The sequence below is a fragment of the Callorhinus ursinus genome, unplaced genomic scaffold (assembly GCF_003265705.2).
Source record: "Callorhinus ursinus isolate GAN/ISIS: 27379988/994484 unplaced genomic scaffold, GSC_fseal_2.0 scaffold7, whole genome shotgun sequence".
NCBI lineage: Eukaryota > Metazoa > Chordata > Mammalia > Carnivora > Otariidae > Callorhinus > Callorhinus ursinus.
Window position 1 is genome coordinate 53,338,823 of NW_027397069.1, and position 72,089 is coordinate 53,410,911.

Below are 72,089 nucleotides of genomic sequence, written 5' to 3' on the forward strand. Positions count from 1 at the left end.
ATTTGGGGTTGTTAGTGAAAGAAAGAACTGAGAAGCCGGATTTCATTAAAATAAAAAATTTCTGCTCTGCAAAAGATGCTACCAAGAGAATGAGAAGACAAGCCACAGACTGGGAGAAAATATTTATAAAAGACACATCTGACACAGGACTGTTATCTCAAGTATACAAAGAACTCTCAAAACTCAAGAATAAGAAAACAACTCGATTAAAAAAGGGGCAAGAGACACCTCCCCAAGGAAGATATACAGATGGCCCAGAAGCATATGAAAAGATGTTCAACACACTATGTCATGAGAAAATTGCAAATTAAAACAAGATACCACTACACCCTTATTAGAATGGCCCAAATCCATCGAAACCATTTTTAAGTGTATAGTTCAGTGGTGGTAAGAATATTCTCATTGCTGTGCAACTCATCTCCAGAACTCTTTTCATCCTGCAAAACTGAAACTATGCACCCATTAAAGCAATAAAACCCATCTCTCCCTCCCTGCTATACCCCAGCCCCTGGTAACCACCTTTCTACTTTCGGTTTCTATGGATTTGACTACTTTAGTGACCCCCGGAAGTAGAATCATACTGTATTTGTCTTTCTGTAACTGGTTTATTTCACTTAACATAATGGTCTCAAAGCTCATCCATTTTGTCACATGTGACAGGATTTCTGGTGTTTTTTAATTAAAAAAAAAGCATCAACGCTTTCAATGAAGAAGTATAAGCTGTGCTGGGCGTTTGCCCCCCTCCTCCAACAACCATTCCCCATCCTTCTCTTGGCTCCACTGGGAGTCCCAAAAGGCTGACCTCCGTGGATTGCATCACCCTTGCCCTCTAATTTTTGGTTGGGTTTGGCTAATGGAGCCAGAGAGCACGAGGTATTATTTATCCCCCACACAGCACTCCCTTCCTGCCTCACCCTTCGTTCAGGCTGCGGAGGCTCCCGATTCTTCTCGCCCAGTACTAGCTCGCTCCAGGTTCCCTCCACACTGTTCCTTTCCCTCCCAGACCCCACCCACCCCCTGGCCCCCTCAGGCCTCGGGCTAGGAACAACTTCCTGTTGTGGCCAGTCCCTGCAGGCTTCACCCAGCCCTTTTTTGTTCCTTTCACCTCACCTATGCCTTGGTAAAGAAAATCTCTTTATTAAAGTTGCTTCATTAAACCCTTCTGAGTATGCCATCTGTTCCAAAGCCCCCTGCTGTGATCCTGACTCAGACTCAGGCGGCAAAGAAAAGGAAAAAATTAATGGTGTACGAGGCCAGGAAGTGAACAATAAAAATCTGTATCTACCCTCATAGCCTTTCACTCCCTTCTAGTCCATATACAGTTGTTGCCGTTTTGTTTGCTGTTTGGTGGGGGTTGGGGGTTGGGGCCGGCGTGCGGGTGGTGGGGGTTGGGGGTTGGGGGTTGGGGCCGGGGTGCGGGTGGTAAGGGTTGGGGGTTGGGGCCGGGGTGGTAGTATTGACCTTCAGTTCACCTAGTGGGAGAACTTTAATTGGTCTCAATCATGTTAAATCCTTCTCCTTTGCTGGTAACTGGTTCAAAAATCCAGGCCTAAGGCAGAAGCACAGGGTATTTCCCTTTCCCTGGAACTGGGTTCCTGAGTTACCGCCCTGACCCAGCTCAGGCCAGTGAGATCCAAAGGGAAATTTGCTGCGGGGTTTCCTCTCAAGAGTACCCTGCTTGTAAAAGAAGCCCAGGACTCCTAGAACCAGTTTGAGGAGTCAGCAGAGGAGCCTGAGCCAGGAGAATCTAGGAAACAGAATTGGGCCAGCAGGTTAAGCTAACCCCTAAACCCAACTGGCCTCCACACATGCAATTACGGTATCTGATAAATTTCACAGTGTTCTGTTTACTTGGAACTAAAGCATCCTAACCAAGACTTGTATATACTGTATAACATACATACCCAAATGGAATCATATCACAGGTATTGTACTACAAATTGCTTTTTTCAGTAAATCATACAATCCTGAACATCTTTCCAGGTAAGCACATTTAGAGCAGCACCTGCATTTCAAATATTGGATAGTATTTTGTCAAAAGGAAACATCTCCCTTTATTTATCCTTTCCCCCTCTGAAGAATGTTCAGGTTGTTTGCGGTTGTTCCCTATTACAAACATTGGCAAAATGACACATGCTTTGGTGTGCCTGTTTTAATACGTACATAAGATACATTCCTACTAGAATTGCTTGGTCAATAAATCTGAGAATTTAAAATGTTCATAAATAGTGCTATAGTGCCTTCCAAAAGGTTTCACCAATTTACATTCCTACTAAGAATATGTGAGTATACTTCTTTCTTCACATACTTGCCAACATTGGGTATGATAAAGAGCTTAAAACTTTGGTAATCAGATGAAAATTACATATCATCAATGTATTAATATTATTATTTATGAGTGTTTTTTTCCTCATAAGCTATTCATGTCCTTTTTTGCTCACTTTTCTGATTAATTTTATTTTTCTTATTGATCTGAAGTAGCTCTTTGTACATACTTTTAAAAAAGCTATTTATTATAGATGTTATAAATTCTGTCCCCCTGCGTTTGTTAATCATTTTAGTTCGTTTATGGTACATTTTTATGAGAAAGTCTTATGCGATATAATGTTTTGATTGATGTTTACCTTCATCATTTAAGAAGATTGTTTCATGCCTAGAGTTCTTCTTTCATGCCAAGAATATTTAAATTCACCAATGTTTTCTTCCAGTAATTTTATGGGTTTAAATTACATTTAAATCTCTGATCCAAGTGAAAAGTTTTTGCTCTACACAAATCTGCACTCTTTATTTTGTTACAATGAGTATATACTAGTATTATAATTTTTAAAAAATATAGCCACTAGCTAGTATAGTAGAGATATATCTTCCTATGAAAATCTTAACAAAAACAAGCTCAATAACAGATGTAATTTGAAAAACATCGATATAGTAAAAGGATGAAACTAGGCTTCCCGTATTTTGCTTTGAAATGTGAAAGATCACCATATGTGAGCCTCCCTCTGCTCTGTCTAAGCTCCTTTTCCATGTGTGCACACTGTTCAGAACGTGAGGACTGTGAGCTTGTTATTGATGACCACCCGTCCTCAGGCTAGATATCAATCCACAGACAAAAAGGAAGCAGAGAAGTCAAGAGAAAAGGTAACAGAGATACAGTAAGATAGAGCAATCTGTTAAAAGCAGAATCAACATTTTCCACTGGTCAGCAACCACTCTTCCTGTCACGTCCGGACTGCTAGATAGTACAATTCATCTCTTAACTCCCACTTCATAAAAACTTGTCCAAGCCCCCAGTCCCTCCAGTCCACAGCCCCAAAGGGTCTCCGCTTCTCACAAAGTTAAGAGCACAGGCTCTGGAGCCAGATCACTGGATTTACACTGGATTCAGCCAGTGACCAGCTATAAGACCTTGCCACATTGCTTGAACATCTCTGGGCTTCAGCTGTCTCACATGTAAAATGGGGATAATAGAAGTAATACCTGGTGAGATGTCCTGTGGATGCATTACCTGAGTTAATACTTATAAAGCATTTAGCACAATGTCTGGAAACTGTGTTCAATATATATTAGCTCCTATCTTTATCAGAGAGCAATTAAGTCTATCTGAGCTACAAGTCCATTGTAGAAGTCCAAAGGAATGTTGGCAAGTTGGAAATTACAGGACATTCCAATTTTCCTGTTGTTTGACAAGTTTACAAAAATCATGCAAGCTCTCCCTTTCTACTTTGTGAAGCTATAATATGTGGATAATTAGTTTCTTATTGCAGTTAACTGCTAATTGTAGAATGCAGTAAATATGCAATCTGGGGGCTACTGTTATTAAAGGGGTTCTTATTCACCTGACTTAAGACATGTTATTTCTTCTCCAAATGACTCAGCGCTCTACTCACTACTATTATGCAATGAAGTTAGAGAGTTACTGAATCATTTCAAACCTATTTATTGATGCTAAGATCCCACTGTGTAAGGGCAAAAGAAGTCTTAGTCATAGTCATATAGTAAGACAATGGCACCATGATGGAAAAGAAAAATGTTTTACTTGGTAAACTGTGCAACTGAGGTGCATTTTGTGATAATGATTGTACCCAACAACTCTATGAAGTAAGCATTTTCTAAAGTTGTCCTATGAGACATTTCCCTCTTACAGAAAAGGGAACTAAAACTTTTTGATCTTACATTGCTAGCAGGGACCATTAGGGATTATTTTAGAAAACTACTCTAGCATGTCCATATGTAGGTATATATTTTTTCTTTTTTTTCCAAAAAATTTATTAATGCAATTAAAATGCATTTTATTTATTTGCTGTTTGGTTTATCTACTAGGGCTTTTATTTCAATTATTACATTTTTTTTGTTCTCAAGATCAACAACTGATTCTTTAATTAAAAACTGTCTGCTGGTATGGTTGTAGTATCTTCTCATACCTCTGAGGTTATTGATATAGTTAATTTATTTTTTATTTTTAAAGATTTTATTTATTTGACAGAATGAGAGAGCACAAGCAGGGGGAACAGTAGAGAAGCAGGCTCTCCACTGAGCAGGGTGCCCGATGTGGGGCTCGATCCGAGGACCCTGGGATCATGACCTGAGCCAAAGGCAGATGCTTAACCACCTGAGCCACCCAGGTGCCCCTATAGTTAATTTAAAATCCTATTTGCTCTAGTAACTATATCCTTGGATTCATGCTTATATTTATTGGGTTTGGTGCCTGTCTTTCATGGTGTTGCTTTTCCTTAAAAGCCTGATGATTCCTGGTTTACTACTTATCGTTGTAATTGAGCACCCGTGTCTGTGGGAGACGTTCTGTTCCAGTGAGCTTGTCTCTGGTCATTGTGGTTGGGCCAGGGTAGAGGTGCTAAGAGAATTTCCCCATTTCGCTCCCATTCCTTCTGCATTTCACTTCTCTCTGGAACAGTGTTTCTCAACCTTTTTTTTCATTATTGTCCTCCAGAGGAATCTTTTTAGATTCTCCCTCTGATCACCCTTATGCCCAACGGAATACCACAGATACGGCCCCAAATTCTAACTTTTTTTTGCTTCCTCTTTCCCACCCCCACTGAGAGCGATATCACATACCCCCAGCTGAAAATGCATGCCCTGAGGAAGGTCCCTGCCTTTTCATACCAAGTATGCTGGAGGTAAATGCTCTTACTGCTTTCTGCTTAGAAAGGAGTTACCCAAAGAACTTATTGCCTCCTTTATTCAATGCTTCTGAACTTAAAACATTCTTACCTTACAAAATCTCTGATGTACTAGGGATTTTTGTTGTTGTTAGTTTTTTATTGATAGACTTTATTTTTTAGGGCAGTTTTAAGTCCACAGTAAACAGAGCAGGAAATACAGAGTTTCCACATACCTTCCTCCCCACCCCACACAGCACCTCTCCCCGCCCTTGACATCAGCATGCACACTGGGGACAATGTGCTAGCTTTAGAACTGAGGTTTGCTCTGTTAATCTGATGATATAAGCTTTCAATATTTCTGAAATTTTTTAAAACCTCAGGTTTCCTGACAGTGTATTTTGTTATTTTCAAGCAATAGAATGAATTCCTCTTCATCTTTATAATTTTTGTAATTTTGAGGAACTGGGGCAGGTGGGTAGGGAGGCCTTTCTGCACATCCTCCATCTTGGAGGTGGGTGGGGGGAATAACTTCCATAGACTGTTATTTTAAGTCATACCAACAGTCTTCCAATCTTCTCAATAATTCTTCTAAATTCTAAAAGGCAAGTAAATTATTTTTAACTAAATATTCAGCATTTTTTTTTAAAGTAATCTCTGTGCCCTACATAGCTCAACCTAGAGATCAAAAGTCACATGCTCTACTGACTGAGCCAGGCAGGCACCCCTAAATAGTCAATATTTTTAATAAGTAGTATATATTAACCTATGTATGATAAAGTAGAATGGCTCTATTTTTTTTTTAAGATTTTATTTATTTATTTGAGAGAGAGAGAATGAGAGATAGAGAGCACGAGAGGGAAGAGGGTCAGAGGGAGAAGCAGACTCCCTGCTGAGCAGGGAGCCCGATGTGGGACTCGATCCAGGGACTCCAGGATCATGACCTGAGCCGAAGGCAGTCGCTTAACCAACTGAGCCACCCAGGCGCCCAGAATGGCTCTATTTTTATGAGTTTTTTTCTTTAATGTACTGTATTAGTGATTGTTGAATTTGTGGCATATTTAATTTATACAGTGTATTAAAATTATTTATCAATACTATACATTTAAGCAATTTTATAGAAGAAAAAGACCACAAAGGCCATTAAATTCTACTTCTATTGCTCCATATTCAGTTTTAACCTGTCAGTATATATGAATGCATATTGCATAGTTCTACTATTTTATGCATACTATTTTTGTACTGTTTTGTTATCTAATGTGTATGTGTGTTTACTTATATTCACAAGTCTACAAAATTGCCATTTTTACTACCCATATAATTATTAAACAGAATGGAATCATCATGTTTAAGAATATTTTTTATTGTGCTGAAGAGTATGAATACCATGAAGCAACATTCTAAAAAACTCAAACCAATTTACAGTGTATTATCAACCCTGCCAAACACTGGGTTTAAAATTTTAATTCTTTGGGAGGTTTTTAAATTGATACTTTTTTTTTCTTACATTTGTGAACACATTTTCCCACTCAATGATTTCCTATCTGTATTCTTTTATTTTTTTTAAAGATTTTATTTATTTATTTGACAGAGAGAGACAGTGAGAGCAGGAACACAAGCAGGGGGAGTGGGAGAGGGAGAAGCAGGCTTCCCGCTGAGCAGGGAGCCCGATGCGGGACTCGATCCCAGGACCCCGGGACCATGACCTGAGCCGAAGGCAAACGCCCAACGACTGAGCCACCCAGGCGCCCTCCTATCTGTATTCTCACACGTATGAAAGTGTTCGTGGTAGATTGTGTTTTCCTAATCTGTCTGTAACAACCAAACTGCCCCAAACCTTCTTCTTGGACCCTCCTCCCATTCAGAGGTAAAAGCATATTAAACAGAATGGAATCATCATGTTTACTGACATCTTGTGAGTGTTGAGAATATTTTTTATTGTGCTGAAGAGTATGAATACCATGAAGCAGCTTTCTAAAAAACTCAAACCAATTTACAGTGTGTTATCGACCCTGCCAAACACTGGGTTTAAAATTTTAATTCTTAATTCTATGCTTTTCTTCTACATTTTGAGTGTGACCCTGTGTGACTCCAAAGCTAGGTTATAGAATGTCTGGGTTCAAAAGAAGTTTATCAAAAGAAACACCTGCTCTTAGAAGTAAGCCACCTAGCTGGGAGGAAGCCCTAGCAAACTGTAAAGAGGCCGGGGTGGAACAGAATGGAGGGCCTCAACCCACAGTCCTGGCTGAGTTCAGCACACAGCCAGCCCCAGCTTGCTACCCATGTGAGTGAGTCACCTTTATGCACTAGCACCCCAACTAGTCACTCTTGCTAATGCTGTTGGCCGACAGAAGTATGGCATCCCTGCTCAGCTCTGCCCAAATTAAAGATTTATAAGCAAAATAAATAATTGTTTTGTTTCAAACCACAAAATCTGGGGCTGGCTTGTTACCCAGCAATAGATAATTGATACAGTGTGCTTATCTCTTTTAACCATGCATCCAGTGCAATTTGGCACATTGACATGTAGAGGCACACCTTGGAGGTATTGTGGGTTTGGTTCCGGACCACTGCAATAAAGTGAATATCACAATAAAGTGAGTCAAATGAATTTTTTTGTTTCCTAGTGCATATAAAAGTTATGTTTACAATATACTATAATCTATTATGTGTGCAATTGCATTATATCAAAAAAGGTACATGCTTTAATTTAAAAATATTTTATTGCTAAACAATGCTAACCGTCATTTGAGGTTTCAGTGAGTCAGAATGATCAGAGATCACGATAAAAAATATAATAATAATGAAAAAAATGGAAATATTGTGAGAATTACCAAAATGTGACAGAGAGATTAAGTGAGCAAATGGTATTGGAAAATGGTGCTGATAGACTTGCTGACACTGGGTCACAAACCTTTAATTTGTAAAAAATTCAGTATCTGTGAAATACAAGAAAGCAAAGCACAGTAAAATGAGGTATGCTTGTATTTGTCTAATCCTTTGGAATAACCACTTTTTTTTTTTAATCAGAGAGAAATACAGAGAGGTAAGAGGCAGTATAATATCAAGTGTAAGAACACTCAGGCATATTAGACTGCCTGGGGTCAAATCCTGGCTCTGCCAATCACCAGCAAATTAGCAACAGATACCTTTGTCATCTGTTAAATGGGGCTGATAATGACAGCCATCTCATTATAAGTATTCTGAGGATTAAATGAATTAATGTAGGGCACATGGGTGGTTCAGTCGGTTAAGCGTCTTCCTTCGGCTCAGGTCATGATCCCAGGGTCCTGGGATTGAGCCCTGTGTCCGGCTCCCTGCTCCGCGGGGAACCTGCTTCTCCCTCTCCCACTCCCCCTGCTCATGCTCTCTCTCTCTCTCACTCACTCTCTCTCTTTCAAATAAATAAATACAATGTTTAAAAAAAATAAATGAGTTAATGTATATAAAATACTTAGCTCAGTGCTCAGCCCAAAGTAAATCCTCTTTGTTAGCCATTCCTAAGTTACATATTTTCACACATGACTCTATTTTGTTGCTTTTTTAAAAATTGCATTATGACATACACATTTTCTTTCCTTTTTTTTTTTACATTTTCTTTTATACTTGTTAAATCAGTCAAGATTCTTTATAGTGCGATAACAGAAAACTCAATAAAAACTGATTTAAGAAGGACATAGTTTAACTAACTTAATAAGAGGTCTTGCTAGGACCAGATCTGCAGTTGATCAGTCTATCATTTCAGTAACCCCATCAAAGACCCAGGCCCTATCCGGCTCTTAGATTTGCTAATATTGGCAACAAAATGTCTAGGTAATTCCAAGCACCATATCCAGATATGACAAGTCTAGAGGAAGTAGATGGGCCATCTCCTCTTTTGATTCTCTCTCATAGGAGCAAGAAAGTTTTTCTTCACATATTTACATTCATTGGCAAAAATTGTGGATGTACCCAATTCAGAAACAAATCCCTTGCAATATCATTGGAGTGGAAAGAATGTTGGACCATCAACCACAATGTTTACTGAACTTTCTAGCATATTCAATTTGCTTTTGGTAATATATAACCTGTTCCATCCGTAGTTCTGATTTCTCCTCAGACTCAGGTATTTAAGAGAGTGTTCTATGCTTTCCAGATGGTTGGTTACTTTTAAATTCTATTTTTGTTATTCTATCATAGACAAAGTGACATGTAGAATTATGGTCTTTCATGTATTATGCATCTTTGAATCTCATTCTACTTCTCAAGGAGAAAATCTATTTTTTTCTCTCCATGTCTGTTAATTCTACTTTATTTCATTGTTCAGCTATGTAATTAATCATTGTTTAATTGATCTGCCATTTTGATACTGGGATTTTGAAGTCTTCCATTATGAATATATTTCTATTTATTTCTTCCTGTATTTCTCCATTAACTTTTGTTTTAGGTATTTGTTTGCTTTATTTCTTGGAGACAATTAGATTTAATGTTAATATTTTACCTGTTAATATAGTTTTTACCCTCACATAGCAATCTTGTTTCTCATTTGTATTGTTTTAGTTTCTGATCTATTTTACCTAATGCCATAATAGTAACTCTGCTTCTGCTTCTCTCTTTCTTAACATTTTCTTTCCCTAATTTATTTTTGTTTTGTTTTCAAACAGGTTGAAACTCAGACCATCTCTTAAAAGCCCTCTTATCTCTCGTTTTGATAATGATGCCAATAACAACTTTTAGCTTAGAAAAATCACAAAAATACCTATTGATGATATTTTTTATGCCTATTCTAATTTCCTGGAACTTTGAGAGCCAAGAGCCCATGAAATTTGCATTTTTAAGGATTTTATTTATTTATTTATTTATTTATTTATTTATTTATTCAATGAGAGAGAGAGAGAGAGAGAGCACATGAGAGGGGGGAGGGTCAGAGGGAGAAGCAGACTCCCCGCCGAGCAGGGAGCCCGATGCGGACACGATCCCGGGACTCCAGGATCATGACCTGAACCAAAGGCAGTCGCCCCACCAACTGAGCCACCCAGGCACCCCTGAAATTTGCATTTTTAAATAAACTCATCTTTTACAAGCCAATTTGTACTTCGTTATGGAGTATCATCAACATCATTATGGTTAATACCATATTTTCTGATAATGAAGGTGACTAGTTAGATATAAAGATACTACCTCAAGCTTTTGCCAGAGTCAGAAACGCCACAAAGGTTATTTTGTCATCCAGTTTTCTATTCAATAATATTTTGAAGGCATTACAAGTAATTTTGTACAGAATTCCCCAAATAGTGAAAAACATATGGATTCCCTCTGAACATTTGCAGGGTTTTAAATTGTTCTCAAAGTAGTCCACAGTGATGATTCTTAGAATAGTTAGGGTATTGTATATTGCTATGTATGTGAGAGAGAATGGAACATATGTCTGTAGTCAGCTGAAAAAAGACCCCAAAGATATCAGGTCTTAGAACCTATAAATATTACCTTATTCTGAAAAATAGTCTTTGCAGATGTGATTAGGTTAAGGATCTCGAGACAGGGAGATTATCCTGGATTATCTGGTGGGCCCTAAATGTCTTCACAAGGGTCCTTTTATGAGACAGGCAGAGGGTGATCACACACACACACACACACACACACACACACACACACAGTGGGGGAGCTGAGAGAAAAAGGAAGAAGAAGATGAAGAAGGAGGAGGGAAAAGAAGGAACAGAGGAAGAGCTGAAGATGTTGGCTTTGAAGATTTGAATGAGGAGGCCACAAACCAAGGAACGTCAGCAGCTACCAGAAGCTGGAAGAGGCAATGGATGGATTCTCCCCAAAGCCTCTGGGAGAGAGCAAGGCCCTGTAAACACCTTGATTTCAGTCCAGTGATACCGGTTTAGGAATTCTGGCCTCCAGATTTCTGACAGAATAAATTTGTTGTTTTAAACCATCAAGTTCGTGGTAGTTTGTTAGAGCAGCCATAGGAAATGAATACAATGCCAATGAATAATACATTTTCAGTTATCAGAAGATTTAAGAACCATACCTCTGGGGGCACTTGGAGCTCTTTTCTTCTTCCAGTCCTGACTTCATGGCACCATTACAAGTCAATCACACCGTAGGCTAAAGGAAACCACTCTGCAATATTTTTCAATGCCTATGTTATCAGCCACATTGAATAATTTCTCAAGAAGTCTCAATATTATGTAGGCCAGCAGGCATTTCCACCCACTGCTCCAACAATTCCATATAGGTTGATCTCTAAGGATCTGGCCATTTCTCAAATTCTCTGACCTATCAGGAGACTCTACCTTTAGTGGGGTCCTGTGCAATGAAAGCAGGGTTCCCAGATATAGTAATAGGAGCCAATCCTGTTAGCCACTATAAAACCAGAAGGCTGCATGGAAGTGACCCACAGCGGTAAAGTGAGTTGCCTTTAGACCCAGGAGAAGATTCTGCTAAGATCTTAGGATTCTTCCTAAACAAAATTGGCTTTAATTATCTAGTTAAGAAGAATATGGGAACACTCTAGGTTCAATAAAACCTGAACAAAACACCCTGCCTCTAAAATGCCAAGCAAATGAAACCTACAAATGGAATGCCGCTGTGCAGGTAGGGCGTGTCATTTCTCTGCTCACAGAGATTCCCGTTTGGCAGAGTATCTGTGTGTAGGTTACTTTTGAACCAGCAGGGCCCCCCTCCTTGCCCCCCAAGGCACTGGAGATAGGCGCAAGGCCTTCACGGGTTTCTCCATCACTTTTTTTTTTTTTTTTTAAGGTTCCTTTCTTGGTTTTGGTTTGTTTTTCAAACCAGGAGAGTGGCCTGCATTTCCAAGGTCATTAGCTCTTCTCGGATCTCTTCTTTTCATAACCATATTGTTTTGTTTTGTTTTTCTTTAACCTAGGAAAAAAACGCAACCACAAAAGTAATGTTTATCCCTCAAAATAGTAGCTGAAAAAGGCACAGGATGTGTGAGACTAAAAACGCTCTTTTGGTTTCCTCTCCTTTTTTTGTGTGACTTTCCTTAGGTTCCTCCCAGAGGGAGCCTGCTATAAGTGACATTCTTCTGTTTGGCTTAGGGGGTAAGTTCCCCCAATGACAGCATCATTACCTTAGGAACATAACCTGGTCTGTTCTGTGCCTTTCAGCACGGGCTTAACTGCAGTTGAGCGTTGAGTCTCCGCTGCGTTGTCTTCTTCATTATGACATGGCTTCAAGTGGATTAGTCTTCACTCTCTCTGCAGTTGTTTGACACGGATCATGGATCCCAGTGCTTCTGAAATACTGGCTTTCCTAGGGAACTCTGTAAGAAAAACTTCTTAGAACTCTGTCTTCAACAGAGCTGTTTCCTTTCTTTTTGGGTGCATTCCATAAGACAACAGGACTTACGAGTTCAAATTCTTGCTTCACGGAACTACTCGTTCTTAATGACATGTGTCCTTTCTTCCACTTCTCATTTCCTACACCCCCTTTGCTCATTCTGTCTTCCTTTATTTCTAGGTCTTGGCACAGTCTTCTGCAACCACCTACCTTACTTGCTATTGACTAGGGACCTTTCTCACCCCCCTTATTTTGGATGTGACTTTTATAAAGTATATAGGAACTGTGGCAAGGGGTTTTTCAAAAAACTGAATTGAATTGCTTTGATAAATGCCATTTAGACTCCTTGTCTGCAGAATACATATGTTTGTTTCTGTTACATGTACTCTAATCCTTCATAAAATTAACTCTGGTCTCTCAGAATGATGGTCAGGCTATTTCTTGGTAATGACTATAACGCAATGTTTCATTATGCCTCCAAAGTATCATCTTTCTCTTTGTAGGAGATAATTAATTCACTTACAGAAAGAAATGAGTTTCAAAGTTTAAACACTGACTAATGCAAAGAAAGGAAAAACTGGCTATGGTCTATCTGGAGAAGCATGCTCCGTAGGTAGTTTGACCCACAGCACTGAAAGATGAGGCATTGAAAGAGTCAAGAACAAGTGGTCCCCATCTGAGTAGTACAAAGTCACATTGAGGTATCATTCCCCCTTTTATCCTTAAAAAAAAATTTTTTTTTTTTTAAGTAGTCTCCATGCCCAACATGGCGCTTGAACACAAGACTCTGAGATCAAGAGATCAATGCTCTACTGACTAAGCCAGCCAGGTGCTCCTATTGTCCTTCTTTTTGGTGACTTAAGGAGCTTTAACTGAGACTCTACTACTTTATTTTTTTTTTAAATAAAGATTTTATGTATTCATTTGACAGATAGAGACAGCGAGAAAGGGAACACAAGCAGGGGAAGTAGGAGAGGGATAAGCAGGCTTCCGCTGAGCAGGGGCTCCATCCCAGGACCCTGGGATCATGACCTGAGCCAAAGGCAGACGAGACGCTTAAGGACTGACCCACCCAGGTGCCCTGAGACTCTACTACTTCAGGAAAGTTCATAAGTGTATGGGTATTTCTAGAATGACTAGTAGTTTTTGTTTCTTTTCTATTGACTGGAGGTTTATTTGCAGTTTTACACAGTTCTGTTCTTTCAGGGACTGTCTTCCTCCATTTGTTCCTTTAGTTCTTCTATTCCATAAAAAACTGGCCCTGAGTGAGTACTTAGAAAGGGGAAGAAATGCTCTTTTTTCTTTGCTGTTTTTACTGAGGAAACCAAAGGCAGACCACTTCCTTGGTATATCTCTTAGCGTCTTATCAGATTTTCTTTTATAATATTTTTTTCTCTGTGTGTGGTCTTTTAATGCAATGGCAGTTAAGCGTGCTATTTCTGGCTTAGGTCAGGTATTTTCTAGAGACAGATTTTAGAGGCCTTTTATGCAGTGTGATCAACCAGCCCCAAGAATATCCTAAGGACAAACTTTCATGTTTAATATACCTAACATGCCTGAATTTCCCTTGGCCTTCAAAATGTATGTCCTGAATCAGCTCTTATCTGTCTGAAACATCCTTTAAGGGAAATTACAAAAATAAAAAAGAGGTTTTTACATAAATATTTGGTTCTCGGTTCTCTGGAGTTTTAATAAGTCAAACTTTCTCTCCCTTTGCTTAAAATAAGCCAGAGGAAAACTAGATGAAAGATTACACAGAAATCGTCTCTTTAGATGCTGTCTGCCTCAAAGTACAAACAATTTTTCTTTTGGGTATAAGTTCTCTCTGTTATGCAATGATTCAAAGCATAACAGAAGAAAGTGGATTGTACCAAATTCAAAGTAAAAATCCAAGTAGATTTCTCCAGCTGTGGTGGGCTTATTTGCATTTCCCATTTATTTTTTTCAGGTCCCTTAAAGTGGTCTGGGACCCAGGCTAATTTGCCCAGTATGGACTAGGGAATAAATAACTCCTTTTGTATCTGAGTGCTATGTAGGGAGCAGTCTGCAACAGGGAGGCTCTTAAACACATTTCTTTTTTTTTTTTTTAAAGATTTTATTTATTTATTTGAGAGAGAGAGAGAATGAGAGATAGAGAGCACGAGAGGGAAGAGGGTCAGAGGGAGAGGCAGACTCCCCGCTGAGCAGGGAGCCCGACATGGGACTCGATCCCGGGACTCCAGGATCATGACCCGAGCCGAAGGCAGTCGCTTAATCAACTGAGCCACCCAGGCGCCCCAAACACATTTCTTTAAGACCTCTTTTTGTCTGGGCGCCTGGGTGGCTCAGTTGTTAAGCGTCTGCCTTCGGCTCAGGTCACGATCTCAGGGCCCTGGGATTGAGCCCCACATTGAGCCCCACATTGAGCCCCACATCGAGCCCCACATCGAGCCCCACATCGAGCCCCGCATCGGGCTCCCTGCTCAGTGGGGAGCCTGCCTCTCCCTCTCCACTCCCCCTGCTTGTGTTCCCTCTCTCGCGCTCTCTCTGTCAAAGAAATAAATAAAATCTTAAAAAAAAAAAAAAAAGACCTCTTTTTGTCCCTGGCATGGGTGAGCGGGCACAATGTACTTCTTACACTTTAATCTCACCTGGAGCTCCTTTGGTTATAAGTTCTCAAATTCCTTTACCATTATCACCTCACTAAAGAGATAAATATTTTTAACAGTCTTCAGCATCAAAACCATCTTAAAAAATGTATTATTATTATTTTTTTTTAATAGAGAGTATTGGGACAAAAGAAGAAACCAGCTCACTCATTTCACCAGCTCAAGGATCTGGCAATATTACCCAGTTGAAGAAACAGTTCTCAAGGACGTGCCCTACCGCTGCTGGCCCTGGGAGTGCAGCAGCATGGAGTCTGATCTGAGCAACATAGGTTAACTGTGTGCATCAGTTCTAAGGGTTTCTTTGTCAATAACCCATTGTGAGGCCTTTCCCAGGTCTTTGTGTCTACTAAGGGTGAGGAACACAGGGGACAGTTTTAGGTAGGCACAGACTGCCATGTTGATCTAGGACATATCTCTGAGTAAATAAGAAACAGCCTTCTCATCAGTATCTGTGGCTGAAAACCATCTATACTGGAAGCTACCTAGAAATCACACACACACAAAAAAGGCCCTTACTGTTTCTGTGCTGCTAATTACGCTGCTTTATGAATGATTTTCTTGTTTAGTAACTACTGCCAGATGCAATGTATCTTGGGGTTCAAAGGTGGAAAGGTCACTTTAGTGATCTTTGACCACAGTTCCAATGACCACAGTTTTGCAGGGGACCAAAATCATTCAAGTTTTTCTTTTGATTTTTGTTTAGTGATCATAAGGAAAGTAATTTCATAGTGGCCTTTAAAAATAAGTCTGTCTAAACAAGCATGACCTTACCATTAGGTTGAATTGCAATCTGTTCTTGGACTAGGCAGAAAAAGAACTATGAGAACTTCTTGAAGCCTTTTTCCAGGACTTTGATTCTATTAGTTAGAACATTGTTTGCACACAAGGCAAAGTCCTCTGGCTATTAAGTCTGAAAACATGGGACTTCACATTTATAGTTTTCAGAAATTTAAGTGTCTCAAGCCAGCCACATTTGTTTTTTGATTTCCTGCCTAGCACTTCTATTTTGACTTAGATTTAAATTGCACATCTATTTTTTTTTTAAATTGTACGTCTTAGATGTAATTAATGAGTATGTATGAAATATAAGGTATAATATACAAATATTTTTAGGGATGTGGAATATCAAACCCTGATTAGATTATCTCACTCATTATCATAAAGGTTCTAGACAAAATAATTTTTAAAATTATTTAGCAGTTAAGTTCACAAAATATTTCTGGGAGATAATGTATATTGCCATATGTTCCCCTAATGAATGTAGCTGCATTTTAAACAATATTTTTGGAGTTAGGATTAAGTGATATTATTTTTTTTATTTCATTAAAGTGTCACAGTGTTAAATAATTCACCAGAATCCATATAAAGTTAACACTGTTTTTGTCTCTGCTGTGGGGAAAAGATTAAAAAATAAGAAAAAAAAATAGGGATCTCATGGGGCCTTTTAATTAGATCCTGGAGTAATTAATACATTTTTTAAAAAATTGGTGTTAAGGGCGCCTGGGTGGCTCAGTTGGTTGAGCAACTGCCTTTGGCTCGGGTCAGGATCCTGGAGTCCCCGGATCGAGTCCCGCATCGGGCTCCCTGCTTGGCAGGGAGTCTGCTTCTCCCTCTGACCCTCCCCCCTCTCATGTGCTCTCTCTCTCTCAATCTCTCTGTCTCAAATAAATAAATAAAATCTTTAAAAAAAAAAAATTGGTGTTAAATGGAGTCTGCCTTCACGTGCTTTTTATATGTGCCCTACTATGTGTCAGGTTTATCTCATTTTAGGAAAGTGCACAAAAAGATGGAATTAACAGTGTGAAAATTTAATCAAGCATCTAAGAAACCCACTGAAAGAAATTTCTTAGTACTAACTTCCTATTCCTCTTCCATTATAACAAAATGGAATTAAAAATGGCAAACTGTTGCTTTCTCCGTACTAATTAAAATAATAATTTTGGTAAAGATAGAAGGAGGGCAAATTCCTATACTGAAAGCCGGCCAGAATAGAGTGGACAGAGCACTGGGGACTTAAGTCTGGCTTGATGACGCAGGGCCTTGAAGTTTAGATTATACACATACACACATTGTAGGCATGGTGGGGGTGGGGAGGAGGGTTGTAGATCATACATGCAGTCATGACAGAGAAATATCAGTGCCTCCTCCCACAATCCATGTTGCCAAAATAATGACTATGATAACAGCAACACCTCTATGTCATTTGCCTGGAAGTTCTAGCCTTCCTGGGTGAAGCCCAACATGACACTTGGTAAGATTTCACCGGAGTAAGGCCGACTTGTTATGATATTTAGCCAGCTTCTGTGCATATTTCTTTTACCTTGCTTGACTTATACACACACACAAGATCTCTATTATATGTTATTAGTAATGTTGGTTTATACAGTACCCCTTCTTCTAACATATGAGTATTAGAAATGCATCTAATTTATTCTCATTAAGAAAAAGAAAAGAGGGAAACTTTTCAATGGCCTGGAAATTTCTGTTTGGTGTTTCCTTCTTTCTCATTCACTCAGAGTGCCAATCAATTTTTACAGAGCAATCTTTTTGTTTTGTTTTGTTCTGAACAGGTTATTTGCAGAAACTTTCAGCAATTCCGTCAGAAAAAAAATTCCACACTACGCATTGTAACACGACATAGAGCTTTATGGCTCTATCCTCCCTATCTTGCTGTTATGCCCCACATTACTCAGCATGTATCCACTGGAGGCCCCTGCCCAGTCCTCTCTCAAGGTGGTCTTGGTGTCCTTGTTCATGCTGTTTCCTTCACTCAGGCTGTTGTTCTCTCTTCCTTTCTCTGCATCCAAATCTTTTCCATCCCTCCAACTAAAATCCTGTCTCCTCTATGAAACTTCACCAGGTCCTCCAGGTCATTCTAGACTTCATTCGATGTCATATTATGAACACTTGGCTTATTCTGAGTATTACTGGTAAAATTCTAAGTATTACTGGTAAAATATGAGGCATGGTGAAGTTTAAGCAAGACTAGGGTTCAGGTTGTTTGGATTCTGCCTGTTGGACCATCTCTGTGCCTTTTTGCCATTTCTCTCTCTCTCTCTCTTTGACTTGTTTTTATCATCTTTTCTCTCTTTTCTTCTCCCTCTTTTAAATGTGAAGAGACATGTCCCAGGCATGGATGTACTTGGAAAGCCATGCTTTGGAGGAGGGAGGCTAATAGATAGCAACTAAAAGACTGTGGAGAGTATCCAGTCTTTCCACCATCAGAAAGAAACAAAACAAAAAACCCAAATGCCACAGTCAATCAAATCAAGAGAACTCAATTTATTATTAGGACAATTCCCAAAGGCATATTACAGCCTGAGATTCTGAGAGAAAAAAAACAAAACCCTGAAAAAAAAAAAATAAAGTCAGTTCATCAAGGAAAATAATGACATGGTATAAAATAAAATATTTGAAAAACATATATGATATTGAGGTAGGGAGGCGGTAAGAAATATAAACCGGGGGGATAAGAAATTTAGAATCAATAAAGATTTATCTAAAGTTATGGAGAGAAGAACAGTGCTTGTTTAAATCTGAAGAGAGGCAAGGTGAAGCCTTCACCATTGCCTGGAAGAAATACTTCTTAAACAAAAACAGACAGCTACAGGAGGTCCAGCCACAGCCACACACTGGGTTAAGAGAGAAAGTATCAGGAGCACATTTCAAAGGGCATACTGAGTGATGTTTCACCAAGGGCCCTAAATTTACAAAAATTTCCAATTCTCCTGCTAAGCCTGAAAGAGAATGAATTGAAAGTATGGAGATGCAAACAACCTAAAAAAAAATCCGTCTCCAAGCGCATCATACAAATCCAAATGATCTAAGAACCTTGAATTTAATTCTCTGATTCTGTTTTGTCTTCCCTCCTGGTTAAACAGAAAAACACTGACATCAAGGTGAAACGTAAAGCAAGGATCACTTTTAAAATAGTCTCCTTATTCTTCCAAAATCACTGTGATAAAGGAAAATAAAGGTCTTCTGGAAGCCCCTTTACATTCAGTAGTCAATGGTAATCTAACTTTCTTTTGCTGAGTCATCAACTTTCCTCCTCCCCTACTCCTTCCAGGGTCAACAGACAACCTTTTATTAAATCATGGGACTGTATTTGCTATGTTTGGTTTTGATCCAGCTTCTTTATTATCTCTGCTGTTGTTGTGCACTACACTGTTTTGTAGACACACCAGATAAAATGGGGAAACAAAACCAGGAGACTATTCCCAGACTGTCTGCCAACTGATTTTAAACTGTTGCTGGATACTCGTACACAAAATAATGAATGTTTTTTATTCCTACCTCTTGTACAATAGAAATGGGGGGTGTTAATTTCTGATTCTGTCAAATGCCTTCATTCTTTCTTTGCCTTAGTTTCCTGATTTGTTTAATAGTGTCCCGAATTTTGTTTTCTTTTCTTCCCTAATTCTATGTAGTGCAAATGCCTTGAATATTTTTCCATCATCCCATCATAACAAGAGAAGCAGGAAGGATATATGTATAGTCATTTATAATCCTCCAGATCTTGCTATCAGAATTCCTTAGTTTTCAATTGTAGTGTCTCAGGAAATCTATGAAACTATGCCAGTTCACAAAGTAAACCTCACAGAGTTGATCCCTGGACAAGTGAGGCCCAGGGAATATGCCACTAGACATATGGCTGGCTAGGGTCAGAACTCACCAGACCTGGAATTCAACTTTTGCCATTCTCAAGTGAACACTTAATTTTCAGTGAAATTTCAGAATGCCTAAGCAGACTAAGGTCTGGATTGGGTTTCTCTCTCAGTCCAGTATAATCTTTGGAAACATATGATCAGAAAGACATGAAGATCTTGAACTATTTCACAGGAATTTCGGGTCTGATTCTACAGAGTCGAGACCTAACCTCTTCCTTGAGCAGAGCCACATTTCCAAGGACCTCAGCCACAACCTACTTTCTTCACAGTTGACCCAAGTCAGAGTTGACACAGCTGAAACATTCTAGAGTATATCCACATCTCAGGTTGAACCAGGACAGAGTGGGGTGGGAGAAGGGTGTAAGATCAACCATTTGTCCAAAGGGCCACACAATCATTAACCCAGTAACAGTGCAGGCCAGTATCCTCTCTGACATTAGTTATACGTAAAATATTTTCCAAAAGGTAATTTTGCTTTATCCTTAATATATGTATTTTTAATTTTGCACAAAACAACTAAAGACTCATCATCGAGTACCTTGCCTTTGAATCACAAGTCAGCCCGGTGTGCACGTGGGTTTTGTTAAAATCTGCACAAGAGTGGAACATTTTGTTTTAGGAATGTGAGATTTACAAAATACAAATGTGCCAAGAGCCTTCCTCCAAATTGCTCTGGGAGTAGGCAGGGAAGTTACTGACCTTCCGAGGGAGGGAGAGAAGACAGGGCAAGTCTGAGTGAGATAACGCCCTTGGGTGAGGTTCTAGGAAGATAAAAGAAGTCAGATCACAAGGATAGAGCGTATTAAACATTTCTGCGCTCCACTGGGTCGCTTCCACAATAGAGAGGAAATGGAGGTGTGGACGCCCAAAAGTTCCAGTCTTTAGACTTGCGGTGGGGGCAGCAAGCAGGAAAGGGCCGGCCTAATCCGCTGTGCGCGGCAAACCCAGGAGAGTTCACCTGATTTTGTTACAGACTTGCAACATTGAGCCCCGAGGTTAAACTGGCTGGAAACGAACTCAGAACCGGAAAATCCAGGCCCGCACCCAAGGAACGCCCGTCCTAACCGGGCTGGATCCTGCGTGGGACCTGGGGCGAGAGCAGAGTCTGGCGCGGCGCCCGGCCCCGCCCCTCCAGCCCGCCTCCGGCCCCGCCCCTCTTGTCCTCCCCGCTCCGACCCCGCCCCCGGGGGTGAGAGCCGTCTCCGCCCTCGCCCGGGAGCTGCGAAGCTGCGGGAACGGTGCCGCAGTAGCCGCCTCTGCCGCCGCGGAGCCGCTCGCCCCTGGTCAGGCGTTGCTGAGCCGCGCCCGGAGGCCGGCCAAGGAGGCTGCAGCCGCAGCCAGGAGCCCGCAGCCCCCGCCTCGAGCCCTCCGCCGCCCTCCGAGGGCGCCCCAGGCCGCGCCATGGTGAAGGTGACGTTCAACTCGGCTCTGGCCCAGAAGGAGGCCAAGAAGGACGAGCCCAAGTGCGGCGAGGAGGCACTCATCATCCCCCCCGATGCCGTCGCGCTAGACTGCAAGGTCCGCGGGCCGGGGAGGTCGGGGGAGTGGGCGCTCGGCCCGGCCGGCAGGGCTGCACGGGGCCGGGGGCGGCTTTGCGCGCTGAGGAGGCGCGGGGCACGGGCGAGGGTCCCCCGGGGAGCCGGGCTCTCCTTTTGGGGCTGCTCCTCTTTCTTGTCCGGCCGCAGCTTCTCCTTTGTAAGAAAGTGCGTGTGCAGGAAGCGGTGCCTAACACGGGATCGGGGGCTTGGGAGGCCTGGAGAGAAGGATCGAAGAATTGTGCCGAGTTCACGGTCGTTGTGCAGTCGGGGGAATGTGCGTGGGGTCGGGACTGGGTTCGTTCCACCTGGAGACCGGCGGCGACGTGCAAAACAACAGAAACAACAACAGAGTTTGGCACTTCCCTCCCAGTATAAATAATGTGCCTAAAATGGCTGACATCATTCCAAGCCTAAACCTCCGTTGCTTCCTACTTTCGTTTCTAGGCTGAACAGCACTTGGACTAAGACCAGCTGCTGTAAGCCTTTTAATTTTAAAAGCATTTTCTTTACCTCCTTTTCCACGGCCCTTCGGTATTGGCACGTGAACTTTCACATTGGGGTCTGGAGAGGGGGCTGAGGAGCGGTCGAGGGGAGAAAGTGAGGTGAAGATCTGTTCAGAATAGGCTTTGGCTGTTGATTTTATAATTAAAACAAATATTCCCGGTAAAGATCAGTAATTACTGTGTAGATGTTAGTGTAAAACCCACGACTGGTTTTTAAATTATAAGCATATTTATGAGGACCCCTTAACGCTAAGAAACTAAACGGGAGAGACTCGTTGACGTCCCTTATAAAATTCTCCTTTATTTTTACAAAATCCCTCTTTTTAGTCCTAATTAAAAATCAGGAGTGGAACTATAATTGTGCTAACTTTTAGCGGATTACAATAATAATTTATTTAGAATATGATTGTAATTGTCTCAGGAGTTAAAAAGGAAAGCCTCATAGCCTATTTTCTACGAGATCTTCTTTAGGCTGCAAACATTCAATCCTGTAGAAATTAACTGTAGAAGTTATTTATGTTGCACAACTTCCTTTTTCCTTAGCATTTTTCGAGATCTGTTATCAGTAGGGTAAACTTAAGTTTTCTAACTTCAAAAAACCCAATAATTGCGTGCAGGTGTAAATAATGAGTTTTTTTTTAAATACGGTTTAATGAAAATTACTGTTGAAAAATATGGCACTAATATACTCCTAAAAAATTTGAGGTTGTAATGTTAATTTGGACGTCCCTGTACTTATTTTTTGGAAATGTTCTAGTTAAAAACAAAACCGTCAAGGATTGATTTTTAAATGACTGCCTTGCCTTGAAATAGGAACAGTGAGCTAAAAGGATTCCCTAAAAGGATTAAGAGTTTTGGTACTGGTATTGTTTTTCTGAATCCATTGCAAACAGTCTTGGTCTTAAAAGAAAATGTCTGGAATGCACAGAGGATAATTCCAGTAGCAAATTATTATCTTAGATCTATGTTTATCTAACATTCATTGTACCTAAAATAGATTGCCAAGTGCCCTGTCATAACAATCTCAGTTACATATAGAAATTAATCCTATTATGTATCTTTTAAAAATCCTGTAAATAAATGTAATTCCTTCCCTTTAAAAAAAGAGGGAGAAAGCATCGGATGATGTCACTTCAGAGGGCTTTTCTCTTGATCTGTATTGAAGGAGATTTGGAACTCTGGATAAAAGTCACAGTTAATTTGCTAGGCAGCTGTAAATCTGACTTTCGACATTTTCTGTCATTCCTGAAACATTAACCCCGTTTTCAGATTCTCAGAATTTCTCACAGTTTAACCATACTCAAACTTTGTGGTCACAGCAGCTGTGAAAAAGTAACCATTCGTAGCCCTGTGCATTTTCTGTTTCTGTTTTCTTAGATCCCATACTCAAATAAAAATACTGGAACTAAGCTGTGAGGGCGTAGTATTCCTTTGTAACCACGCTGCAGTCATGGGTAAATAGGCAGATTAAAAAAAAAATGACAAATTCTTTTTCTAGCTATAAGCTCAAAGACTTTTCTTTAGTGAGTGACAAAATATTGCTCTACATCAAAAGTAGAATCCTACTAATCAGTCACTCAACGGTAAATGAAGAATTTGCTTAATAACAGAATTGTGAAAGAACTTCTGATCTCTTCATCTGCACTTGGGCTGTGATTACATAATGTGCTGTAGCTCCTTGGGGTGACTTTATGGTAACCACGGAGTTTGCCTGGATTCTGCACAGAATCAGCCTTCGTGTGTTTGCCTGGGGCTTATCCTTGCCTGCCTGGTTGGTTGAGAGAATCACGTAAAGCTAGTTATGGTACAGAACTCCTGAAGAAGAAATTTTTAGTACCTTTAAGCCCTTCTGGACCACAATATCCAAATGATGTTTATTTCTCAAAATGTACCCTGTTTCAGGGTCACCTGCCCTGGTGTCAGCTTGGATTCTGGTTTAAAAGTGCAGATTCTACTACCTTAGAATCTACCAAAGAATTCTGGTCTCTGTCTACCACCAAGAATGCTGATCACTCCAGTCAGCTGTCTTATGTAACACCCATTCCGGTACTTCAGTGTTGCTCCTGTCGCTTGTTATTTCTTTAGCTCTTTTCTCATTGCAGGTTGAGAACCCTCTGAAAGGGGTTCCATTGCCCTGTTTTTCAGTCTTGCCTTTCAGTAGTAGCTCTCAACTCCCAACAGTCATTTTCATTGATGATCTCAACTAGATTGCTATTTACTCTTCTTTTCCTACATTTCCCCCTTAATTTTTCACCTTCCTCTGCCTGTCCCAACTGGTACAAATCTCAGAGATACAGAAATAGCAAAGAGTACGACCTCTGTTTTTTGTAATAGGTGAACTTGAAATTATATGCATGTTTTATGTTACAGGTAGCAATTCATTTATGTTTGTCTACCATTTTGGCCTTTGGAAAGCTGTTATATATGTGCAGATATCAAAGAGAATACCTAATGGACTGAGTCAGAAGTCCCTGTTCTGTCATTACATAACTGCTTGATCTTAGGCTTAAGTTTTTAGTTTACCTTCTCTGTAAAAATGAGAGGACCACATGGTCTGTATGACTCTTCCAGTTATAAAATTCTCTGAAGATGTTAGGATTACATAATTATATTTGCCAGGAATTGTTTTAATTGTGAAAAATAACAGCTATTTCCTCATCCTAACCGGACTGTTCCCTTTCTTCCCCATGTTTAGCATGTTGCATTCCTTCTTCATGTTAAGTAGCAGTGGGTCAAAGAGAAAAGAAATGGACCAAGGTATTATGTCATAAAACCAAATTTTTATTTTGGGTTACCTCACTTGAGAGCAATAGTTGTTAACACCTCTTTTTTTTTTTGGTAATGCCTAATTGTGAAACACCTTTCCCAGTATCAAGACTCAAAAAGCTTAAATTTGCTTCATAGATATCCCTGGAAACTGTACTGCCAAAAAAACAGTGTTGCCCCTCCTCGACCCTGCATCGTAATTGTAGACATAAAAGGGTGAGAAAAGGAAAGTGCTTGCGTATGAGAGAAGATGGGGCAGGATAGAAGTGGGAGAGAAAAGTGCAGGACTGCTAACCCAGTTAAGTTCCGAGTTACCCATTACAGCATGGCTCTTCGGACCCTAGTTCTCTGCACTTTCTGGTATTTCCTGTATGCATAAATAGGACTGATGGGTTCGGTAATTCAGCGTTTTGGTGGTGGTCTTGGGGAAGGTTGGGGATAAGGAGGAACATAAAATACACAGTGACAACAACACAAATACTGATTTGTGTTGACTTTTAGAGAAGCGATTGGGGAGGTTGGTTCTTTTTAAAGTCTGTATCATTACCTAGTTGTGTAATTTAGTGTTTGTAAACAGTGGCCAGTAAAAACTTCACAGTTACTACATTCTGGTTCTCCATGAGGGTATTGATAGCTGAAGTGTGAGGGTTTAGTACTGGGAGATAAATTAATTGACCCCCACCCCTGCTGCATACCACGTGACTTGGCAGGCCTGACCGCCCCCCCCCCCCTTGCCCCACCAGTATCAGTGCAGCGGGTTGGCTGCCGCAGAGGGTGGACAAAGGTTGGATGAGGCTGCATGTTGCACATTTGGAGGACACATTACCTGCCTGGGGCTTCAAAGTGTCATCTTAAAAACATTGGACTAAACAGAAGCCAGTATATTACTAGCAAAATCACAAGCCCGTGAGATGTTGTGGCATTCAGCTCTGCCATGTAAGAGCTTTAAGTGAATACTAGTATTTTTTTAACCAGAAGTCTCTCTTAGAACACATGGCACAGGCTTAAGTTGATTATTTAGCTTATAAAGTTTTAATTATATATTACTAAAGCTTGACTTGCTTTAAATGTTCATCAGAAAATGTAATAAGTAGTAATTCTGGGACATTTCATTTCTCTCGTTCTGTCATAATTTAAATATCTGGGGTGTGTATTTAAAAGGCATTTTTTTTTCCAAAAGGAAATACTTTTCTTTTTTTAAAGATTTTATTTATTTATTTGAGAGAGAGAATGAGAGAGAGCGAGCGAGCACATGAGAGGGGGGAGGGTCAGGGAGAAGCAGACTCCCTGCTGAGCAGGGATCCCGATGCGGGACTCGATCCTAGGACTCCAGGATCATGACCTGAGCCGAAGGCAGTCGCTTAACCAACTGAGCCACCCAGGCGCCCCCAAGGAAATACTTTCTGAATTCAGATTATAACTAAAGCTACTTGGATTGCTTTCATACCATAGTGTCAGTAGAGGAAGATCCAGAAAATACTTGTCTTTTCAAATACAGTATTGATGAATTCATCCTCAACTTTTAGGTAAACTTGGCAATTTTTATTAGAACTTAGACTGAGGGGGTTTAGGACTTTGCCATCTAAGAATTTTTTCAGGTCATACATAACTACTGCCTGTTGCGAATTTCTCAATGAGGTGGTTTTTGTCCAAAGGATGTAGAAAATATTAACATGAGCTAGTTTTTCAAGAAGCTTGTGTATAAAGTTATTTCCTGGCTCTCTTACTTTCTTTGCAGAAACCTTAACAGTGAATGTTTTTACAAGGTAGATGGGTGAAAGTTGAAGATTAGAAATTTTATTACAGATATGACCTAAGAATATCATTAAAAAATCATTTAATGTGATTATCCCCTTTAATTAGTATTTATGATACATCTTCTTAATAGCTTTAAAGGTAGCTGTAATATAATCCTCTTTATGTGTTACCAACAATTGAATGAACAAAATTTGAAGATTTCCTTAAAGCTCTTTGATTTGAGGGGAAGAAAGAACCTAATGAAGTATTTCTATAATTTTACCATTTGGGGGAAAATCAAGTAAGAATGAACACACGGTTCAGAATATTCAGTGTAGAGTGAACTACACATACTTTATTCTTAAGTACAAGAATTTTAATCTTGAGTTATAGAAATGAGGAAATTATTTTTATGATAAAGGATATTCTAATTTTTCACTTAATGTTTTAACCTTTAGGATTAATGAGCTTCCAGCACTAATTATATGACTTAGAGCTAATGTATATGTGTATATGTATCAGAAGAGAAATTAATGTTGAAATAAAATTTGCCTGATTTATAAAACTGAACATTTTTGAGTTAAATATCTAGGGAATTTATTTTGGGAAATTGACACTAATTACGGTTAGATATGCAGTACTTGGAGATCTTAAAATATTTGCATCAACTTGTTGACAGTTGAATTTCATACTTTAAGAAATTAAGTTTTGATGGGTTTTTGTATATTTGAAAGTTTGTTTTAATGCCAAAATTATTTTTAAAAATTTGCAGAATGTGCTAAGAATAAAGCTTAAATCCTGAATTGTTCTCTCTGCCTTAAACATGATTATCATGTTTAAAATTATTTAAGATAAAAACCAAAAAGGTAAGTTACATTGTTAAGTAATTACTTGGATCACTGCAGCATCCAAAAGAAGACCCAGCTTTAGTGCTGGGAAAAATGATTTCCAAAATCAGTCTGTGTCTGCATTTCTTAAAATTCATTTTCTCAGCCCACGTTTGTAGTTCTGTTCTGTATACACTATATGTTTTTATCTTTCAATTTATAGCTTTCTCCTTCAATTCATTTTTTCCTTGCTTTCATCTTAGTGCTAGGAAAAACATTTCCCAAGCAAGCCATCAGTGTTAGCCAGGGCAATGCTAGACATCTTAAGCAGAGATCGCAAACTCAATCCTTCCTGGGCCCAAGCAGAATTAGTGAAGCTGGGCTTTTTACCTATTAAACAATTTAGAATATTCTTCATTTTCATTAAAAAAAAAAAAAAGGATCCAGTGTTGTTTGGTTTTCCAATCTTTAAAGGCAAGCTAGGATCAGGGTTTTCATTTGAAACTTGAGTTTTAAATATTAACAATTAATTTATACAAGAATTTCAAGCAAGGCAAGAATACTGACAGCCTGACGTGGGACACTGTTTCAGTCTCCTTTACAGTGAAGAGGAGCCCGGTTGGCAAATTATGGCCCATGTGTGCAAATGTGGCCTGCTGCCTGTTTTCGTATGGCCCATGAGCTAAGAATTATTTTTACATTTTTAAATGGTTGGGGAAAATCAACCAGTTTCTCCCTTTTGCCCCACTCTCCTCACTCAGTAGAGGGGGGAACAGTTCAGGAAGCAATACTGTCTACTGGCTGAGAACTCAGGACTATGCACTTGGGTTTAAATCCTATCTCTACCACTTACTGTGGTATGTCGGATAAGTTACTTCAACTCTCTTTCTCGGTTTCTCCTTCAGCGAAATGGGGACTATGAAAATCTGTAAAAAGTTTATCACCATGCCTGGAATAGCGTGAGAATAAGACTCGATAGACATTAGGAGCACCTGGGTGGCTTAGTCCCTTAAACCGCTGACTCTGGATTTGGGCTCAGATCATGACCTCAGGGTAGTGAGATCAAGCCCTTGTCAGGTGCTGCTTCAGATTCTCTCTTCTCCCTCTGCCCCATCCCACCACCCTGCTCTCTTTATCTATAAAAAAAAAAAAAAAAAAAAAGAGACATTAGCTGCTGTTACCACTATTACCGTTACTATTATAATTACAACTGTCACAGGGTTTGGCATTCCTCAGACTGTTAAATAGCCATGTGATGTGACACCAAATGTAGCATCTTTCTAGTTTCCCTGTTGGCTTTGATTCAGCTTTGCAGATGTCACTTGTTTTAAGTCAACTTACCTTAAAAATTTCTAGAAGTGAAGATTTAAAGATAGAAGTAAAGTTAGTGAAGCAGAGCAGTTCTTAATTTCTGTTTTGTTTTTTTTTTAATAGACCAGTGCCACAAACCTAAAGCCACTTTCAGATAGGGTGAGGTCCTGCTGGCAAAGGTTATTGTTGTAACCTGGATTTGGTAACTTGGACAAGTCAGGAAACTTCCCCATGGCTCAGTTTCCTCGTTTACAAAATAGTCTGGTGGCACCAGCCCTGGAGTGTTGTTGGGATGAAATTCCCAGTGCCTGATGCATAGAAACTAGTTAAATGTTAATGGGTTTCCTCTATCCCCAACTATTGTAATAAAGTCTCATCTTTCCCTCTCCTCACTCTCGTTTTGGAATGTTAACTGCTGTTACTATTACTGTTTATCCCTATGTCACATGTCAGTTACATAACAGTACTGTAGTTAAATCACCCTCTACAAGGTATTCTGGTGAGGATTCCTTCCTGTAATGTAAAACCCTTAGCATGCAGTAGTTGTATCCTTTTTCATATAAAAGTGGGTATTTCTCCATTACATAAAAGATGTTGAGAGAATTTTGTAAATTTAATTTTGGGTTTTACCAAATAATACTTAAGTGTTAAAATGCAAATATTCCTGCCCTATCATAGAGGAACCCACTTACTGAAAATTGCACCAAATTATATACAGTACAATGCAGATTTTGAGTGTACAGTGACATAATTTTAAATACATGTACCCAAATCACAACCCAGTCAAGATAGAACATTGCTATCAACTCAGAAAGTTCTCATGTCCCTTTAGTGTTTGTCCTCTTCTCCCCTTAGAGGCAACTACTAATCTAATTTCTATCTTTGAAGATTAATTTGAGGCAGTTGGGTTCACTCTAGCTTCTAGGCTTTCTGCAAAATAATAAAGAGTGCCCTCTGCGGTTTTGGTGAGCACAGTACAGACTGGATTCTTGGCTCTGTTGATCTCCCTGGCCTGGCATCCTTTCCTCAGAACAGTCTGCCTAGCCGTATATGATCCTAGCTCCGCATTTCTATAAATCAGTGATTCGCAGACTTTCTGGTCTCAGGACCCCTTTGTACTCTTAAGAATTGTTGAGGATCCCAAAGAGCTTTTGATTTATGTAGGTTATTAGTATTTACTATACTAGAAATTAAGACTATTCATTTAAAATAGCAATAATAAACCTGTAACAGTGCGTAAATGGCATCTTTATGAATACTAAAATTTTCCAAATAACCAGAAATTTTTAAGAGGAAGGGTAACACTTTTGTAACGCTCTACTGAATAACTTAGTAGAAGACTATTAATAATAGCTGATTCTCACATCAGCTTCTGTGGTTGGCCTGTTGTGTTACCACACATTGAGCTTCTGGGAAAACTTTATACAAGTCAGAGAATGAGAATGAAAAAAACAGTGTCTTAGTTTTATTATGAGAATATTTTTGACCTTGTAGAAGTCCTAAAAGGGTGTCCCTGGACCACATTTGGAAAACTTACACTCTACATACTTACGCTGCTGCTGTTGGTTTTTGTTTTGTTTGTATTTTTTGCAATTTTAGACCCACCTACTGGCTTCCTAATATGGAAAGTGAATATTTAGCCTTTTCTATATATTACCATATTACAAACATATTCTATCTTAAAGATATAGAATACTTATACTTATAACTATAGTTATAGTAGTTTCTGGTTAAATTGCTATTCCGTGCTTTTATTGTAATTGACATAAACATTATTTACACCTGAGTAATGTAGTATAACTTAATAAAGTTATTAAGTCATACAAAATCCCTTTATTTTCCCTGTATTTTAATAATTGTTTCTTGGGCCAAGGCAGGTTGCTTAATTTTCTATGTATTTATTGCTAATTCATCCTCAAGACTCTGACAGCAGTATAATTGCCTTTGCATATTTACAAACTTATTACATAACTTACCAAGTTTTGTATTTTTCTTGGCAGTATTCCATTTGTCATTCTTCAGTCTTACCATCCAGACTGGTTGTAATCTAGGCATATTGCTATCCAAATGCCCGGGAATAATTATCATCCTGGAATTGAATTGGCTTTGTCTTCATCCTGTGTTGGATCTGCAGTTTTATGAATCTGAGAAAAAGTATCAGATCGATTTTTTTTTTTTTTTTAAACCTTGCATGTCTGAGAATCTTTATCCTCACATTTAATTGGTAATTGGGTATAACATTCTAGGTTAGCTGTAATTTTCTTTCAGCATTTTGATGGCATTACTTCATTATCTTCTGGTCTGATGCCATTCTGATTCCTGGTTCTTTGTACTTGACCAATTTTTTTTTCCCCCTGTAGAAGCTTAAGATTTTTTTCTTTATGCTTCTGGTTCTCAAAATTTTATTGATGTAGTTTGTTTGAGGTCATTCATTTCCATTCTCTGGCTTAAAATGTATTTGTTTGTTTATCCCTTTATTATTACTCTATCGAGCTTTCAGGAAGAAGTAAACATGACCATTTAACTGGAAATCAATCCTAGGACTTCTAAATATGCTGTCTTCATAGCTTTATAAAGATTTATTGGAATATTTCCTTTCACATTAAAAATGGACTTGGATAATAGCTATTAATGGAAACCATTATTGCCTGCATTATTATTGCACTAGGTTTTTTTTTTTATGTTTATTTATTTAAGTAATCTCTGTACCCAGTGTGGGGCTCGAACTCATGACCCCAAGATCAAGAGTCGCATGCTTTTCCGTCTGAGCCAGCCAGGCACCCCATATTAGCACTAGCTTCAAGGTCATACAGGATGGCCTAAAAAGATACATGAAGCATCTCCTGGTGTCCCTCTTTAAAGTTCCAAAACTGTGTCCTTCATGAGTTATTTTAGAGACAACTCACTCACTACCAGCTTTGTGATTTTGCTTTGTGGCTTTGTTATTCTACTTAGGTTTCATTTTTGTAATTAATATCTTGACTTTTCTATTTTCAAATGCCTATATGCTTGTAAGCCTGAGTTATTTTCCTTTGTTGTTTTTGCTTCATGTGCATATAATTTTAATATTCCTGTTACTGTCCTTTGTAATTTGATGAACAGAGAAAAATCCTATTTTTTTGAAACTTTTTTTTTAAGATTTTATTGGAGAGAGAGTGAGAGAGAGAATGAGCAGGGAGTGTGGCAGAGGGAGAGGGAGAAGCAGACAACCCGCTGTGCAGGGAGCCTGATCATGACCCCAGCCAAAGGCAGATGCTTAACCACCTGAGGCATCCAGGCGCCCCTAATTTTTTAAACATAATAATAACACTACTGTTGTAATAGTTAACACATAGTGCTTAGCATGAGTGTGGCTCGTTTCAGGTCAACTCATTATAGCAGAACTCAGGCTAAGTCATTTCTGATTGGATATGAGCATTATCCTATCGTGACATGGTCTCACTTCACTTACTATCAGTTAATTTGCATAAGCTATTATTTAGTCAGACGGTTGACATAATAGCCCATGGTTTTCCTTCCCTAAGATGTACATGGAGTGAGGATATTTAGGCCTTACTAGTTCTGAGTTACTACACAAATAATTTTACTTACCTGGGCCTCATTATATTTAATCTATAAAACGATGTTTTGCACTAAATGTCCTTTCATGGTCCTTCCATAGTAGATCTTTTCTTTCTGAAAACTATACTGACCACATATTCAGAGGCACCCATTTCATGGCCAGATGCTATATTAGGAATTTAAAAATTACGAAGCATCCCAGCCTTCAAGTAGCACCTAGTAGAACAGAGAGACCAACCAATTGTGTAGACCAAATTAATCACAACCGACTTAAATGTCACATGTGGAACACAACACCCCTGGATCCAAGAGCCCGGGGAGTGGTGAAAAAAGGGAGCAATATCCAATGACTACTGACTATGGATTGTGCATGTCCTTGGTGCTAGGCATAGGTTCAAAGCACTTTTTACATGTTCAGGATAGACAAATTATCTCTGATCTCAAGAACGAATTTTTTTCTAGTAGTCATTCTGTCTAACTTTAAAAATTCTAAACTTGAACAGAAAACACCACTTTTCACATTTAAATTATTTTATGCTTTTAGAAGAATATACTTGGAATTTTTTTATCAAGAGTTCTGCATTTTAAATGGAATTACTCATATTTGAATATGAATGTAATTATCTTGTTGAATGATGTTAAAATCCAGGGTTTACACAAAAATGATTCCAGAACGAGTTTGCTTTTTTTCTCCTCTCTCATCTTGGCACTTAATTTTAAAATGAATTATAGAGAGAACATTCCTATCACACTTCAAGTTTTAAGAAAACAGTTGATAGATATTCTTATTAGTAACAATAGGAACTCATGGGCGCCTGAGTGGCTCAGTTTTTAAGCGTCTGCCTTCGGCTCAGGTCATGATCCCAGGGTCCTGGGATCGAGTCCCACATCGGGCTCCCTCCTAGGCGGGAAACCTGCTCTCCCTCTCCCTCTCCCACTCCCGCTCCTGCTTGTGTTCCTGCTCTATCTCTGTCTCTGTCAAATAAATAAATAAAATCTTTAAAAAAAAATAGGAACTCATAATTCAGCCAGTGGCAGAAATCTATCTTAACCACTTTATCACTCTCTCGTAAAGGCTATGATTAACAATAAATAGCAGTTGTATATAATGCTCTTGACTACCCAGTACCTTTAGTTCTCACCAATATAAGTTTGAAAATCTGGGGCACCTGGCTGGCTTAGTTGGTAGAGCATGGGACTCTTGATCTCAGGGTCCTGAATTCAAGCCCCACATTGGGCGTGGAGCCTATTTAAAAACAAAAAACAAAACAGGAAGAAAATCTGAAATTTCACTTCCTAAAATAGAAAGTTCTCTTCAGTGTAGATTGAATAAACACCTTAATGGCTATCTTTAAAATATATAGAAAAAAGAATAGAGAATGTTTAAGGTATTCCTATATTAACATTCTGCTTTGTGTTAGATACTCTGCTTGTCCCTGATATAAAGTGATTAAATTGTGATCCAGCACTAAAAGCATTTATAGCCAGATTTCTTTTTTTTTTTTTAGTTCTGACCTATTTTTTTTTTTAACCTAGACCTGTGCCAGTTTTATTTAATGCCAATAATTTGGTTCAGGTTTCATAATTTTTCAGAATAGTTAAATTATTATGCAATGGCTTAAAATTTTCATTTCTTTTTGTTAATTGCAGCTTGTGTATTGTAGGATTTGTTCACAAAAAAGGACATTAATGAAAAATCTGTTTTGTAGACATTGTTTACTATTGATTTCTCACTTTTTATTTAATATTATTTGAAGTAATCTCTACACCCAATGTGGGGCTTGAACCTACAACCCCAGGATCAAGAGTCGCACACTCCACCAACTGAGCCAGCCAGGCACCCCAGTTTCTCACTTTTTAAACCCCTCTTAGTCCAAGTACCAAATAACGCAGTAACTTTATTACCCATATAATGCCAAGCACTTGGAAAACTACGTCCTTTTTGTGTGCTGGACACATTTGTCATGTGGACTTTCTCACCATAGTTGAGATACAGTAGCGATCTTATTTGAAAAGAAAATGAGAAAGCATAACTCAGATATTGGTTTAAATGAACAAGACAAAATGTCAACAAATGTTTGATGTCTTTATAGATTTTAGCTTTTTAGCCATAGATCTTGTGTTTTTTACATATAGCAGAATATATATTTGATAATCAGTGCAATTAATGATGAACAGATCGCTGGATCATGTCTTTTTGATGCCTCCATACTTGGGAAAGAAAGCTAATGTATAAGTCAGGTGGATAGAACATGTACCAACAGTAAATGGATAGCACTGATATTCTACATAATAGTAATCTGTTGTGGCTGTTGCCTACATAACTTTGTGGTTCTAAGAATATAGCTACGAAAGCATTTTGGAAAAATTTTAAAAAGATCTTAAATGATAACCAAGGTTTGTTTGTTATTTTAATATTCTTACTGATACGGGAAGTGATTTAATTTCCCTGTCCAGTACTATAAATCTTTTCTAGTTGGCCTTTTCAGGATTCTGTTGTAGATTGCTTTTTATTGGCTTCAACCCCAATGGATACTTGTTTCAGCTTAACCTTTCTCAGCTAAATCACATGGTGGTGGGATAATAATAACTATCATCTATTGAGCACTTACTGTTTACTGTGTACCAAGTAATGTTTGTCATGTTTTACATGTTTCTACAACAACCCTGTGAGTAGGTGCTATTATTTATCCATGTTTAGGATGACATAATTGAGACAGAGAAGTTGAACTTGTCCAACTGTTTCCCATCCTTCAAAATTCTGACATTTTTCATTTGCTGTCAGTCTTTTCAGTTTGTCTTCTCCTATCTTCCCCAGCTTCTTTAGTATCATTTACTTGGTTCTGAGGGAAAAACTGTCCTGTTGCTGGTAAATGGGGACAGGAGAGGAATTTGATTTTACTGGAGTATTATTTACATACTGAAAATTGAGCCCTTTTAAGGTGTATTATTGTGTTAATTTTGACAAATGTAGTTGTGTAATCATCACAGACAAGATACAGAATATTTTCCTCACCCCAAAATGTTCTTTTTTGATACCACTTTGTAGTTCTGGCTCTCGCTGCATCCCTGTTTTGTCTTTGTGTAGTTTGCCTTTTCCAGAATATAGATGGTATTATAACCAAGTAGCCTTCTCTCATTCTCGCTCTTTTTATCTTTTCTGGGAACTGGGAGTTGTCTGGAAAAGGTGTTGGATTCCTGTAGCTCTTGGCCCATGGTTTTCTCTGGGCTTGTCCATTTCCACCTCTTCTCTGTCACCACTTTTGGCTAGCTGATGCCATCCATATTCGGATTTCATGTTTGTAAGAGAATGCCTTTTGTGTCATTTAAAGCATTAAGGTTTTTTATTCAGAATATTAATCCAGTCTGAAACTCAGATGTTAAAATCCTTTATACGGGGAATGGTTTAGACTGGTTGTTTTTATAAAATTAGGTTCTCAGAAGGAAGTATACCCAGTCATAGCAGGAAATGAAGATGAAAGTTCAAAAGTAAGCAACACAGTAGAAAAGAATTTGGTACGTTTGGTCTTCAACTGGGGAGAAAAATTTATGAGGAGTTGGGAAAACTAGAACATTGATTCTCATTTGTAAAAATTTGAACCATTTGGGCGGGGCACTTGGGTGGCTGAGTTGGTTAAGCGTCTGCCTTCGGCTCAGGTCATGATCCCAGGGTCCTGGGATCGAGTCCCGCATAAGGCTCCCTGCTCAGCGGAAAGCCTGCTTCTCTCTCTGCTGCTGTTCCCCCTGCTTGTGCTCTCTCTCTCTGACAAATAAATAAATGAAAATCTTTAAGAAAAAAAAATTTGAATCATTAGATATTTTTTAATGTTGGCAGCTAATTCTATAGTTTGGAAAATAGTATATAGGCCAAATACCTCCATGGGCAGCTGGCCCGTGCATCTCCATGTTTATCCATATTACCAAATGTGTTTTAAAAATGTACATGTTTTGGAAAAAAAAATAAAAATGTACATGTTTCAGGGTGCCTGGGTGGCCTAGTCGTTAAGCGTCTGCCTTCAGCTCAGATCATGATCCCAGGGTGCTGGGATCGAGCCCCGCATCGGGCTCCCTGCTCCACGGGAAGTCTGCTTCTCCCTCTCCTACTCCCCCTGCTTGTATTCCCTCTCTCGGTGTGTCTCTCTCTGTCAAAGAAATAAAATCTTAAAAAAAAAAATTTAAAAAAAAACCTTGATTTTTAAAAAATGTACATGGTCCTAAATTACTAAATCTGTTTCTGAAGGTTCAGTAATTCTCATGCCACTTTGAGTTGAATAAATTGTATTGATTCTTTTCTATATTTGTCTCGTTTTTATACTTAAAGCATTTTTATACTGTCTTCCCCTCCTTCCCTTCTTCCTCCCTCTCTCTTTTCTTTCTTTGCTAATATAATTTTTAACCCTAAGAGATGCTTTCCTCTTTAATATTCTGGTTCCTAAAGCTTTGTGATTGCATTCGCTATAATAATTGCATAATAGTATATCTGAGAGCTTTGGAAGAAATGTGTCTTCATTCATCCTATAAAAACGGCTCAAATAGAAGTGCCTGAGGATGTGAAGTGATTTGTTAGTATAGGAACAGAATCAAAATTATCTGAAAACCCTTGTGTTTTATCTGAGTTAAGTTGATAATGGAAGCAAATTTACTGAAGCCTCATAGGGAACTGACCGAGGCGACCTAATTCTTAACTAATTGAAGTACCAGAACAGAATTTATCCTTCATTTTGCTTAAAATATAATCGGTTAAGTAATTTTACTTTATCATATGATGATAAGATTGATTTGAACCAGAAATTCGTGCATTGAGAGAGCAAGAATGCTTCCAAAACCTGTCTTTCCATACTACTGTAGAGGGGTGATTATAGGCCAGCATGTGCGTCAGTGTCTTCATTTATAAACTGGGGTAAAAACTTGAAGTTTTAGGAAGATTAATGAGATGATAATTGTACAGCACCTGTGGGAGCTCTTTTACCTTATCAGCATAATTTAAGGTGCACCAGTTTTATTGCGGTGCAAGGGGAGGAAATGTGTCTGGGACTTGTTTTAAATTAGGCCAGGAAAACTCATACACCCTGGCAAAGAAGCCCTTGTTCAAGAGTGATTTTCCTTTTTTGTTGTTCTTGATTTTTGTTGTTGTCCTTTAGTTATGAGGTAATCCAAGCATACACCATTTGATACGTTTTTAAAGTCTTATATACTGGTAATGCCTTTTCATTTTGTAATTTGGCATTACGTTTCTGAGATCTTAAAATCAACTATGCTAGTTGATTTCATTTTAATTATTATTATATTATTATATGAACCTATAATACTTTATTCTCCACTTGATGGACATGTAAGTTATTTCTAATTTTTTTCATTATTGGACCTTTTTCTTTATGTACATGTATAAAACTTTAGGGCTACATTCCTAGAATGGAATTGCTGGGTCATGGGTGTGTGTGTGTGTGTGTGTGTGTGTGTGGAATTAGATACTGCCAAATTGTTGTCCAAGCAGTTGTACAAACTCCTGCCAACTGTATGAAAGTTCTCAATTCCCATTGCTCCACACTTTCCCTAGAACTTGGTATCATTAGACTTTTTTTTTTTAAAGATTTATTTATTTATTTGAGAGAGCGAGAATGAGAGAGAGAGAGTACATGAGAGGGGGGAGGGTCAGAGGGAGAAGCAGGCTCCCTGCTGAGCAGGGAGCCCGATGTGGGACTCGATCCTGGGACTCCGGGATCATGACCTGAGCCGAAGGCAGTCGCTTAACCAACTGAGCCACCCAGGCGCCCTCATTAGACTTTTCTTGTTGCCTGTTATAATAGGAACTCGGTTGATTTTTTTTTTTTTTCCTCCCCTCACTTCCTATATCAAAATATAATTTACATACAATAAAATTCACCCATTCTATGCGTATGACTTGATTGAATTTATGGTAATTGTATAAAGTTGTATATCCCCCACCATCAAAATATGAAACATTTCCATTAGCTTAAAAAACTTCCTTATATGTCTTCAATCTCCCCCTCATCAATTCTTGGCCATGGCAACCACTGAGCTTTTTTGTCAGTATATTTGCCTTTTCTGGAATTTCATAAAAATGGAGTCATGTAATAAGTAATCTTTTATGTTGGATTTGTTTCACTTAGCATATTTTTGATTCAGTATGAATATACCACAATTTATCCATTCATCATTTAGTGGATATTTGTGTTGTTCCTAGTTTGGGGCTATTATGAATAATGATGGCATGACTAATATATAAACCTTTGACTCAGTTGATTTTTAATTACTGATCTTCAGCAATCTTGCTGACCTTTAATTAGTTTGAATAATTTTTCTTTCTCAGATTTTCTAGACAATGATACCATTTACACATAATGATAGTTTTGTATTCTCCTTTGTAATCTTTATATCTGTTCTTGTCCTTGTCAGTTGTGAACTAGGTAGGATCTCTAATAAAATGTTGGATGGAAGCAGTCCGTTTTAGTGGGCAACCCTCGTAATTCCTGACTTGAAAGGTTAATGGTGTAAGTCTGAAGTTCCCCCATTACGTGTGAGTCTGCTATAGGTTTTTGATCATTATTAGCCTTATTCATGTTAAAGAGTCCCACTTCTTTTACCAGTTTGCAAAGAGATTTTATTATGAATGGGAGTTGGGAGTTTGTTAAATGCATTTTTGACATATTTTGAGATGGTCATGGGGCTTTTCTTCTTAAATCTTAAATATGTGGCCTTTTCTTTAAGCTTACTCTTTCCAGTGTTAATCATTTCATTTAAAATACACTTTTAATAAATCACTTAGATTAAAAACTTTGTCTTCCATATATTTTAATGCTTTCTCCATGAGTCAGATTGTAATACGGTATGTCATTTATCTGTCATGAATAACGTTAATTTTGACTGTAAATTACTTAAGGCATGAGCCATGCCTTAATCACATTTGGATTTCCCACCGGATCTTGCACAGTATCCCTAACAAATGTTGAACTGGGCTACTTAGGGCTGCTGTTCTTGGCTGAATAGCCGCTCTCTGTTGTGTGTTGTGAATTCTTACGTTGCCCCCACCCCTCGTTATCGTGCTGGCTTTGATGTAACTTTTATGGGTCATTAAAAAAAATAAGTAACCAAGCTTTAAAAATCTAAATTTCATTCATTCATCAAATATTTGTTGAGTGCCAACCAAGGTCTAAGCTTGGCTTGGAGCTACCAGTAATGCAAAATAAATAGGAATGGATAGTCCCAAGAACCTTATAGCCTAGTAGGGAGAGAGAAGATGTGTATGTGAATTATTCTAATGCAAGGTAGGAAATGATCATTAGAAATTAAGAGAAAAAAAAAGAGATTAGGTAGATTTTGGAGACCCGATAGCTCTTTTAGGAAGTAGGAAGTACATGACTGTGGTGCGTGGACTTGGGTCTATAATGTGGTCATTTGAAGACTTAGTTTCTGATTCTTAAGCCATGGTTCATATTGTTGAAGTGCCAAACAAATGACCTGTAGATAAGTGAAGCATTTTATAAATTAAATTCTTAGAGAAATTTAATTTTTTAAATTGTCATTGTCCAGAAGTGTGATTTTTGAATAAACATGAGAATTCAAACTCCATAGCTTGGTATATAAAGGCCTTTGTGATCTGCCCCAGTTAACTCTCCATTTTTATTGTATCCTTCCCACATATTGGGCACGCCAGCCATAACAGCACATGTGGCCCTTGGAGATGTCATGCATTCTGGTTCCATGATTTTATTCATTCTTTGCCTTCAACATAAAGCCCTTTAACTCTGTCTTCTGTGTGGGTAATGAGCATTTGTCCTTCAACATTCCACGCTAGTATTTTCTCCTCTGGGAGACCTACTTCAAACACTATCCCTTTTTCTGTGCTCTACATTCTTCTGTTAAGAGTCCATATCATGTTTATGTTCTCTTTGTATATTTATTTTCCAGGCTGATCTGAATGATCTCTTTCTTGGTAGGGGCTATATACCAGTGCCTAGCACAGCTCTTGGCACATAGTAGACATTTTATAATTTGTTCTTGAAATTTGCTGACCAGTTAAAAATAATATATTAAAAGGCCTGGAAACTTGTCATCAGTTTGACAGTTGGGGCTGCATATTTTTTTATAAGTGTGTGCCCATGGTCTTTGGATATTCATTTATGTGCTACTAGAGAAGGGAGTCTGCCAAACAGGGTGGGTGTTGTACTCACATTTGACTGTCTCAGCAGCTGATACCAAATGTTTGGAAATGACTGTTTCCATCTGTCATCTCCATCCCCCCCACCCTGCCTCCACCCTAAAATTAATTATGCTAGGAACTGTTTCTTATCTCCTTAGGTGTTTATATCAGACAAGGGCTCAAGCAAAATACTAGACTTTATCATCCAAGTTTCATATTACTTATGACTCCATGGAATTCTTGTAACTTTCTGTTTACAGATGGAATATCTTAAATGACTTGATAAATTACTCTAGGCTTATTCTTTTTACATACTGCTTTGTAGTACACTTGTCTTAAGTACATGTACAGTACATTGGCAAGATCATCCACTACAGCAAAGTGTAAATGCCCTCACAGTGTCTGATCCAATCCTTAAGTTAAAAGGCATTTGTTCTTTTTTTTTTTTTTAAAGATTTTATTTATTTACTTGAGAGAGAGCACATGAGAGGGGGGAGGGTCAGAGGGAGAAACAGACTCCCTGGTGAGCTGGGAGCCTGATGTGGGACTCGATTCCGGGACTCCAGGATCATGACCCGAGCCGAAGGCAGTCGCTTAACCAACTGAGCCACCCAGGCGCCCAAAAGGCATTTGTTCTACAGTGTTAAATTCTATGTTTAAAACCTCAGTTAACCTAGTCGCACACTGTCTAGCTCTAAAGTGTTCTTGGCTGTTTGGGACATCTGGGATTGGGCTTTTTCTCAGTAGTATCAAGTTGAAATTCCTCATCTTAGCATTGAAAACGTAACCTTAGCTTTCATTCTTTCTTAACTGCTCATCTTAGCATTGAAAACGTAACCTTAGCTTTCATTCTTTAACTGTATTCTTGCTTCAACCATATCCAGCATTGTTGATACAAGTTTTCTTCCTTTTTAAGTATATCCTATTTATCTGTAGAGGTGTGGATCAAATCTACTTTCTCCCTTAATACTACACTTGATCTTAGACAAAAGGCCGAGAAGCGATTCTCCCTTAATACATCCTATATTGAATTTTCCAAGCAAAGATCAGAGTCCTATACTCGAGAGGCTGTACATATATACTACTAACGAGAACATCTTTTATTACATTGTTTTCAAGTCAATTGGAGCCTTTCTTTTTCTGTCTGTACAATATATCTTGAGCCATGAGTTAGGTAACAGGAGCAGCTAATCTCATTTGTCAGCTCTTTGACATGAAACTGGGTACAAATCAGAAATGAGCTGTAAATCTGAAGTGACAGAGTAGTGTGAGTTAGAAGGGCAATGGGAGTATTTTTAAAGGACTGAATATTGTGACCCCATTTGACATTCTAAGGCTAAATTACTTCTTGAGAGTGGATCAAAATTCTAACTAACTGTATGTCTCTTGACTTTACAAGGTTTTTTTTCCTGTTTAATCTTTCCTCATTTTTCTGTTGCTTCTGTCTTAAAAATGAAGACCTTTGTCAAACTGGGATGTGTTTTTAGGGTAGGGCAGTAAAATTAAAGGATTATTTCAAGACTCCAATTGTTTAAAGAATTTGTTTCATATTATTTGTTCTGTCCCTTATTTTCCTGTTTCTTTTTCTTGTGTATTGGTAGGAGTGGTTTGATACCTGTTCTGAAATAATGAACTACCTGTAGCACGCTAATAACAATTTTATGATACAATGTAATATACACTGAGGTTGTAGTATATAAGGCCCAGCACCATAGTATTGCCTGACAAAGTTGTGTTGTAGCCTTTTCTGAATTATTTTATTTTATTTTATTTTATTTTTTTAAAGATTTTATTTATTTATTTGAGAGAGAGAGAGAATGAGAGAGAAAGCACATGAGATGGGGGGAGGGTCAGAGGGAGAAGCAGACTCCCTGCCGAGCAGGGAGCCCGATGCGGGACTCGATCCAGGGACTCCAGGATCATGACCTGAGCCGAAGGCAGTCGCTTAACCAACTGAGCCACCCAGGCGCCCGACTTTTCTGAATTTTTAAATGTTAGAAGATATCTTAATCACCAAAGTTGTGCACAGAAAATAGAAATTACGTAGTATGTTATTATTTTGGGGGTATGAGTAGCAAAGGTGTTGAGTTAGAAGAAGGCAAAACTTGCCCAAGAGACTGATGGCTCAGCTCAAGAGACATTGTGGTGAATCCCGGCACCACCACCTAATAATTCCTGGGTTAATTTTGATTAGAGACCTGAGTCCATTGGTCTTTATTATCTTTGTTTATACAGTGATAATCCTTTTTAGGCTTCTTTGAATCCTGACCTTTCTGTGGTTCTGACGGGAGGTACAGTATTGACCGTTGTTGGTCTTTTTTCATATTTTAGGACCCAGATGAAGTGGTACCAGTTGGCCAAAGAAGAGCCTGGTGTTGGTGCATGTGCTTTGGACTAGCATTTATGCTTGCAGGTGTTATTCTAGGAGGAGCATACCTGTACAAATATTTTGCACTTCAAGTAAGTAGAAAAATGCTAAGGACTTTTTTGGCCTTTCCTTTCATGCATATTGGAAAATTGGCCCAAATTTGTTCTAAGCCTGCATTTTTTGCCTATGGCCTTTGGCCAGGGTGGTGGTCCTATTTTAAAGTTGTGTTTAAAAATCTGAACGTAAGTTTGCTCAGCCTATTGGATAGTCACTAAAAGCAGAATAATGTTGTTTTGAAATGTTGCTGACTGAAGAGGTTGGATTATTGGATGATTTTTCAAAATTGACTAACCTTCATTTTCCTACTCTAGTAGCTAAGTTACATTATTATTAATTGCCAATTGAGTAAATAACATCAGACAACATCAAATGTTGTCATATTGATGGACTCTTAACTTGATAGCCAATTTGGACTCGTCTATAATTTGCCTTTACTCCTGGACACCCGAGTTCACTGGCACCATGTCTCTCTGCCTCTTTCCCCAGCCATTGGTTTCTCTTTAAGGATTGTGTAACTTCAGCAGTGATGTTGAAGTAATTTGGGATGAACATCATTACATAACTTAAAAGTGTTTAATAGTAATCCGTAATCCCAGTGGGCTAAGACGGATTTGTCTTCTGGTGAAAATCATGATTTATGATCTCTGTTTTGTGATACACTTCTCTTGACAATAATTTAGTAAGTTTATTTATTTTTTTAACATTTTAGAATTTGTTGACATAGATTTTATTAAAATAATGAAACATTCTCAGAGGAAATATACATTTCATGCTCATTTGCATGTTGATAGACATTACTGAAATACTAGTCATCTTTTTTTTTTTTAAATAAATACTTATTTGAGAGAGAGAGAGAATGAGCAGGGGAAGGGGCAGAGGGAGAGGCTGACTCCCTGCAGAGCAGGGACCCTGAGATAATGACCCGAGCCTAAGGCAGATGCCCAACTGACTGGGCCACCCAGGCGCCCCGTTAGTCATCTTTTTTAATGCAGTTTTTTACAAGAAATGTAGTTGATACAGAAAAAAAAAAACAATTTGTAATTCCACCATCCAGAAATAACATCTTTGCCTTCATGTTTTGTTATATACTCCTAGCCTTTATGTATGCTTTTAAAAAACAATCTTTATAATGATTGCTGTAATCTGGTATTTTCCACTTGATTGTAATATATTTTAAGGAAAAAATCACAACTATACTTGTATTCCTGTAAAAATTACAGAAAAACTATCCCTTTTTTGGCTAACAAGAGAAAAATCATCTAATCAGTGAATCACATCAAAAAGTCTTAAAAGTATCTTCTTTCAGAAAAAAACATTATTCATTTCTGAATATATTCTTTCATAAAAATAATGCCTACAGGTGGAAATAGGCCTATGTATTTCTTCAGATTTACTTGTCACCAGATGAATAATTGCTTTAAATTCTATTTTTGTCGACTGTAAAAAGTAATGGAAAAAATTAGCTGCTTTTCTCCTTCTGAAACCATTTTTTCACAATACTTCAAAACTCCATCTTAAGGGATATGTTAACTCTGTAATTAAACTGTCTGACGTGTCATCTAAAAGTAAGAGTTTGCAAGCAAAATGCTATTTAGATAGCAGTAGCAGCTTAAGTAATGCTTATATTTAAGAACCTGTCTCCCACTGAATTGCTGAAATAGTGTTTAAACTCTCTATAGCCCGATGATGTGTACTACTGTGGAATAAAGTATATCAAAGATGATGTCATCTTAAACGAGCCTTCTGCAGATGCCCCGGCTGCTCGCTACCAGACAATTGAGGAAAATATTAAGATCTTTGAGGAAGAAGAGGTTGAATTCATCAGTGTACCTGTCCCAGAATTTGCAGATAGTGATCCTGCCAACATTGTTCATGACTTTAACAAGGTGAGCCAGGTGCCTGGAACTGTAAAAAGAAAAAAAATTGAAAGTTCTTTAATTAATGCTTTTTACATTTTTAATTTCAGTATTTGCTTATTTCTTCTGCCTCACAAGATAAACTATCCAACATTTGAAGTTGGGCTCACCTTCTGGCTTCTGTTCCTTTGCTAGTAAATCGCTATTTCTTACATGCCCTGTGTTCTTAGATAAGAGGTGATTCATGGTCCCATTTCTGTGTGACCTTTTCAGAAATAAGTAATTTTAGTTCTGCATCATTTCGTTAATCAGTTTTTAAGTTCTCATTCTACATTTCCTTCTAGGATTGGATATTGTTATGCAAGGCAGGAAAGATGAAGTGAGAAAATAGTGACTATCCCAAATCCTCCACCTACTTCCAAAATTTTACCATAATAATTTCTTTTTCTCCTATTTGACACTTGACCCCTGCATATTTGAACTGTTGTCTCTTCTATGTAACTCCTATATCACTATCACATCTAAGAAAATGAACATGATAATATAGTACTATTTAATATCTAGTTGATATTTAAATTGCCCCAATAATTTTTGTCCCAAGAATGTTTTGTTTTCTTAAACCAGGATTCTGAAATTCAGAAGTTTACATATTATCTGTGGATTTTGCACCTGTATGTAAGTTGGCCAGTTGGAACATTTGGGCATATCACTAAAGTTAGCTTTGCAAATATTTCATGCCTGATAAATACATCTGATAAATGTTTATAAAGTAGTTAAAAAATTATGTGCTTCAAGATAATAAGCCTATCCAAAGCAAATAGTAGGTAATAACTAACACTGAGCTCTTAGAAATCTAAGTGTTTACATGGTTTGATTTAACTCATTTTAATCCTCAAAGCCATCCTATGAGACAGTCTTTCTCTAACCATAGTCTCCCATCTGAACCACAAGAATACAGAAAATCATTTAATTGACTTATTTCAGTTTTTCTAAGGATGGTAGTAACTAGTACCATTCTAGGTGCATAGGAGAGAAATTAAATCTTTACATGTAACATGGATACGTTGGAGGGTGTTAGGGCTTAAAAGTAAGAGAACTATTTCAATCAGGTGATAGGCTATTTGCAGTTAATTTTAATAGTTTATTGATAACCATTTATAGAAGCAAACCCCTGATAAGAATTTTGTTTACTAGTAGCAGTAATTTTTCTTCTCATTACTACCTTCTGTTCCTATCCCACCAAATACTTCATTTGTTGAAATGCAGGTGATTTACATATTCTAAAGGCAACCCATTTTAATACAAATTATTCTTAAAACTCCAGGTGCTGCCTGTGTTACAAATACTAATCTAATGAAAATGTATCTTTCTCTTTCCAGAAACTCACAGCCTATTTAGATCTTAATCTGGATAAGTGCTATGTGATTCCACTGAACACTTCCATTGTTATGCCACCAAGAAACCTGCTGGAGTTACTTATTAACATAAAGGTATAAGATGTTCAAATATTTTAAAGATTTTATTTATTTGACAGAGCGCACAAGCAAGGGAAGTGGCAGGCAAAGGGAGGGGGAGAGGAGGAAGCAGGCTTCCCACTAAGCAGAGATCCCAGGACCCTGGGGTCATGACCTGAGCTGAAGGCAGAGGCTTAGCTGACTGAGCCACCCAGGCACCCCTGTTCAAATATTTCTTACTAATAATGCTGTTAAAGCATCTTAGAATTCCCAGTTGAGATATTAGCCCTATAAGTGCCCACCTTACTGGAAATAAAGCCAAGAGTTTTATAAAGAGGAATTAAGACTCGCAGTTTTGGGTTTTTTCCTTTTATTATTTTATTTGAAATAAAATATACAGTCTGTTAAAGTAGTATCTAAGTTTTCCTAACGGGCCTGATAATAAAGAATAGGCTTTCAAGAAATAAGATCTATGTTGCAAACTATTGAACTCATGGATAGTATATAAACAGATGGGCATGACTGTACTGCAATAAAATTTTATTAATGAAAACAGATTTTGGGCAGTAGTTTGCCAAACTCTGTTCCCTGCCTTTCCTCATCTCTTCAGTGCTTTGAGGTATTCATATAGTATATCTTCTAAATGTAGGCTGGAACCTATTTGCCTCAGTCCTATCTCATTCATGAACACATGGTTATCACTGATCGCATTGAAAACGTCGATCACCTGGGTTTCTTTATTTACCGACTGTGCCATGACAAGGAAACTTACAAACTGCAACGCAGAGAAACCATCAGAGGTAATACTTTTTACCATTAGAATCCTGGCAGAAAACTGTTGTTTCACTTAATTTATTGAACTAGATTGAGATGTAAGCTGGTATTGTTCTCAATATGCTTGCCATGAGTAAGGAGGTAAAACCATATGTATCACTATGCAGTATTTCTAGATTTCCAGAGAATCCTCTAAATTTCTAAATCCGCTCTTTTCAGATAGAATTAGGTGAATGTGAAGTGTCAGTGCCCTGAGATGCTGTTACCTTACTTTGCATGTAGTCACCCAGTCCAACCTTCCATCCCACCACTTTGGTTCAGTCACACTGTGCAAGAGTTCTTCTTGTACAAACAGTCTCTAGAGAAGCTCTGCAGGTGTGTGGCTCAGGGGCCTGAGTTCTAAACAGAGAGTTTGCCTTTTGGATCACATTGAAGACAGTCACAGTCAGGATAATTAGCAGGGGATTTGGCTGAAGAATTGAGAGCATTGACATAAGTACTGTAGCTTTGCCAAATCATTTAACTTTTTTTTTTTTACCTGAAAAGCAAGAATGACAGTATCTCCCCATTTCCTTTCATTTGCTTTATAGTTGATCTTTTTTTTTTTTAAAGCCAGACTTATACATATAATGAAATTCACCCTCTTCAGTGTGCAGTTCTGAGTTTCAACAAATTACCATCACAGTCAAGACAGAGAATATTTCCAGTACTTTCAGGGTCATAAATTTATATGTGGCATTATTATTGGTTACTAAGATCTGTTAAGATACTTAGGTTAGACAAGAGAGGAAAATTATCTTCTCCAGTGTTAAAAAATCAAACTATAGAAGTTCATGGAATATAGAGTAAAATATTTTTATATGTATTAATAATAACTGATGATAAGTATGAATTATTAAAGAACCAGAAATTTAAAAATTTTTTCCTCATTCCAAACAGGTATTCAGAAACGTGAAGTCAGCAATTGTGTTACAATTCGGCATTTTGAAAACAAATTTGCTGTGGAAACTGTAATTTGTCCTTGAACAGTCAAGAAAAACATTACGGGAGAAAAATTTAATATCGCAGCATAACCCCACCCTTTGTATTTTGTGCAGTGATTATTTTTTAAGATCTTCTTTCATGTAAGTAGCAAACAGGGCTTCACTCTCTTTTCATCTCATTAATTCAATTAAAACCATTACCTTTTAAAAATCTTTTCTTCTTTCCAAGTGTGGTGTCTTTTATCTTGAATTAGTAGTTGTATGAAGTCATAGATATTGATACACTTCACCATAGATCTTATGTGTTAGGAAGAATTTAAATTTCTTTAAATCATTTATTCAGATTTTTATGTTTGAATTATGCATTTTCCAGAGGAGGGGTTATCTAAAGAATAATCATATATATGCATACGTAAAAATGGACCACAGTGACTTACTAGTAGTTGTTAGTTGCCCTGCTACTTAGTTAGAGCATTTGAACACACATTTTAATTTTCCTCTAATTAAAATGTGCAGTATTTTCAGTGTCATATTTAACTATTTAGAGTATGATTTCCACCTTGATGTTTTAATGTCCTAGACATCTGCTGTAATAATATTTTAGAAAATGTTTGGAATTTAAGAAATAACTTGTGTTACTAATTTGTATAACCCATATCTGTGCAATGGAATATAAATACCACAAAGTTGTTTGACTAAAGGACTGTGTGTTGTTTTTCCCATATAACAAAACCAAAGAGTTATTTGGTTCTTTATATCTTAAGATAATCCATGTAAAAGAAGTGTTTCTTAAAAATTCAGTTCACTATATGCAGTGGGTAAAATTGTAGATTTTTCTAAAAATAAAAACAGACTTTTACAGTAAGTTATATTCTTCGTGGATACTATTGAAGTAACATCTAAGACTCAACCTAGACAGATGCTGTGTAATACATTTAAACTAATGTTTTTGTAGTTAATGGAAGGGCTATCATTAACCCTAAAGTTTCTTCCAAGGAGCATAATATATTGCTTTTCTGTGAATGTCTCTCTCACAAATGGGTCATTTCACGTTACAGTGGTGATTCTTAGATTTCCAAGGTTACTTCCTATCTGAAATAATTTAGAATCCACCACCATTTAGAATATCTTAAGATAATTTTGGGGTGCCTGGGTGGCTCAGTTGGTTGAGCCCCCTGACTCCTTGGTTTTGGCTCAGGTTGTGATATTGGGGTCATGGGATTGGGCCCCATGTCGGGCTCAATGCAGAGCCTCAATGCGAAGTCTGCTTCTCTCCCTCCCTCCCTCTCTCTCCCCCTCTGCCCCTCTCCCTATTCGCGCACTCTCAATAAAATAAATCTTAAAAATATATATATGTGTGTGTATATATAAGTAATTTCACTAAATTCCTAAGACAAATTTCAATTCTGAATTTAGGAAGTTAAGAATTTTTAGTTTCACAAACCCATACACAACTTGGTCTAGGAACCAGTTCTAGTCTAAAAAGGCATTTAATTCCTGGCTCCTGGTTTTATATCAGTAATATTGTAAGAGCTTTAGGCTAGTCAGATATTCAGAGGTTGAGAATTTATCTTAGAAGAAAATATATCCTGATAAAATGAGAATTGTTTTTCCCTACCTTCCAGGTTCTAAAATTTCATGTTTTTTTGGGGGGGCTATGAAGATTTAAGAAAACATTATTTCAGCAAATACTTGCTAGCATCCTTTACATGCCCAGCACATAGTGTTAAGCGTTGTCTGTGAAGAAGAAAGACAGCTGTTGCCTTAGAGGAGACTCACAATCTGGGGAAAGGAACTGGTGAATAGATACCTAATTATAATACAGTTGTGATCAGTACTGTGATGGGGAAGAACAGGTCTAGGAACTTTGGGAGCATTCAGGAGGGACAATGAGATATTTGGGATATGAGGCGCATGGAGCCAGCTTATGGAGGACCTTGTATGTCATCTCGAGGACTTCAGTAGATCATGAGCTGCTGTTGAAGGTTTATATTTTGGGAGGACCATTTTAGTTTCTGTTTTCGCACAGATAATAGTAATGCTCTATTAGTTAGGATAGGTGAATTGCTTGTAACAACCCCCAACATCCCCGTGGCTTCAGAGAGTAGGAGTTTATCTGCTTCTATCATACTCCATTGTGGCAGGAAGGCTCCAGGCTTCCGGGATCCAGATTTCTCTATCTTGTAACAGTGTCAGCTTTGACTCCTCAAATCTGTGGAAGGAGAGGAGCTAGAGGGGTAGATCCTGCAGGGTTTTATGGCTGGACCTGACAAATAGGCATACATCATTTCTCTCCTTATCCACTGACCGGGGCCCAGCCATATGACCCCAGGCCAATGGTAAGGAAGATGGGGAAATGTAGTTATCCTGTGTGTAAATAAAGAGAACCATAATGTTTTACTGCACATACAGCATTGTCTTTACCACCGAGGTCAATTTGAGTGAATGAACAAAGGAGTGAAAAAAATAGCAAATAAAGATCATCCGCGGTTCCGTAACACAGAAATCATAACAAAATTTTGAGTGTGTGTGTTTAAAACTTGTTATCTTACTACAATAGTGACATGTTCTTGGTGGATTTGGAAAACAGATAAAAGGAGAACAAAAGTTGTTCCCTACCAAGAACTTACTATTGTTTTGGTTATTTGGGTATGTACACTTGACTTCTTAACATTTCTTTACTGTTTTACGGTCTTTTCCCTCCACTTATACATCATAAACACTTGCCCATATCATTGAAAATTCTACATTTAAAATTTTTTTTAAAGATTTTATTTATTTATTTGAGAGAGAGAATGAGAGAGAGAGAGAGCATGAGAGGGGGGATGGCCAGAGGGAGAAGCAGACTCCCCGTTGAGCAGGGAGTCCGATGTGGGACTCGATCTCGGGACTCCAGGATCATGACCTGAGCCAAAGGCAGTTGCTTAACCAACTGAGCCACCCAGGCGCCCTGAAAATTCTATATTTAAAGGCTGCATTATATTTATTGTAGATATACCATAATTTTTTTAATGAATTCTCTCTTATTGGACATTTTGGTAATTTTAAGACATTTTTGCCAATAAAAACACTGAGATGTGTTCCTTTTAATAAGCTTTATATACATACCCATGATTCTTTCCATCTGTTCTCGCTATTTTTCCTTTTTCATTTGCTTTTCAAAAAATTATTCAATAGATGCAAATAGAAATCAAGTACTATCAGAAGGAACTTTAAAAAAAAACAAAAACAGTCTCCCATCTCCTTCCCTATGCCCAGATCAGACTCTTAATTGTTAATTCTTTTAACTGTTAATTCTGATACTTATTTCTACTTTTATCCTCATACTTGTTACGCTATTTTTAATATCTCTTTAAGTTTTTCTTCCCTGTCTATACTTTTTATTTCCTATTCTTGTCGTCTTCTATCTTGTATTAATAAGGACTTCAGTATGATGTTGAGAAGTGCTGCGAGGCAACATCTTTGCCCTGTACCTGAGAGTGGGAAAGCTTCTAGTTTCTCACCACTAAGTGTGATGTTCGCTGTAGGTTTTTGTAGACAGTATTTATCAAGTTGAGGAAGTTCCTCTCCTGGTTCACTGAGAGTTTTTATCATGAATGGGTATTGGAGTTAGTCAAATGCCTTTTCTCCATCTGTTGATAAGATCATGTGATTTTTTTTTTTTCAAGTCTGTTGATGATGATGGATTACATTAATTGATTTTTGAATGCTGAACCAGCCTTGAGTATCTGGGATAAATCTCACTTGATCATGGTGTATAATTCTTTTTATACTTTTTTGGGTTTGATTTGCTAATATTTGTTCACTCTATGTTCAAGGGAGATTTGGCCTATAGTTTTCTTATAACATCTTTGTCTGGTTTGGGTATTTGGTAATGCTGGCCTCATAGAACGAGTTGGGAAGTATTGCCTCTGCATCTGTCCTCTGAAGGAGATTGTAGAGGATTGGTATAATTTCTTCCTTAAATGTTTGATAGAATTCACAGTGAACTCGGCATGGTGCTTTGTGTTTCAGAAGGTTAATTATTGATTCCATTTCTTTTATAGATGTAGGCCCATTCCGATAATCTCATTCTTGTGTGAGTTTTGGTAGGTTGTGTCTTCAAGGAACTGGTCCATTTTTTCTGCCCAAATTCGTGGGCACAGACCTACTTGTTCATAGTTATCCTTTATTATCCTTTTAATTTCCATGGGATCTATAGTGATACCTCTTCTTTTATTTCTGATATTAGTAATTTGTATCTCTCTTGTTTTTTCTTAGTTAGCCTGGGTAGGCACTTACTGATTTACTTGATCTTTTCATAGAACCAGCTTTTGGTTTTGTTGACTTTTCTCTATTGATTTCCATTCCTAAATGGCATGAAAGCAAGGTAGTCCTAGCTCTTTCCTGCTTACGTTTGTAAATAATCTGATGGGATTTCTATATTCTTTTTTTTAAACTTCTATTTGTATTCATATTTTCATTGTACAAAATCACACAAGTGTTGATGGTCAAAAATGAATGCCCTCCTCTTTCTCCCATCCTCCTCTCCAGTCCCATTTTCCAAGGGAAACCATTGTTAATAGTTTAATGTGTAACATAATTTTTAGGTGACCTGGTTCTTACCCTAGTGAGTAAGAAGAAGAAAATGCCTTCCTCTGGTCAGATGATGTGGTCTTACGTGTCATGAACTGTGTGAGAAGCCCAGGCCAGAAACTCCTCCGTACTCTGCACAGCCTCCAAGTCATCCACCTCCCAGCGTCTTCTGGTTGGCCTTCTGCAGTCATGGTGTATGTAACCCACTTAACCACATCCACTTCCATGCCCCCTGCAATCCGTTCTTTATGCCGCAGCCACCACAGGTTTCAAAACACAAATTTGATGTTTTCTTTATCACATCCCCTGCTTAAAGCACTTCCATGTCTTCCCCTGGCTCTTAGGATAAAGACCAGATTACTTAATCTGCATGATCTAGTCCCAACCCACCTCTCCAGCCTCACTTTCTAGCACTCCTTTTTGCTCTTTGCGTTCTGCCACAGTGGCTACACTCGTTCCTTGATAAATGGAATTTTCCCTCCCTTGAAATTTATTCCCATCCGTTCCTCACTGTGCCCTTCAGTTGGCTTCTAGTCATCTTGCAGAGCTTTGTTCAGATGTGCTTTCCTCAAGAGAAACCTTTCTTGAAGCATTAGGAAAGGTTCTGTTTTTTATATTTTGTCATTCTTGCTTGTTTGATTAATATATTTCCCCCACTAGACTCCTCAACATATATATAGGATGGCTGGCACATAGTTGGAGCTTTTCATTATCTAAAACACTCCTTCCTGTACCACCCTAGTCTTGCCTACAGTCAGCTTTATTCTGGATAGTACAGCCTTTCCCAACCAGTTGTCTATATGTGTCTTCCAGAATCTTTGCTGGCTTTCTTACTCTTTAAATATAAATCTGATTATGTTTTTTTATAAATGTTCATGAGTGTTCTGCTGCACTTGGGGACAAAATCTCTTTCCAAGCCCCAAATTCTGCCCTGGCTAAACTTTTCTTGACCACTTAACTGTTTCCTAACCTCTTCTCTCTGCTCTGGCTTTCATGTAAACTGATGGCCCTCCCTGAAACTGTCTTCTCTCTGCCTGTCCCCACCCCCGCTCCCACAAACAAAACATTGAGTTAACTCCCACTCATTCTTCAGCTTTCATATTAAACATTCCCTCAGAGAGGCTTCCATACCTCTCTATTTCTTTTAACTCCCGTGTTACTTTATTATTTGTCTCCTGAAACCTTTCATTAGACTTACTAGCAAAGCTCATGCACGATGGTGTCCTCTATCTGGCACATAATAGGTCTAACATTGAATGAAAGAATAATTTCTTGGTCAGCTGTAGCTAGGAAAACAAAAACAGTTCAATATCAACTTCATTAACGCCAAAATATTTTTTGGCAGAGGATCTTCAGCATTTGAACGGACCATTCAGTTAATAATGAATGAGCTACATGTTGTGGATCAATTCATAGAGCTGATGTGGGTTTTACTTGGAGGCTACTTCATCCTGGCTGGCTCACTGTGCAGACACAAGCTTGTTCTAAATAAAATGTGCTGTGGGAGCCATATTAAGGTTTTTATAGGATGGAAGTGATAACTGATACTATTTATCCTCAAATGTTTCAAACCAAGATTGTCTTTTTCCATGCCATGTCCTTCCATGGAACTCGAGGCCAGATTCTTCCATCTTCAAAAGGATACCAACATTCTTTTAGGCCCAGTGATTACCAATAGGAGGTAGAACTGAGTTTTTAAATGTAGGCCAAAAAGTAAATAAATAAAAATAAAAATAATAATGTAGGCACACTACTTAGTTGTCACAGGACTGGAGATAGGCTGTTTATATTTGTTGGGTGGGGCCACAGATGCTAAGTGACTTAAAAGTAGGGAGTCCTACCCAACAAAGTATTGCCTTGCCTAATTTGTCAATTATACCCCTGCTGGGAAGCTTGGAAGGATACTCAGAAGAGTTTCTTGAATACCAGGGATAAAGGCATCCATTAAGCCCCTGATTCAGTAAAGCCAGGCGTAGTTTCCCCTTTGGGCATGAATATGGCGGTTTCTTAGAACATTTTTTTTTTATAACAAAACATATAATTAGCCAAATACAAGTTCAGTAGCTAAACCCCATGTATCTAATTTTAATCATCTCCAGGGAATATTGCACTTTAGTCAGCCCCTAATTATCTGATACCCAACTCCTGTCTCAAACCCAGCTGAGGCATGCAGGAAGGTAGGCCTGGGAAATCTGAGAATCCTCTATTCCTTGGGAATGAGTCCAGATTCTATCCCTGCAGGTAGGGCACTCTAGAAAACTGTGAATACCTTCCTTTAACTCCCTGTAGAAATGCCTTCATAGAATCATAACTTAGTATCATCCTCTTGATTTTTATTGAGGACTGATAGAAATAAAAATGAACCAAAAACGGTTCTGCTTTTATAAAAGCCCTAAAGTATTATGTAATATCTAGTGTTTCTTATCCAAATACTCTTAAAGTTAGTGTTAGGAAAAATTTTTTTCTCTTCTGATACACACTAATATTAGATAATAGAGCCAAGCAGTTTGTTTCCCTTTTGCCTTGGTGCCTGGGAAACTCTGAACAAAACTGCTCAATTAGATTAATTGCTTTTAGCCTAAGTTTTCCTGTATATAACCTTTTCAGTAGCTGGCTTATGTTTTGTTGCATATTTTAGATAGAAAATGCACATGTGTTCAATGAGTTTTAACAATTTTAAATGTCAGTGTTAACAATGATCAGAACATTTTCATCACCCCAGAAGGTTTGCTTGTGTCCCTTTGCACTCAGTGTCCACTCTGTTGCAACTACTTCCTGGTTTCTGTGACCATAGATCAGTTTTTGGCTGTTCTTGAACTTTACTTGAATCATTTTAGTCTGGCTTTTTCCACTCAACATTTTTGACATTCTGTGCTGTTGCTTGAATCAGTAGTTCTTTTTAATTACTGAGTAGTATTTCGCTCTTAAATATACTTCAATTTGTTGATCATTTCTCCTGCAGATGAATATTTCAGTTGTTTCTAATATTTGGCTATTATGAATAAAGTTGTTTCGAACATTCTTGTGCAATTCTTGGTGGACAGCTCATGTTCGAAAATCTTTGTTTAATTTTATTGTGAAAGCATCTTTATTATACACCTTATCTTTATGAGAGGGGGAGTGAGGGTAAATACAATAACATGAAAATATAGCAGGCCCCTATGATTAGATTTATAGTCATTAACTTAAAACACTAAACAATGTACCAATATCAATTTCCCATTGTTTTTTATTTATTTATTTATTTTTAAAGATTTTATTTATTTACTTATTTGAGAGAGAGAGCGAGAGAGCACAAGCAGGGAGAGCGGCAGAGGGAGAAGGAGAAGCAGGCTTCCTGCTGAGCAGGGAGCCCGATGTGGGGCTCGATCCCAGGACCCTGGGATCATGACCTGAGCCGTAGGCAGACACTTAACGACTGAGCCATCCAGGTGCCCCAGTTTCCCATTGTTTTAGAATTGAAGGCCAAGGCAGATATGTAACTTAACCCTTCAAACAAACTGATACAATTTGGATAACTTCTCATTTAGATCCCTTATAAAATATAGGTTGCTATCTTTTCAAATCCCCCTTTTCCTAGTCCGGTAGTCAGACACTGTATTCAAAGCCAAACTTGATTTCTTTCCCTAAACCTAACCCTCCCATGGCTTCCTCATCTCAACTCTTTTTCAGTTGCTCAGCCTGAAAATGTGGTCTCATCCTTGATTCCTCTCTTTTTCATAAACATCACATGGAATCCATCAGCGAATCTGGTGCACTCTGCCTTCAAAATGCAGATTATTAGGGATGCGCTTCTCACTCTTCCTAATGCTAACATGCTCGTCAAAGCCACTATCGTCTCTTCGGATTGGTGCCATGGCCACCGTCTTTGGCCCCTAAAGCCTATTCTAAAGAGCTGGTGTAGGATCCTTTCTCACTCTCAGTCACATCAGCTCACCCTGCTCAAAATCCAGCATTCCCATTCAGAATAAAAACCAAAGTTTCTTGAGCGGTGGTCTACAAGGCCATAAGTGGCCTCCCAGAACCTCTCCTCACATCCCTCTGACCGCTCTCCCCCATTCCTGCCCCTCGCCAGTCACACAGCAGTCTCACTTTCCTTTGCACTGACCAAGAGCAATCCTGCCTTAGACATTGTACTTGTTTCTGAGTCGGGAATCCCACTCCCCTCTAGCCTGTATCCCAAGGCACACCGCGTTACTCTATTCTTGTCTGGACTCACTGTTGCTTCATTCAGTAGGTCTTCCCCGATCACCTTTGTAATGTGAGTCCCACCTCCAGCCCCAAAGCCAGCTGTTTGTGTTTGTATTATATTCTTACTTAGCCCCACCCAGGCCAGACCTTGAAGACTGCTTCAAGTTTGAGGATGGGCAGAAATGCCAATGAGAACTTGGCTCAAGTTTCCTGAAACAGCTACTATCCAATGCAAAGAAGAACAAAGTGATTGAGGATACTTTCTCAAAGCCTCCCTTGTTTTCTCATGGAGGCTCCTCTGGGATTTGATGGTCTCCACAGCCCCCACATGGAGTGAGATGTTCACCAGGGTAGAGAAGCCTAGAACTGTGGGCTCTGCCTCGTCCCTTCACTTCCTTGCAGCTGTTCAACAACCAGAAACAACCTGTACTATCTTATTCTGCTGCACAGTGAGCCTGATCAACAAGGCCTCATAGCTGGGTGGAAGTCCTTGTGGCTTTGACAATCTCCCATTATCTATACCTGCACTCCAGTAGGGTCTAAGAGTTTTGCAGTCTGCTCCCTTATAGGCCCTCTTGGCCATAACCTACCACAATGCCTTATTTTCTCCATGGTGCATATCATCATCTGACCTATTACATACTTATTTTTCGTGCTTGTTCATTGTCTGTCTCTCCAAGTAAAATGTAAATTCCCTGAGAACACAGACTTTTTGTTAATAGAATAGCACCTGACACAGAATAAATACTTAGTAAATATTTACTGAATTAATTTTGTTCAATGTATTTAACATGGTTTTATGTAGTCTCCTTCTAAAAAATTGGCATCATTCTATAGATTTAAGTGGCTACTAATGTCAAACCAAACCAAACTTCCCTTTTTGCTTTTCTCTTTACTTTTAGTTCCAGAATCTTATTTAGAGGTTGGAATGGCCACGGGAATGCAAGTTGCATACACCTCAGGTTTGGTACAAGTTTTGTTGCCATGTTAAAGGGAGCTGGGAATTGTGTCTTTAGTAGCTGGAGTAGAAAAAAAAAATCTATTCTTTGTATTAATAGCTGAAGTTCAAATTCCCTCTAATACAGGGATCTCTTGAATGTGGTAATGCTGAATCACACCAGAGAATAAAAGATGGCAAAGACTGGATTGAAATTCAGATTGATTCACAAGTAAAGACCCTTGGAAATAACATTTTGAGAAAGGGCCTGCATCTTTGAAAAATCTGCATTTTGGGGTCTGGGTGGTGTGAATGGTACAGAGACTTGAAATAGAAATTGTAGATTCTTACCAATTCATTCCAGTAAATAATTTTATCAAGTGTTTAGAATATCAGATACCTCAAATATGTAATCCTAATTGTGATCTGTTTTTTCAAAAAGTCAACATTGTTTCCATAGTAAAATACTTTCTATTAGATGACCCAGAAAATGCAACTCCTTGGTGATCAATAAGTAATATTCATTGAGCGCCCATATGTGCAGATTACAGGACTAAGCTCTGCCCTAAAGGAGTTTGCAGTTTCTGTCTGCCCAAGGGTAGTGGTTGAAAGGAGAATAATAAATAAGCTTGACCTCCCTATAAGTCTCATTGCTTCCAGTTGAATGTTGACTGACTAAACTTTTATAGATCATCTCTTTTCATAATATGGAAATAACTAAAATTTGTTTTGCAAATTTTGAGGGAATATTTGATACTGACATAATATTGAACCGAATATCTGTATGTCAGCTTGATTTGTAGTGGAAGGTGGGGCTTGTGCCTGGGAGGGTTGTGAATCTTGTATCATCCTCCCCAAATATTCAAAACCATGCCATGGTCAGGAAGATGGCTACTACGGCTCTTGCAAGAACAAGGGCATTCCACACCAAATTCTGATCAGAAATGATAACTATGGAAAACATAGTAATCAGCTTTTAAAGAAGACACATAATAGAAAAAAACAATCTGCAAGGTAAAAAATTCATGTGGTTTCTGTGAATGACTAAACAAGTTTGGTTTAGGATTATGCAATGAAGACTCCCTAAAACCCAAAGTGCTAGCTCCAGGAGCTCCCTGGTTGGTAAATGCGTGGAAGAGTAGTGACAGTGGCACCCTTGGAGGGGGCACAGAAGCTCTGCACCCTTTCCCCAATCTGGCTCTATGCATCTTTTCATCTGGTTGTTGACTCCTCTTTGTATTTGGTAACTCTTAGCTTGGCATTTTTCTGGAGTTTCTGTGGGAAAACCAGCTTTAACATCAGTAGTTGCTTCTCTCCAAAGGTAGAGAGGAAGATGGCGGAGGAGTAGGGGACTCTAGGTTCATCTGGTCCCTGGAATTCAGTTAGATAGCTATCAAATCATCCTGAACACCTGTGAACTCAACCAGTTGAGTCCTAAGAAAAGAATTGCTGCAATTCTACAAATAGAAAAGCGACCACTTTTTGCAAGAATGACAGGATGGAAACTCACCTCAAAAGAGAGAACAGGAGGCAGTACTGACTGCCAGGGACCTAATTAGTGTGGCTATAAGTAAAAGGTCTGAACTAGAGTTCAGAATAATGATTATAAAGATACTAGCTGGGCTTGAAAAAAGCATAGAAGATACAGAAGGATCCCTTTGTGGAGAAATAAAAGAACTATAATCAGGTTGAAATAAAAAAGGCTATTAATGAGGTGAAATAAAAAAATGGAGGCCCTTATAGGATAAGTGAGGCAGAAGAGAGAATCAGTGATCTAGAAGGTAAAATTAACGGAGAACAGGTATGCCTGGGTGGCTCAGTCAGTTAAGCATCTGCCTTCAGCTCAGGTCGTGATCCCAGGGTCCTGGGATCAAGTCCCGCATCGGGCTCCTTGTTCAATGGGGAGCCTGCTTCTCCCTCTGCCTGCCGCTCTCCCTGCTTGTGCTTTCTCACAAATGAATGGAAAAAAATCTTTTTAAAAAAATTACGGAGAATAAACTGAGGAAAAGCGAGATAAACTATTGGATCATGAGGGGAGGACTCGAGAGATCAGTGATACCATAAGGTGAAACAACATTAGAATAATTGGGGTCCCAGAGGAAGAGGAAAGAGGGGGTGGCAGAAGATATATCGCAGCAAATTATAGCTGAGAACTTCTCTCATCTGGGGAAGGAAACAGGCATTCAAGTCCAGGAGGCATAGAGGAGTCCCCCACCCCCAAATCAATAAAAATGGGTCAACACTTCAACATACAATAGTGAAGTTTGCAAATTTCAGAGACAAAGAGAAAATCCTGAAAGCAGCTCAGGACAATTCCATAACCTTCAGGGTAGAAACATTAGACTGGCAGCAGACCTATCCACAGAGCCCTGGCAGGCCAGAAAGGACTGGTGTGATGTATTTAGGGTGCTAAATGAGAAAAGTAAGCAACCAAGAATACTTTATCCAGCTAGGATGTTATTCAAAATTGGAGAGATTAAGAGCATTCAGGACAAACAAACTAAAAAAATTTGTGATCACTAAACCAGCCCTGTAACAAATATTAAAAGGGATCCTTTAAGCAAAGAGAGAGCCCCAAAGTAACATAGACCAGAAAGGAACAGAGACAATATACAGAAACAGTCACTTTACAGGTAAAACAAAGACACTAAATTAATATCTTTTAATAGTTACTCTGAATATAATTGGGCTAAATGTCCCAATCAAATGACAAAGGTAACAGATTGGATAAAAAAGCAAGACCCATCAATATACTATCTGCAAGAGACTCATTTTAGACTCAAAGACACCTCCAGATTGAAGGTGAGGGGGTGGAAAACCATTTGTCATGCTAATGGACATCAAAAGAAAGCTGGGGTAGCAATCCTTATATCAGACAAATTAGATTTTATTTTTAAATATTTTTTATTTATTTGAGATGGAGAGAGAGAACATGAGTGGGGGGGGCGGGGCAGAGGGAGAGGGAGAAGTGGGACTTCCCCCCGATAAGCAGGGAGCCCAACATGGGGCTCAATCTCAGGACCCTGGAATCATGACCTGAGCAGAAGGTAGACGCTTAACTGACTGAGCCACACAGGCACCCCAGACAAATTAGATTTTAAACCAAAGACTGTAATAAGAGATGAGTAAGGACACTATATCATACTTAAAGGGTCTATCCAACAAGACGATATAACAGTTGTAAATATTTATGCCCCTAACATGGGAGCAGCCAATTATATAAACCAAAATTAAAGAAATACATTGATAATAATACAATAATAGTAAGGGACTTTAACACCCCACTCACAACAATGGACAGATCATCGAAGCAGAAGATCAACAAGGAAACAAGGGCTTTGAATGATACACTGGACCAGATGGACTTAACAGATTTATTCAGAGCATTGCATCCTAAAGCAACAGAATACACATTCTTCTCAAGTGCACATGGAACATTTTCTTGAACAGATAACATACTGGGTCATCAGTTAGGTCTCAACTGGTACCAAAAGATTGGGATCATTCCCTCCATATTTTCAGACCACAGTGCTTTGAAACTTGAACTCAGTCACAGGAAATTTGGAAGGAGCTCAAATATATGGAAGCTAAAGAGCATCCTACTAAAGAATGAATGGGTCAATCAGGAAATTAAAGAATTTAAAAAATTCATAGAAACAAATGATAAAACAATAGTTTACCACCTTGGGATGCAACAAAGGCAGTCCTAAGAGGGAAGTATATAGCAATACAAGCTTCTCTCAAGAAACAAGAAAGGTCTCAAACACACAAACACAAAAGGCCTCAAACCTAACCTTACACCTAAAGGAGCTGGAGAAAGAATAGCAAATAAAGCCTAACCCAGCAGGAGAAGAAAAATAATAAAGAGTAGAGCAGAAATCAATGAGATAGAAACCAAAAGAACAGTAGAACAGATCAACGAAACTAGGAGCTGGTTCTTTGAAAGAATTAATAAGATTGATAAACCCCCAGCCAGACTTATTAAAAAGAAAAAGGACCCAAATAAATCGTGAATGAAAGAGGAGAGATCACAACTACCACCAAAGAAATACAAACAATTATACACCAACAAATTAGTCAATCTGGAAGAAACTGATGCATTCCTAGAGACATATAAACTACCAAAACTGAAACAGGAAAAAGTAGAAAACCTGAGCAGACTTAAAACTAGCAAGAAAATTGAAGCAGTAATCAAAAAGCTCCCAACAAAGAAGAGTTCAGGGCCAGATGGCCTCCCAGAGGAATTCTACCAAACATTTAAAGAAGATTTAAAATCTATTCTTCCAAAGCTGTTTAAAAAATAGAAATGGAAGGAAAACTTTCAAATTCATTCTATGAGGCCACCATTACCTTGATCCCCAAACCAGACAGAGACCACACCAAAAAGGAGAATTACAGATCAATATCCCTGATGAACATGGATGCCAAAATTCTCACCAAGATACTAGCCAGTGGGATCCAACAGTACATTAAAAGGATTATTCACCACAACCAAGTGGGATTTATTCCTAGGCTGCAAGGGTGGTTCAACATCTACAAATCAATCAATGTGATAACACTACATTAATGAAAGAAAGGACAAGAACCATATGATCCTCTCAATAGATGCAGAAAAAGCATTTGACAAAGTACAGCATCCTTTCTTGATTAAAACTCTTCACAGTGTGGGGATAGAGGGAACATGCCTCAATATCATAAAAGCCATATATGAAAAGCCCACAGCAAATAACATTCTCAATGGGGAAAACCTGAGAGCTTTTTCCCTAAGGTCAGGAACGCAACAGGGATGTCCACTCTCACCACTGTTGTTCAACATGGTACTAGAAGTCCTAGCCTCAGCAATCAGATAACAAAAAGAAATAAAAGACATCCGAATCAGCAAAGAAGTCAAACTTACTCTTTGCAGATGACATGATACTCTATGTGGAAAACCCAAAATACTCCACTCCGAAATTGCTAGAACTCATACAGGAATTCAGCGAAGTGGCAAGATATAAAATCAATGCACAGAAATCAGTTGCATTTCTATACACTATCAATGAGACAGAAGAAAAGAGAAATCAAGGACTCGATCCCACTTACAATTGTACCAAAAATCATAAGATACCTAGGAATAAACCTAACCAAAGAGGTAAAGGATCTGTACTCAGAAAACTATAGAACACTCATGAAAAAAATTGAAGAAGACACAAAATGAAAAATGTCCTGTGCTCATGGATTGGAAGAACAAATATTGTGAAAATGTCAATGCTACCTAGAGCAATCTAAACATTCAGTGCAATCCCTATCAAAATACTATCTACTTTTTTCAAAGAAATGGAACAAATAATCCTAAAATTTGTATGGAACCAGAAAAGACCCTGAATAGCCAGAGGAATGTTGAAAAAGAAAACCAAAGCTGGCGGCATCACAATTCCAGACCTCAAGCTGTATTACAAAGCTGTAATCATCAAGACAGTATGGTACTGGCACAAAAACAGACACATAGATCAATGGAACAGAATAGAGAACCCAGAAATGGATGCTCAACTCTGTGGTCAACTAATCTTCAACAAAGCAGGAAAGAATGTCCAATGGAAAAAAGACAGTCTCTTTCACAAATAGTGTTGGGAAAACTGGACAGCCACATGCAGAAGAATGAAACTGGATCATTTTCTTATACCACACACAAAAATAGACTCAAAATATATGAAAGTCCTAAATGTGAGACAGGAATCCATCAAAATCCTAGAGGAGAATACAAGCAGAAACCTCTTTGACCTCAGCGGCAGCAACTTGGTAGACATGTCTCCAAAGAAAGGGAAACAAAGGCAAAAATGAGCTATTGGGACTTAAGATAAAAAGCTTTTGCACAGCAAAAGAAACAATTGATAAGACCAAAAGACAGACTACAGAATGGGAGAAGATATTTGCAAATGTTTTATCAGATAAAGGGTTAGTATCCAAAATCTATAAAGAACTTATCAAACTCAACACCCAAAAATCAAATAATCCAATCAAGAAGTGGGCAGAAGACATGAACAGACATTTCTCCAAAGAAGACTTCCAAATTGCCACAGACACATGAAAAAGTGCTCAACATCACTCGGCATCAGGGAAATACAAATCAAAACCACAATGAGATATCACCTCACACCAGTCAAAATGGCTAAAATGAACAAGTCAGGAAATGACAAATGTTGGCAAGGATGCAGAGAAAGGGGACCCTCTTTCACTGTTGGTGGGACAATAGGCTGGTGCCACTACTCTGGAAAACACTATGGAGGTTCCTCAAAAAGTTAAAAATACAGCTACCCTACGACCCAGCAATTGCACTACTAGGTATTTACCCCAAAGATACAAATGTAGTGATCCAAAGGGGTACCTGTACCCCAATATTTATTTATTTTTTATTTTTTAAAGATTTTATTTATTTATTTGAGAGAGAGAGAGAGAGAGAGAGAGAATGAGAGATAGAAAGCACGAGAGGGAAGAGAGTCAGAGGGAGAAGCAGACTCCCTGCTGAGCAGGAAGCCCGATGTGGGACTCGATCCCGGGACTCCGGGATCATGACCTGAGCCGAAGGCAGTCGCTTAACCAACTGAGCCACCCAGGTGCCCTGTACCCCAATATTTATAACAGCAATATCCACAATAGCCAAACTATGGAAAGAGCCCATATGTCCATTGACAGATGAATGGATAAAGAAGAGGTGAGATACACACACACACACACACACACACACACACTGGAATATTACGCAGTCATCAAAAAATGAAATCTTGCCATTTGCAATGAAGTGGATGGAACTAGAGTGTATTATGCTAAGCACAGTAAGTCAAGCAGAGAAAAACAATTATATGATTTCACTGATACGTGGAATTTAAGAAACAAGGCAGAGGAGCATAGCAGAAGAGAGGGAAAAATAAAACAAGACAAAACCAGAGAGGGAGACAAACCATAAGAGGCTCTTTATTTCAGGAAACAAACAGGGATGCTGGAGGGGAGCAGGTGGGGAATGGGGTAACTTGGTGATGGGCATTAAGGAGGATGTAATAAGCACTGGGTATTGTATACAGCTAATGAATCACTGAACTCTTACCTCTGAAACTAATAATATGCTAGATGTTAATTAATTGAATTTAAATAAATTAAAAATAAATAACAATAAACAAGTTTGGTTTAGATCAAGTCTAGGCATAGGGGTTTGGCCAAGGATAAGGAGGGCCAGCTCTAGTTGATCACGGATGACTCTTGTCAATACCACTCACTTAAAACAGTCTAAGACAAGGTGGGTGTAATATATTTATCTGTTTCTCATAAAGAGCCAATCCCTTTGCCAGAAAATGTAAGTTCCCTTCTGTGAATTATACTTTACCAGAAGCCATGGGCTTCCTGGAATGACTGTTAAAATCCCAGGTCTCTGGGATTTTATTTTTATTTCTGCTGGAGTATTTTAAAGCAGCTCTCAAACATACCATTTCTCCCTTAATTAGTGCAGTTCATGTGTCTTTTTTTTTTAAATAAAGTCCCAATACTCTTATCCCCATCCTCAACAGAATTAACATCAATTCCTTTTATTACCTAGTAGACATCTAAATCCATGTTCAGATTTCCTCAGTTGGCTCAAAATAGCTTTTTATACAAAACTGTTTTGTTTGGATTGGGATTCAAGCAACCTACACACTTTGCATTTGGTTGTTATATTCCTTAAGTCTATTTTATTTATGAGTTCTCTCCTTCTCCACCCTTCTACCATTTAGTGATTGAAAAGTTGGGTCATGTGTCCTATAGAATTCCCTAAATTTTGGATTTTTCTGATTTTCTATGATGTCGTTCAAAAATTTTCCTGTATCCCCTGTATTTTCTATAAACTGATAGATCTGGAGGAGGAATCAATTCAGGTGACTGATTGATTGATTGATTTAGGCAACAATACTCATTGGCTATGCTTTAACCTTCCTATTGCATCACATTAGTAGAAAGTGATATTAAGCTTGATTAATGGGTTCAGCTAGGTTGATATAATTTTATTTAAAATTCTTAATTCTGTATATAACATATTCACTGTAGAAAATTTGAAAAATACAGAGAACAATCAAGAAGAAAATAAAAAGCAAGAGTATTCCTACATTCTAAAGACTACTGTTTACATTTGGTGTATATCTTTCCTGGTTTCTTCCATTTTGGTTGAATAATCTTGAAACTTTCTCCTTTCTCTCCCTTATTGGACTTATGCTGCCTTTTAAAATACCACCCAGTAAGTCCTTTAGTTAACAAATATTTTGGGGTGCCTGTTACATTTTTGTGATACTAGAAAGAAGGAAGACAGGGAGGAAGGGTTCAATTTGAGCATATGCCTTGTAGCAGTTGCTTTTACATTAGTTTTTACTTATATTCACAATGACCTTGTCAGAAAGGTATTATATTCCCCTTTTATAAAAGAGGAAATGGAGACTCAGACCTCTTGAAGTCTTTGAGTTCAAAGAGTCTTGAAGTCTTTTAATTCCAAATCCAAAGTCCTAACACTAATTTTCTTCCTGAGTTTTGTGGTACTGGTCAAATAGGAGCATTCTATCTAATCGGTTAAGAATGTACTTGATGGTATGAAAAAACCTCATAGTTGCTTAAAAGCTTGAGAGATTTTATTTGATAGTCAGCAAGGCAAACTCATTTAAGTGTATGAAAATAAAGTAGGGCACGTGCTGTGATGAGCACACATTTAACTAATGAATCTTTGAACACTGCATCAAGGACTAATTACGCATTATACAGTGCCTAACTGAACATAATAAAAGAAAATGGAGAAAGTTCTCCATTTTTCAGAGACTGAAAAATAGTTTTGCAAGTTTTCCATGTTCTACTTCATCTTTACTATTTATCTTTTCTTGCGATACTGGCACTTAGAGCCTTTAACTTCAAGTACGTAAAGGAATGAAAAAGAGGACAAAAACCTGTGATGGAGGAGTTAGGGTTTTAGATTATCCATAAATCCTGTGTCATATCAATTCTTCATTGCATGAGTTAAATCAAAGAAGCACAGAATTTTAGAACTGGAAGGTATTTTAAAGATCATCTTCTACAACATTCTCAATATGTAATGAAAAGTCCAAAGCCCTAATGGGTTCAGTGCCTTTCCTCAGGTAACTCAATTACTTTGATATCAAGTCATGAGTTGAACTCAACATCTTTGACCTTCAGTTATATATTGCCATTGTGTGAGTTTATCCCATATTGAGAAAATTTCCCTGGATGAACCAAAGGAAATGTTTAAACAATCTTTTCGTTATACTTGGGGTGGGTACTGATTTTACCAGACTCAGAAGCACGTCCTACAGTCATAAAAATACGTGCCAAGAGTGGTTTCCTACTATTGTGAGAGCTGAGGGCTGGGGTACAAAGAGGGACTTCAGACAGGGAGAGAAAACACATTTGAAATAAGGGCATGATTATATTTTCTAGAGTTTCTTTAATCCTCTGCAGGAAAAGTTTAAATAAATGTATCTTTTAGAGACACTGAATAGGTTTAATTCCAAAATAAAGGTAGGAAAATAATAAGCTTGTTTGTAGTATTACTGGTCATGCTTTTTTTAAAGTGGAAATATTTGCATATAGAAAAGTACAAATACGTAAAACTTGTTAGGGAAAACTGAAGCAAAATCTTTCACCATGCTAACTTAAAATGCATACATAAGAGAAATAAATGGCAGGAAAGAGCTAATTGTTCACTGAGTAATAAGCCCTGGGGACAATGGTTTAAAGCAGCTAGATGATGTGTTTAGTATCCAGTTTCCTACCATTTTGTATAAACATTGCCTCTCTGTTTCCTTCATGGATAAATTTAACCTAAAAATCAGTCAGTGTCTCCAGTGCTGTCCTGTTTGTAGGGCAATAATCAGTACACAGGTTTTTGACACTTTGTGGCTTATAGGATATCCTTCAGCAGACAGACATGTGCATTAGTCATCCATTTTATGATGATATTTCTGGACTGCATACAGGGACTGATGGTGCCATGTGGTATATGGCTATTTATTCTGGCTTCTAAGCAATTGGAATGCAGGGAACTATTTAGTTCCATGGTACTTGACAGAAGGGAACAGATTTGCTAGACAAGGTTGAAAATAAGCATGTCATTGTGGGCTGAAAATAAATTGGCATAAATGTAGTATCCTTCCTATATGCATAGCCACTAGTAAAGAATAATATCAGATACCATTCACATTCAAGCTAAAGAAGTCTTTAAAAAATACATAATGGAGGAAAAGAAACCCTCATGTACCCATCAATTAACCTCACAATTATCAAAGGATAACCAATCTAGTTTGTCCCAGTCTACTCCCCAGCCCTGACTATATTAAAGCAAATTCCAGACATCAAATTATTTTATCCACAAATATTTTAGTATTTATCTCTAAAAAACATGGACTCTTTAAAAAAAAAAAAAACCACCACACTATCACATCTAACAAATGGACAAAAATAACTTAATCTATTAAATACACTGTTACAGTTGAAATTTCCCCGTGCCTCATAAACGTTTTTCTTTTATTTTTAGGTTTGTATGTTTGAATCAGTGTCCATACATTGCAGTTGGCTGTTTATGAAATCCTTTTTTAAATTAAAAAAATTCTTTTAAATTTAACTGTGGTAAAATACACATACATAAAGTTTACTACCTTCACCATTTTTACATGTATAGTTCAGGATTGTTAAGTACCTTCACACTGTTGTGTGATCATCACCACCACCCATCTCCAGAACTCTTTGTATTTTGCCACACTGAAACAATTCCCCAGCCCCTTGGCAACCACCATTCTACTTTCTGTCTCATTGAATTTGATCACCCTAAGTACCTCATATTAGTGCAGTCATACTGTATGTATCCTTTTGTGACTGGCTTATTGCACTCAGCATAATGGTCTCAAAGTTTGTCCATGTTGTAGTATGTGTCAGAATCTCACTCCTTTTTAAGGCTGAATAATAGTCTATTGTGTGTATATACCACATTTTTTTTTTTTTTATCTAGTCATCTTGTTGGACAGTTGGGTTGCTTTCACCTCTTGGTTGCTATGTAATGCTTCTTTGAACATGGATGTACAGATATATTTTTGATACCTGCTTTCAGTTTTTCTGGATGTATACCCAGAAGTGGAATTACTGGATAATACGGTAATTCTATTTTAATTTTACTTTAAGGAATGATCACACCATTTTCCTTAAGGGCATACCATTTTACATTCCCTGCAACAGTGCACAAGAGTTCCAATTTCTCCACAATGTTGACAACTCTTGCTCTTTTCTGTTACTTACGGGTTTTTGTTTGTTTTATTAGTAGCCATACTAATGGGTGTAAGGCGGTATCTCATTGTGGTTGTGATTTGCATTTCCCTAGTGACTAATGATGAGCATCTTTTCATGGCCATTTGTATATCTTCTTTGAGAGATGTCTATTCAAGTCCTTTTGCCCAGTTTTTAAACAGGTTGCTTGGTTTTTGTTTTTATGTTATAGGAGTTCTTTTTTTAAGGAAGATTTTAATTTATTTATTTGTCAGAGAGAGAGAGCAAACAAGCAGGGGGAGTGGCAGGTAGAGAGAGAAGCAGGCTCCCCGCTGAGCAAGAAGCCTGATGCAGGACTTGCTCCCAGGACCCTGGGATCATGACCTGAGCCCAAGGCAGACGCTTAACCGACTGAGCCACCCAGGCGTCCCTAGATATATTTCAAAAGAAAGAATGTTACCAGGTAGGTAGAGGTTTATGACTAACATAAGGATGAAAAGGCCAAGTACCACCCACAATGCACAGACACACCTCAGCATAACAATAACAACACTACTATCAACAATATGATTATCGAAAACAGTTCACAAAATATTTTCTTAGTTTCCTTGTTCTTAAAGTGTATCTCACTAGGCATGTACAGTTAAAATTGCTAAACTTGTCCAACTTTCAAGTAGCAGCTTTGTTGAGCTATAATTCGCATATCATACAATTCACACACATCATAAAATTCAGCAGTTTTTAGCATATTCACAGTTATGCAACCATTGTGGCAAAATAATAAATTTTAGAACATTTTCATTATGCCAAAAAGAAACCCTGTATACATTAGCAGTCAGTTCTCATTTTCCCCCAACTGCCCTCCTAGGTCTAGGTAAACACTGACCTCCTTTCCATCTCTATGGATTTGCCTAATCTGTATATTTTACATAAATGGAATCATATGTGTTATTTTGTGTTTGGCTTCTTTCACTTAGCATAATGTTTTCAAAGTTCATCCATGTTGTATCTATTAGTACTTCATTCCTTTTTATTACTCAATAATATTCCATTGTGGTTATACCAGATTTTATGTATCTATTCATCAGTTGATGGACATTTGGGTTGTTTCCAATTTTGCCTTTTATGAATAATGCTTCTATGAGCATTTGTGTATAAGGTTTTGCATAAACATATGTCTTCATTTCCCTAGGGTATATACCTAGGAGTTGAATTTCTGGGCCATAGGGTTAACTATGTTTAACTTTCCGAGGAACTGCCAGAATTTTTTTTTTTTTTAAAGATTTTATTTATTTATTTGAGAGAGAGAGACAGAGATAGTGAGAGACACAGTGAGAGAGAGCATGAGCAGGGAGGAGAGGGAGAAGCAGACTCCCCATGGAGCAGGGAGCCCGACACAGGGCTCGATCCCAGGACCCTGGGACCATGACCTGAGCCGAAGGCAGACACTTAACTGACTGAGCCACCCAGGCGCCCCGGAACTGCCAGAATGTTATCCATAGCAGTTATATCATTTTATGTTTCCACCAGCATTGCACAAGGATTCCAATTTCTCCACATCCTCCCTAACACAAGTTATTATCTGACTTTTTTATTATAGTCATCTTAGTGATGTTTTATTGTGACTTTGATTTGTATTTCCCTTGTGGCTAATGCATGCTCTAGGTTTCATTTGTTCTTTTCCAATATCTAAAAGTGGAAGTTTAGGTTTTGGTTTCAGATTTTTCTTCTTTTTTTTTTTCTTCTTCTTTTTAAAATATAGGCATTTAAAGCTATAAGTTTCCCTCTAATCACAGCTTTTGCTGCATCCCATAAATTTTGGTATGATATGTTTTCATTTTCATTCATTTTAAGGTATTTTATAATTTTTCTTATGATTTCTTCTTTGATTGGTTATATGATTTCTTCTTTGATGGTTGTTGTTTAATTTTAGCATCTTCAATTTCGTTCTGTACTGATTTCTATTTTCATTCTATTGTTGTTGGAGAACATAGTTTATGTGATTTCAATTATTCTAAATTTAATGAGTTTGTAGCATGGCCTAGAGTATGATCTGTTCTGAAGAATGTTCTGTGTGTTCCGGAGAAGAATATGTATTCTGTTGTTGGAGTGGAGTGTTCTATAGATGTCTGTAGAACTAGTTGGTTTACAGAGTTCTTCAAATCTATTTCCATGCTGAGCCTCTATCTAGTTGTTCTATTTATACTGAAAGTGGGGTATTGAAGACTCCAACTATTATTGTTGAATTGATTATTTCTCCCTATAATTCTGTCAGTTTTTGCTTCATGAATTTTGGGTTTCTGCTATTAGAAGTGTACAGGTTTAAAATTACTACATCTTCCTAACAGATTGACCCTTTTATCTTTACAAAATTGTCCTTTTTATCAATAGTAAATAATTTTGGTTAAAGTCTCTTTTGTCTGATATTAACATAATCACGCCAGCATTCCCATGGTTGTTGTTTGCATGATATATCTTTTTCTACCCTTTTACTTTCAGCCTATTTGTATTTTGAAATGAAAGTGTCTTGTGGACATAAGGGTATAATTGAATTTTGATTTTTATCTGATCTGGCAGTCTCTGCCTTTGACTAGTGGAGTTTAATCCATTCACATTTAGTATCATTATCAATATAGTTGGATTTACATCTGCCATTTTTATTTTGTTTTCTATACATCTCATGTCTTTTTTCTTCTTCTGTTCCTCTTTTTACTGCTTTCTTTTGCATTTAATGTATATTTTCTAGTGTAACATTTTAATTCCTTTAATTTTTTTCACTTTTTCTCAGTAGTAGCTCTAGAGTTTACTTTATATATCCTGTTAGAATCTACTTAAAATATACACTAGCTTAATTCTAGTTCTATAAAACATATAAAGACACAAGACATTACTCTTATAAAGTTTGATTTGTTCTCCCATTTGTGCTATTATTATTAAACATTTATTATGTATGTTACAAATTCAATGGTACATTGTTATAATCATTATTTCATATAGTTTTATGTCCCTTATAGAAGCTCTCATTTACTGTTTCTGGTTCTTTTCATTTATTCTTGTGGATTCTAGTTCCAGCTGGTGTCATTTCTTTACTCTTAAAAGTAAAGAGTAAAGCTTTGCTCCTACCCACCTCCTCTGTGATGTCACTGTCAAATGTCTTATATTTCTATATGTTATAGACTCAATAATATATTCATATACATATTGTTTTATGAAATTACTTTTAACTCAGTTAAGAGAGAAAGGGAAAAGAGATAATTCTGTTTACTGGTACTTTTTGTTTTTCTGTGTGGATTTTAATTACTGTCTGTTGTCACTTTCTTTCAGCCTGAAGACATTCCTTAGTATTTCTTCTATGGTGGTCTGTTAGCAAGGAATTCTCTCTGTTTTTATTTATCTAGAATTATCATTAATTCATCTCCACATTGGAAAGATAATTTTGCTGGATTTAAGATCCTCGGCTCACAAATTTTTTTTCTTTCAGCACTTTGAATATGTCATCCACT

At 37.9% G+C, this 72,089-nt stretch overlaps 1 protein-coding gene across 1 annotated transcript; it reads left to right on the forward strand.

Moving 5' to 3' along the window:
• Positions 1 to 20,982: 20,982 nt before the first annotated feature.
• On the forward strand, positions 20,983 to 48,324 carry ITM2B (integral membrane protein 2B). Its single transcript, XM_025874894.2, has 6 exons — positions 20,983 to 21,243; positions 42,461 to 42,589; positions 44,237 to 44,443; positions 45,793 to 45,903; positions 46,517 to 46,667; positions 47,581 to 48,324. Exons 1-6 carry the CDS (start codon positions 21,127 to 21,129, stop codon positions 47,664 to 47,666), a joined length of 801 nt encoding a protein of 266 aa, XP_025730679.1. The 5' UTR covers positions 20,983 to 21,126; the 3' UTR covers positions 47,667 to 48,324.
• The last annotated feature ends 23,765 nt before the right edge of the window (positions 48,325 to 72,089 follow it).

Bases quoted from the DNA above. Each gene is read 5' to 3' on its own strand.
- ITM2B (XM_025874894.2), top strand. From the start codon at position 21,127: ATGGTGAAGGTGACGTTCAACTCGGCTCTGGCCCAGAAGGAGGCCAAG. The intron at 45,904-46,516 runs GTATAAGATGTT...TTCTAAATGTAG, and splicing joins AGTTACTTATTAACATAAAG to GCTGGAACCTATTTGCCTCA. The intron at 46,668-47,580 runs GTAATACTTTTT...CATTCCAAACAG, and splicing joins ACGCAGAGAAACCATCAGAG to GTATTCAGAAACGTGAAGTC.